Below are 58,687 nucleotides of genomic sequence, written 5' to 3' on the forward strand. Positions count from 1 at the left end.
AGCCAGCCCTTAAGGGGGGGGGGGGGGGTACTGTTAGGATGCCTGGGTCGTCGACCCAGGGTTTTTGAGTTTATGATATTATTTATACTTTCTAGTTTTTGTTTTCTTTGAGTTCTGTCTTATGGCTTAGGTCTCTGTCTTCTTTAGTTGCTCTGTCTCCCCTATCACCTGCATCCCCTTGTCTAGTTCGCGTCTATGTGTATCTTAAGTTCCTATATCCCCGTGTTCAGTCAGTGTTTGTGTCTGCCCTGTTCCCACGTCTCTGTTCCCTTTGTAGTGCCTGCATATGAGTCTGTGTCTTTGTTCAGTCTGTGTTATGCATTTCCTGTTTTACTTTGAAGGTCTGTGTCTTATCTCAGTGTGTTCAGTTTACGCTTCTTTGGTCTCGTCAGGCCTGATTTGTCCCAGATTTGTTTCCCTCCTGTTACCCATTCCCTGATTGCTCCCTCTGTGTATTTAAGCCCAGTGTTTCTCTGTGTCTGTGTCGCGATCTACCTTTTTCCTAGCTGTGTGTTCTGTCATTCCTCCAGTTTAAGTTTGTTTTGAGTTTTTTCAGTTATGTTATATTTTGAGTATTAAATTAAAGCCTTTTTTGAGTTCACGTCTGTCTCCGGAGTCTGCACCTTGGGTCCTGTTCCTGCCTGCACACAGCCACACCTAACAAGAAACTACAGATTTCCTCCGCAGACCACAATCCCACACATGTGGATGTGTACTAAAGCTGCCCCTTGGTTATCACAGCTATCCAGACTTTCGCAGTGAATTTAACAGCATTCTCGCAAGCTCTATGTGGGTGATGGATGTGGTGTAGGTCAGCGTTTCCTAACCTTGGTCCTCAAGGCACTCTGCCCTACACGTTTTAGGTTTTCCACCCTAACAGTTCATAGAAACACGGGTGTAGTTAACAGTAACATGAAGGAATGAATGTGAATGTTCAATAGACTGGGTGGTTAAGTTCTCTTAACAGTGTAGCCCGTTGTGGCCTTTTCATGTGCAGCCTTTTTTTTCATCTGGTCAGTTAGTTAGTTTCTCCCCCCAATTAAAATAGTAAACTAAATGGAATGTCGCACAGGTGCGACCAAATATTTATTTTTAGTCGCACCACTGAAAAATTTGGTCGCATTTGCGACCAAATTGGTCGCACTCTAGAGCCCTGAGTGTGTATGCTACTGTTGTACAGTGGGGCAAAAAAGTATTTAGTCAGCCACCGATTGTGCAAGTTCCCCCACTTAAAATGATGACAGAGGTCAGTAATTTGCACCAGAGGTACACTTCAACTGTGAGAGACACAATGTGAAAAAGAAATCCATGAATTCACATGGTAGGATTTGTAAAGAATTTATTCGTAAATCAGGGTGGAAAATAAGTATTTATTCACCTCAAACAAGGAAAATCTCTGGCTCTCACAGACCTGTAACGTCTTCTGTAAGACGGTTTTTTGTCCCCCACTCGTTACCTGTATGAATGGCACCTGTTTGAACTCATCATCTGTATAAAAGACACCTGTCCACAGCCTCAAACAGTCAGACTCCAAACTCCGCCATGGCCAAGACCAAAGAGCTTTCGAAGGACACCAGGAAAAGTATTGTAGACCTGCACCAGACTGGGAAGAGTGAATCTACAATAGGCAAGCAGCTTGGTGTGAAAAAATCAACTGTGGGAGCAATCATCAGAAAATGGAAGACATACAAGACCACTGATAATCTCCCTCGATCTGGGGCTCCACGCAAGATCTCATCCCGTGGGGTCAAAATGATCATGAGAACGGTGAGCAAAGATCCCAGAACCACACGGGGGGACCTGGTGAATGACCTGCAGAGAGCTGGGACCAAAGTAACAAAGGTCACCATCAGTAACACACTACAACGGCAGGGAATCAAATCCCGCAGTGCCAGACGTGTTCCGCTGCTGAAGCCAGTGCATGTCCAGGCCCGTCTGAAGTTTGCCAGAGAGCACATGGATGATACAGCAGAGGATTGGGAGAATGTCATGTGGTCAGATGAAACCAAAGTAGAACTTTTTGGTATAAACTCAACTCGTCGTGTTTGGAGGACGAAGAATACTGAGTTGCATCCCAAGAACACCATACCTACTGTGAAGCATGGGGGTGGAAACATCATGCTATGGGGCTGTTTTTCTGCCAAGGGGACAGGACGACTGATCCGTGTTAAGGACAGAATGAATGGGGCCATGTATCGTGAGATTTTGAGCCAAAACCTCCTTCCATCAGTGAGAACTTTGAAGATGAAACGAGGCTGGGTCTTCCAACATGACAATGATCCAAAACACACCGCCCGGGCAACAAAGGAGTGGCTCCGTAAGAAGCATTTGAAAGTCCTGGAGTGGCCTAGCCAGTCTCCAGACCTCAACCCCATAGAAAATCTGTGGCGGGAGTTGAAAGTCCGTGTTGCTCGGCGACAGCCCCAAAACATCACTGCTCTCGAGAAGATCTGCATGGAGGAATGGGCCAAAATACCAGCTACTGTGTGTGCAAACCTGGTAAAGACCTATAGTAAACGTTTGACCTCTGTTATTGCCAACAAAGGTTATGTTACAAAGTATTGAGTTGTATTTTTGTTATTGACCAAATACTTATTTTCCACCCTGATTTACGAATAAATTCTTTACAAATCCTACCATGTGGATTCATGGATTTTTGTTTCACATTCTGTCTCTCACAGTTGAAGTGTACCTCTGGTGCAAATTACTGACCTCTGTCATCATTTTAAGTGGGGGAACTTGCACAATCGGTGGCTGACTAAATACTTTTTTGCCCCACTGTATGTAGTGTATTATCTTATTTATTTTTAATTTTATTTGCACTCTATTTGTAATTTTTGCATTTTTCCTTCTGATATTTTTTCTTTCTGATATCTGTACCGGGGCTGAGGTAACGTAAAAGTTTCCCCATCGTGGGATCAATAAAGTTTTATCTTATTTTATCTTATCTTAAGTTCTGATTTGTTGCTGTTGAGTTTAAGGAAGTTGGAGGAGAATCATCAATTGAGTTCAGCTGAGCAGAGGGTAAGGGAGAGTGGAGGAAGAGTAGAGTCGGGTTTGGTAGAAAGGTAAAGCTGGGTGTCATCGGCATAGCAGTGGAACTGAATGGTATGTCTGTGAAGGTTCTCAGTCATCCAGGTCATCATAATCTAAGGAGCTTGCAAAGAAAGGCGTCTGGACTTCTTTAAGTTACTTGAAGACGTTTCATCTCTCATCCGAGAAGCTTCTTCAGTTCTAAGGTCAAATGGTGGAGAGTCCCAGATATAAACCTAGTGGGAGTTTCCCCCCACAGAGGGACAAAAGGACCCCCTGATGATCCTCTAATCGCCTGAGCCAAGGTGTGAAACTGGGTGTGGGCCCCAATTAGCCAGAGTTTCGGGTGGGTTCATTGTGAAACCTGGCCCCACCTTATCATGCAAATTCCTGAGATCAGATGGCCCAGGATGTGAGTGGGTGTTAAGGCGTCTGGGAAGGGATCTCAAAACTGGATTATAGATGGCAGAGAGTTGGTGTCGTAAACCCCGCCTCTGTTCAAAGATGGTCGCTCACAGTGGACATAGATGGCTTCTTTCACTCCTCTTTCAAACCATCTGTCCTCTCTGTCCAAAATGTGAACATTGGCATCCTCGAAAGAGTGACCTTTGACCTTTAGATGCAGATGGACTGCTGAGTCTTGTCCTGTGGAGGTGGCTCTTCTGTGTTGTGCCATGCGCTTGTGAAGTGGCTGTTTGGTCTCTCCAATGTAGAAGTCTGGGCATTCCTCGCTGCACTGTACAGCATACACCACATTGTTAAGTCTGTGTTAGAGTTTGTATTGTTGATTGTCATTTATGCTTAGAAATATCTACTTATATATGCTTAGAGTTTTGTAATTAGTTGTACATTGGTAGAGGTTTGATCCTTGATAGTCTGCAAACTTTGTGTGCATTAGAGAGCACTCTGGGCGCACGAGAGAGGTCGTACCTTGTCTTATTGTTTTATGGTAGGATTAACGTAGCTACGTCTGTTCTAGTCTAAGTGCTTTTTGTTTAGATGAACTGCTGGACTTCCTCACCGTGTTATCTAGGGTGAAGCATCTAGGGTGAGGGGGAGACTACCCTCTTCCTGACCAAGGATGTTTGCTTTTGTGCTTTCATGTTATAGGACCCTTTGATCAGCAGTACCCCCCCCCCCCCCCACACACACACACACACACAGGCAAGGTACTCTTTGTGTGTATGTAGACATCATATTAATGACCCTATGCATATTCATGTAACCACAACAAAAGGAGTGCTATGGGGAGCCTGGCTGAGAGTCTGATGGAGGTCAAGTGGTGGAATGACACTTGGCTCCAGGCAGGTCTCCCTCATGCATGAGTAACAAGAAGAACTTTGCCTACTTCGTGTCTTGCTTGCTGCGTACTTATATTGTCTTCAACGTTCGTTCCAGCGAATAGGTTCAAGCTACAAACCTATCAGTTTGTGTTTTGGAGTTTTGTCTTTGGAATGAACCAGTTTTTGTCTGAGCGTGTTGCTGGGTCTGAAAAGCACCGGGATGTCATGCTTGGAGAAAACCCTCCTGAGTTTTTCTGATACACCGGCTACATAGGGGATGACAATGTTGTTGCGTCTGTCCTTCTTATCCTCCCTCGCTGGTGTCTGGTCTTCTTTTCTGTGCCTCTTTGCTGACTTTACGAACGCCCATTTAGGATAGCCGCACGTTTTGAGTGCTTCCTTTACATGCGTGTGTTCCTTCTTTTTCCCTTCAGGCTTAGAGGGAACATGTTCTGCCCGGTGGTGTAGGGTCCTGATTACTCCAAGTTTGTGTTCCAGAGGGTGATGGGAGTCAAACAGGAGGTACTGGTCCGTGTGTGGGGGCTTCCGGTAAACTTCGATGTTGAGGTTGCCGTTCTCTTCAATGTGCATAGTGCAGTCCAGGAAAGGCAATCAGTCGTCCTTTGTGTCTTCCCTGGTGAACTTGATGTTTTTATCCACAGCGTTAATGTGCGCAGTGAAGAATTCCATTTATTGTATTTTGATTTTGACCCAGGTGTCGTCTACATATCTACAGAAGAAAGCCGAGAAAAGCCGAGAAAGTATTCTCCCTTTAAAAGAGCCAAGAGCCTTCCTTTCCACTTCCTCCATGTAAAGGTTGGCTACAATAGGTGACACGGTGGGGCCAGGTTTCACAATGAGCTCACCCGAAACCCTGGCTGATTAGGACCCACACCCGCTTTCACACCTTGGCTCATGTGATTAGGTAGAGGATCATCAGGGGGTCCTTTTGTCCCTCTTTGGGGGGGGGGGGGAACTCCCACTGGGTTTAAATCTGGGACTCCCCACCAATTGGACCCTTAGAACTGAAGAAGCTTCTCGGATGAGAGGTGAAACGTCTTCAAGCAACTCAAAGAAGTCCAGACGCTTTTCTTTCCAAACTCCTTAGACAACTGAATGGTATATTTACGAAAAATGTGTCAGAGTGGAAGAAGGTAAATGATGAAAAGGAGGGGCCTGAGGACAGATCCCTGGGGCTCCCCAGTTGATAGAGGAGAAGGCTGAGAAGTGAAGGATTTCAATTGAATGAACTGAGTCCGGTCAGACAGGTGTGATTCAAACCAGGCTAAGGGAGTATGAGAGAAGCCAATAGAAGCTAATCTGCTAAGAAGAATGGGATGAGAGATGGTGTCAAAGGCTGCACTCAGATCAAGGAGAATAAGGATGGAGAGGAGACCAGAATCAGCTGCCATAAGAAGATTGTTTATCTTTATAAGAGCAGTTTCGGTGCTATGCAGAGGACGGAAACCAGACTGGAACTGTTCGTAAAGGTTATTATCAGTTAGGTGTAGATGGACGTGTGAAACAACCACTTTTCAAGAATTTTTGTGAGAAATGGTAGATTGGAGATAGGACAAAAATTGTTAAAGTTGTTGGGATCTAGACCTGTTTTTTTTTTTTTTTTACAGGATTAGGGTGATGGTGGCAACTTTGAAGGCGGCAGGAACAGTTCCAGCAGTGAGTGAAGAGTGAATAATAGCAGATATGAAGGGAAGGAGAGAGGGTAGACAGGCATTGACAAGGACTGTGGGAATAGGATCAAGCTGGCAGGTAGAAGGCTTTGATTTGTGGATGAGATCAGCAATATCAGTTAAAGACAGAAGTTGAAAAACAGAAGGGAAATGAGAAGGGGGTGGAATTAAGACGGAGGAGCTACATTGAGCATCACTGAAAATATTCATAGCATTAGAGAGTCGCAGAAGTTAGATGAATAGATATGAGCGGGCAAAAAGTCAGGTGGCCTGTAAAAGGAGTTGAATAATGAGAATAGGGTCTTGGCCTCAGGAAAAGGGGGCGTATCCCCTTTTCCTGAGGCTGCGAACCAGAATGGTGATGGACTCCTGGAGAGCTCCGTGTTTTGGAAGGGATTCTGTGGAACCTGATTGAGATTTTTACAATGCCTTTGTTTTGTGTTTCCTTTTTTGTTGTTGTTGCTGTTCTGTCTGAAGATCACCTGCTTGGGATTCAACTTATTGAGAACCGCAACTGGCAGATGCACATAAGCAGTTTTGGTCAAGTTACTTGAAAATAGCACTTAGTTATTAATTACTTCTTCAAGAAAGTAAACCAATTACTTTACTGATTACTTATTTCACACATATCATATTATATCACACATACAGCAGTTACTGCAGTGAACAACTCACACAGACAAAAACACGCTGAAGACAAACTCACGGTTCAGCCACCGCTTGATCCACACGTATCCAGCTCAGGAGGACACACAGAGTGCAGCTCAGGATCCAGAGACGGTCCATGACTGGTTGTGATCGTTCTCAGTGTCAGCTTCGGCTAAATATTGGCTGATCGTCCCCACCCACATAACAGCCACGTGTTTGAAACGCACTCATGTACTCTGATCTCCACAAAGTCTATCACTTACACATTTACAAAATCCCAATCCTGCTTTCAGCACTGAACACTAAACTATAGACAACAGTAAAGTTTGTCATTCAGTGTAAAATATTACAGTAACATACAGTGCTCCGAGGTGATGTTTCTAAATCAGCTCCAAGTTTAATTTGGCTGTTACAAAAACTGCTGAGTGTGGAGGGATTTCTGGTCTGGTTTTTAAACTGTAACATTGCTGAGAATGAGTCATTATGTCTGACCCTCTGGACCCAGCAGTATTACCCCATGTTATTCTATTTGTCTTCTTTGATTTGCCTTTACGGGAAAAGGGTTTTTGTTTGTTCTGTCTTACTAATGTGCTGCAGTGGGGCATGTTTAAACACACATACAGATGTGTTCATCCTTATGAACAAATCCAGAAAATAACAGAAAAAAACAGTTAACAGCACTGAACCTATGAAGGACTGAAGTCTACTGATATACTGAATATCTGCTGCTGTTATGATATTATTAGATATTATTAGATATTTATTATGATACATGTATTTATGGTATGAGCTCACTCATGGTTAATGTGCTGAAACATATGGCCAAGGACTAGACAGCATGCTCATTTAAATCGTGACAAACTTCATAAAGTTGGATTGTCTCCCATTTTAACAGCTCTACAATTTTCTCTTATAAATTTGACTACAGTAAAGGAATTCTGCAGTAAAGTCCGTTATCCCAAATGAAGTTAAATACTTTCATGAAATCAATTTCAAAACATTTGGACCATATACACTTGCAATACATAGCTTTTTATCACGTATAGATAGTTTAATGATTAAGAATCTGCCCCCTGGATCTATAACTGTATCGAGTACTGTGAAATTAATATTTTTATGTATTAAAATTGCTGCTCCCCTTTGTCTAGAATTATAACAAGCTGAGAACACATTAGGAAACTCAGGTGTTTTAAGTTAATTCGAACCTCTAAGAGGTCTGTGGGTCTCTTGTAAAAGGACAACATCTGCCTGTAGTTTTTTGAGTTGGTTAAATATTTTTAACCTCTTTTCTCTGGAGCCAGCTCCATTTACATTCCATGTACCAAACCTTAGTGCGCCCATAGATGTCTGTGTATAACTAGGGGTGTACACTTTGTGTGTCGCTTAGACAGGTGGAGAGAATACATCACTTGTTCATAAATAAAGAGAAGGAGAGAGAAAAAAATGTGTGTGCATATTTACTAATATGAGTACGCTTGGCTTAAGTGTGTGTATCCTATATGACTGTGTGCGCTGTCTGACTGATGTAAATGTGCTGCCGTTGAGCGCATGACTGTGCGTGATCGTGCCAAAATATGTGTCAAAATAAAGGATGTTGTTTGTGGATGAGTGTCGAAGCAGGTGATCGAGGCAGTGAAAGAAATAAAGAAAGAAACCAAGGACAGGGGTGAGCAGCATAAAAACAAGAGGGGGAAAAGAGAGAAAAAAACCCCCAAAACCCCCCGGAAACATTCCAATCAAACCACTGACGGAGAGTGACAGTGTTAATTCTGCTATCATATCACACTTAAGATGCGATTTGATACTGGTAAGTTAAACAGATGTTAATGCAAGTTAGTGTGAGTGGATAGGGAAAGGGTGTAGCTGATTCCTATCTGGTGTGAGGTTAATACAGCCACGGAGTGATGTTGGGGTCGCGGTGGAGCTGTCCGTCCATGTACAGCCGGTCCACAGCGATGACAGCATGGGAGCCCTTCTGGATGAAGCCGCGTCGGATTGGGAAGAGGACCCTGCGTCGTTCCAAGATCTCTTTGGGTCACTGGTCGTTCACGCTGAAGTCTGTTCCTTTTAATTCCCTGCCGCGGCTTTTCACATGTTGCTTTTGTTTGAAGTGGCCGAATTTGGCCACGATAGGACATGGTTTCATGGTCGCAGCCCGCATGGGGCCGAGGCGATGTACCCTATCGAAGACGATGTTCTTCACCGTGTCCTCCGGCAGCTTCAGGTGGGTTTTGATGAAGCTTTTCACCGTAGTCTCCGCGTCCTCTCCAGCGGCTTCTGGAATACCAGAAAATACCAGATTATCACGCATGCTACAAGCTTGTAGATCAATAACTGTTTCTTTTATTTTTTTATTTTCTCTATTGAGCTGAGTAACATTGTCTGTGAGACATTTCACCGACTCCCTTAGCGTGGCATTTTCAGCAGCAAGCGTTTCCACGTGCTGCTGGCTGAACTCCAGGGATTCTCGCAAGCATTTGAATTCCCGGTGAAGAATCTCCACCAAGGACAGCCTTGCATCGAAACTGGACAATCGTTGGTCGATTGACTCTAGGATGTCTGCAATATCTTTGCCGGCTGGCGATGTTGTGCCGGGGGAATCTGCCTGGCGAAGTTTTTTCGACGACGGCGTCTCAGATCTGGCCGGGGAAGATACACTCTGGCCCTTCTTCATCACGAGATCCTGGAAGCACTGATCAATATAATCTTGGAGAGTCTCTAAACTCTCCCCGTTGTTCTCCAGGGTGTTGGAGATGATTTAGACAAATGTTGTTAGTTATAAGACAATTGATAAGTTTATTTGGTAATACTGAAGCTTAAAGGAATTTGTTCAAATCTAAACTACCATTCGCTTTAATTTTCCGCCAAAATCTCCGGCGTCTGACGTCAGTTACAACATGAGTCGCTTACCTTGTCCGTCACTTCCATCACTTACCTCCTACCCAACAGTCTCCCTACCTCCGACAGTCTCCTTACATTAGAAGTTTATAATGATGATGATTGTGTTTCTGCTGTTCTGATGGATCTTGTAGAAATGTTTAGCTGATTTAGAGTTTAGAAATGTGTTAACATAGAATGTAGAATTATTGTAGAGACACTGACACTGCCCTCAATGTAATAAAGGCCTGATTGTGTCATGAACTTAGGAGTAGAGTATAGGAGACCCTCCCCAGTTGAGCTGTGAAAGTAAAACAGAGAGGAGTTAATGCTGAGTGGAAATTCCCCAGAGAATGTTTGGGTGGGGGTCTCAACATTTGACCTTGATAACTGTGGTCTGGAAGGGAGATGGGTTTTTTTTACCTCTAGGGAGTCACCTACACCCACAGTGCTTTAACTGTTATGCACACTCATTCACGTGCACTCACACATACACATAGACACACGGGAACGCGCACATGTAGGCATTCACACACACACACTTAAGTGAAAGTATGTAAACATAGCACTTAGTTTTATGGCACCTTGTAGAGGGTTTAGAAGGGGGGTCACTGATACAAAACTGCATGTAACAGACAAAGGAGTTGAGATCTGCAGAGGAGTTCCAGGGTCCTGTACATCTCCCTTCTAGAAGGTGTAATCAATAAGTGTGATCAATGAGTGTGGATTAATAAAAGTCTTGTGAATTGACTACTGAGTCCCCGGTGTTCTTTCTGGAGGCCTGAGGAATCTACAAACCGGGCGAAACTGTTTAGAGGTAACAGTTTTGGTGCCGAAACCCCGGGATTCGCTTGAGGTTCAGAAGGACGAATTGGCAGTGCTGAGGTCGTGAAACGAGGCAAACAGAGAGCCGGCTCAATCATCTAAAAGGTAAGCACCACCTGTTTATTTTCGAAGTGTGCATATTGAATAAATTCTAAATTATCTGTTCGCTAAGTTGAACGTATTACAGTGTAAATTCACTCAGTAGAAAAAGAGGCGGCTAGCGTCCGTCCCAGTGCGTTAAAGCAAGAGACTTTTGCTAAGAACTCAGGTTGATGTTTAGCGCCCCATAAGAACATCTCAGTGCGTTAAAGCAGGAGATGTTTGTTACGGATTAATAGAATCGGTGTTTCATCCGCGGCGGTGTGTGATCCGTCTTAGTTATTAGGAAAAAAGTGTTGGTGTTGTGAACCGCCCCCGTGCGTTAAAGCAGGAAACGTGTGTTACTATTAGTTGGAAAGCGGGGTTTAAGGCCTTGTCGCGGCTGAGGGCCGTGTGTGTGTTCTGAGTTTGGCAACTCAACCCATCTTCGGACGCGTCATTGGGACCTGTGGGACAGGAGCCAGGTTGGTAACCTGGGCACCGGGGACGCCTTAAATAACTAAAGCTAGGTGTTGGATCCTAGTCGCGGTTGATAACCTGCATGAGAGTGGGCGCAAGTTGCTTCGTAGTGAGAGTACGACTGCTTGGCTCAGCCCACTGATTTCAGTGTGTGTAGATTGCGTGTGTGTGTGAAAGCGCAGTTAGAGTCTGTGTCTCGTCTGAAGTACGGGAGTCAATTAAAGTAACAAAAAGAATTTGTGTCTAAAAGTGTGTTTGTGGTGTGCAGAAATCGTGGCAGGAGGCCGTGTCATGAGTTGTTGCAAACTGTGGAGTCAATTGGGGGGTTGAATTTGGTTTTATATTTTTTAGGGGAAGAAAAACCGCGGTATCGAGTCCGTGGTGCAGTTTGAATAATTTGTGAGGTGCACAAGAGCAGACGGCACCCGCTCTGTGTGCCACTTAGGGCGTTGTCCGGAATAAGCAGAGGAGGAAGTGTCCTGCCGTGAGTTGTGAACTGGACTGCGAGAAGTAGAAGGTGTGTGAGTGCCAGCCTTAAGGTGTGGGCTCAAAGGTGAAATGAAGGAGGAGTAATAAGGAGCAGCTCGGAGGGTCCCGACAAAAACAAACGACGACATCTGGTGGTAAGTAACGGAATTCCAGGTGAGTTAAAAATAATGGCTGAACAAGAGGAGATTATTAGAGAAGGAGTGAGGAGTCCAACAGAGGGAGAAATGCAATTGAAAACTGTTGATAAGCAAAAAGAGAAATTAGGGGAAGCATTGAAGATCACCATGACAGGACATCTGACAGGTAAGAATGGTAAAATACTGGAAATGGGGAAGGAAATAATGAGTGTATGTGATCAAGCTGGAATAAAAGGTGATATGCGATGTTCTCTCGCAAAGGTTTTATTGGAAGCGGCCAAGGCATCCGTGGAGAAGGAGGAGAAACTCAGGAGAGAGTTGGATGGAGCACATACTTTGGAGAAGAGGGGAGTTAAGAAACAAATAAAAGAGGAGGAGGAGAAACGTGCCAGGCTGGCTGTATGGGGAATCAGCTGCCAAGGACTGGAGCACTGGATGAGGGAACCTGAGGAAGAGGAAGGTAAGTTGAGACCTGGTGGTCTTCCACACCCTCACCCTACAGCCCCTCCTTTTTCAGCATGTCCTCCACCATATTGTGGTAATTATCCAACATTGAGTATTGAGGATGGCAGGATGGAGAATGAAGAGGGAACGGTGCTGCGCCTAACTGGAGGGCAGGCGGAGTGTGACTATGAGGACCAGCACTGCCCTAAGCCGCAGCAACAAAACATAGTAATAGGACCTACAAAGACAGCGCTACCTGCTGGTCATACTCGGACCAACTTGGAACAAAAAGATGGGGAGGACGAGGAAGGAGAGGAAGAACAGTCTGGTGCAGCCGGAGCAACAGCTAGGACTCCTCTGGAATTATTACCCGAAGAGGTAGATAAACTGGTGGACATGGTGAGTAAACGGTTCAACGAAGAAGCAAAAGGTAAAAGCTAAAGGGAGTGGAGTCTTAGGTCCAGATGTGAGGAAGAAGGTGCATCATAAGGTGCAAATACCTAAGGTAAGAGGTGTTGACTCCTGGGATGGATGGATACAGGGCTCTCTGGAAGAGGATATAGATGAGTGTAGTGTGATTCAGAGTGCAGGAGGGGATGAAGATGACTCAAGAGGATGGCCCGTGTTTGGATCTCGAAGAGAGCGAGAGGAGATGGGGGAGAATTGGCTTCGCAGTGGAGGAGAGCTTGGAGGTCATCCGATGTGGAGAAGAAGTCAAATGAAAGCGGCAGAAAAACCCCAGGGGGAAGTCATGCGACATCCCAGTTCTGCATTAGGAATGCCCCTAGTGGTTGCAGCAGGAGGTGAGAGAAGATATAAACCATATGGGGTAGGGGATGTTACATCCCTGGCGCAGATGCTCCCACCCATCATTGATGGAGGCGCGGGCTGGCTGAGACAACTTGATAAAGTGACATCAGGCACACAGCTCGCCTTGGGGGATTTTCGAGCCATAGCTGACCGGTGTATGACAGTTACTACACTGGAGGAAATCCAGGTACTGGCAGCTGTCACCACTAGACCAGACTCTACACCCTTTTTTAGAGTGCAGGAGCAGATTGGGAATGCTGTGCGCCAACAATATCCAACCCCGAATGCGTCGGCCATTATTAAGTTAGAGTGGAACCTTGATCAACATTCTAGAGATTATGTAGAACAGGTGAAAGAGAAATGGTTGCAGAACACAGGTTATAACCCTTCCACACGTGGCCTTCATCAGGTTTGGTTTAGACAGGGGAGTGCTAGAGGGAGTACCAGAACAGGTAAGAGAAAAAACTTTAGATGACCCTGATTTAGAAGGGGCAGATGCACATCACTGGGAGAGACACTTGGTGCATCATTTGGATAAATATAAGCAAATCAAAGATAAAAAGAAAGGGGAGTTGGAGGAGCTTCAGGAACAATTGCTTAAACTTAACTTGGGAGAAGCGAAACACAAGGTAAGTGAAAAGAAAAAAGAGAATAAATTAACTGATTCAACAAAGGTGATGGTAGCTCAAGACTGCCCTCCTGAGCCTAAAATACCTGAATTTAACCCAAGTATTTATCCAATGAATCCCTGGACACATTATGATGGTTTGCAGAGTGCACCCATGGCCAGTTGGGGAGGTAATGTGTGGGCCGGTAGAGGAAGGGCAAGAGGTCGTGGTGACCCGGTGGGTGTGAGAGGCACCCTGGGGTATGGAAGGGGTGCGCCTGGAGTGGGTCGTGGGCCTAGAGGTGTCTGTTGGGTGTGTTATCAGCCTGGGCACTGGGCCAGAGACTGTCCACAGCAGCCACAAATACAGCAGCATATGGGCCCGCCTCAAGGAGGAAGGGGTGGCCCGTTCCATCAGGCTCCAAACCCACGCATGATCCCCGGACCAAGACCCCAAATGCCGACCTGGGAGGCCGGCTGGAGCAGCCAGGACTGGCAGCAGTGACACACCCCACAGGGAGGCCGAGGAGAGGGGGGAAAGGCAGACCCCTTACTCTCACTGACGGTGAATGGACTGACTCTGCCGTTCCTTGTTGATACGGGAGCTACTTATTCAACCATCCAAGAAGTTGCTGATAACATTAAATTATCTGGGGACGAGATCAGCGTGGTCGGCTTCTCTGGGGTTTCAATGACATTGCCAGTGACTGTTCCTTTAAAGACTGGAATTGGAAAGCAAGCGGTGGCTCATCCATATGTCATTTCAGCGCAGGTGCCTGTGAACTTGATGGGGCGAGACCTGCTCATCAAACTGGGAGCTGTGATCATGTGTGGGCCTGATGGTTTAACAGTGACTTTGAAGGATGGCACACAGCTTCCTTGAGTGGCCACAAGTACGAGAGGACAGTGGCTGCTGTCTGAGGACATCGTACAGTAGAAATTTACTGGGCCCGGCTGACGAACTCTGACGGCATCCTTTCTCCACACAGGTGACCCAGGTGTGTTTTTTTTTTTTTGTTTGTTTGTTTTTTTTTTCTCTCTTCCCCCCTTTCTCACTGTCTCTTCTCCCCTTTGGTTTTCTTTCTCTCCCTCTCTTTCTTTCATTCTTTCTCCCTGTCCTATCCCACAGTCATGTCTGTCCCGTTTGTAGCAACTGAAAATAAAATAAATTCATAATTATAATAAAGGTCAATCAAATGGACCAATATGGCAAGGCCACGATGATCCACTTGGTAAAATAAATCCGCTTGGCATCTTTCTTGGCCTTAATACAACAATTCTGATGGCTATAGATCCAAATGGGACAAAAAAAAAAAAAAAAAAAAAAGAGAAGAGAAGAGAAGAGAAAACAAGACCAGATCTCAAAGCGGAAGCCATGGAAGGAGCAGAGGATCTCTTCACAGATGGCTGCTGCTTTAGGGATGAGAAGGAGAGGCTCAAGGCAGGCTATGCAGTTGTAAGTAAGAGAGGGGAGCAGCTGGAGGTGATCAAAGCAGCAAAGTTGGAAGGGCAGCAGTCAGCGCAGAGAGCAGAGGTGGTTGCACTGATTGAAGCTCTGAAATATGCTCAAGGAAAAAAGATAAACATTTACACTGATTCAGCCTATGCCTTTGGAGCTGCACATGTGGAGCTGAGTCAGTGGAAGAGAGCTGGATTCCTCACTACCAATCAACAACCAATCAAACATGAGAAGGAGATGAAGGCCCTGGAAGAAGCCCTGGAAGGACCCTTGGAGGTAGCAATAATAAAGTGCAAGGGGCACGATGATTCGGCCACTTGGGTTGCTCGAGGTAATCGAGCAGCGGATTAAGCAGCCAAAAAGGTGGTTGGCTACACGGGGATCAGACAAATGGTAAGTGTGGGAATGGATTGGGAAGAAAATCCAGGGCTGGAACGCGAAGAGATCATAAAAGAACAAGAGAAGGCCTCTCCAGAAGAAAAGTCACTCTGGAAGGAGAGAGGAGCCATAAAGGTAAGCAACATTTGGAGGGGGTCAGATGGAAGACCAGGTTGAGCGAATGAATCAAAATTTAAAAAATAAATTGGCTAAGATCTGTGCACAGTTTAAAATGGATTGGGTTGATGCATTGAACATTTGAACATTTAAAGCAATTTAAAACACTTAAAGCTCTTGTCTTAAGTTTTACATCACAGGTGACTGCAGGCCAAGGACAGGAGCAGACGGTGCCAGAGGCAAAGTGAGTGTGGCTGAAGGTCTACAAACGAAGGTGGAACGAGCCCAGGTGGACAGGTCCATTCGAGGTGGAGACCAGGACCTCACACCCAGTCCGACTGAAAGGGAAAGGCGAAACCTGGTACCACTGGAGCCAGTGTGCTGTAGCGGAAGAGCCTAAGAGGTCGGAAAGGCTCTCTGCAAAGGAAAAGAGGGGGAACTCGACTGAGACCCCCCACATGGATCCCAGCCCAGGGACAGAATAAATCCCTGATCCATGCAACGACTGAAGGTTAGTCTACCCCGGAAGTTGAAGAAAGAAGAGCAACAGAGAATCACCCGACTCAGAAGATAAAGGTTTTTAAAAACAACAACAACAACAACAACAAAACAAAACAAAAAAAAAAGTGAAATTACATTGGACAGAAAAGGGATGAGAGAAACAACCAAAATGGGGTTATGGGGAAATTGGAGAGCAATGGTAGTGTTAGGAGTGATAACTGTCATAATTGTAACTGTGATTTTTCTTGAAAGTGAATTGCCCAGAGACAGATCTGAGTCCACTCCGGGGATACCCCCTTCACAGGCCACGGTGGAGTGAACCAAACGCAGCAAAACAGGTAAATCTGATGAGTGTTTGGATTACTATGGCGGTATAGAGCTGGACTACGTTAAAGGGTCCACTACTTCGTATACATTCGATCTTTGTGCTGTCATTAAATGTAAAGGCTTAAATAGTTCATGGCGGGTATATGATGTTTGGGTAGGTTACAATCCAATGGTAGATATAGAGTGTAATAATCAGAAGCTTGGCTACCCCTATCACACTTATTGGAAGGGCCCGTGTGATTACTGGTCTACCATAGTGGAGTATTCTGGCACGTGGCGCCCCTACAAGGACACCACGTGGCAGAAGCTTGGGTTTCAGCGGGACTTCTCAACTGGGCAGAACCCGTTGACTCTCTCACTGACTCGCTGGTATGACACTGTGTGGCCTGCCCGATCTGTGGTGTATTTATTTATTTATAGGAGCAGATGTCTCAGGGAAGGATCCATACGGTTTGGTTAAAATTAATTTTAAAGATTCTGCACCTGATGTGGCTGAAATACACCTCCCCCACCATTGTCACTTTCTGAATCGGGCCCACAAATACTTGAAGTAGATTATACAAGACTCAAACTTAAACAGCTCATTTCAATGGCCACTGGCTATCGGGACAGCAATCTGTGGCTAGACTGGCTCATCCAAAATGCTAGAGAACAAAATGTTTCAGATTGTGTGGCATGCGCAGCTGCCCGCCCACATCTTTTCAACCAGCTCCCCTATATCCTGAAGACCAGTGGGGATTTGAGTGCATGCTCAGACTCACGAGAGAAGCGGTTTCTGAAGGTAATTGCACTACTTTAGCTAGTTTGTTTCCACCAATAGGTAATGACACTGTACTTGGTCCTTTCACACCAAGAAAAGCCAACTACACGTGTTTTAACTTTACTGCGTCTTTCCCTGACAGACATGAGCATGAGGCCGGGGAGATTAACGCCGATTGGTGCACTGTGACGTACCTGGCCAGAGGAAAGGTATCAAGAGACACTGGCACCGAAATAGGCCTGTGGGCACGTGCTGGTTTGTATTATTATTGTGGATAACCCATTGGAAGCATGGATGACCTCTGTCTTTGGGCAATGGAAAGGTTTCATTATGTCAATTATGGTTTCTTTGTCTGTTTTTATTGCAGTAGTAGTGACATGTGGGTGTTTTTGTGTGCCTTGTATCAGAGCTTTGCTTGTGAGACTCATCAATCGTGCTATGGGAGAATCTGATACAAAGGCCGAACCATGATGCCACTTTTGAGAAATGGGGAGTCACAGTATGAAAACATTATGGTGAGGGATTTAATTTAGTTTTATCTGCCTTAGGGCAGATAAAAAGGGGGACTTGAAGAAATGTTTAGCTGATTTAAAGTTGAGAAATGTGTTAACATAGAATGTAGAATTATTGTAGAGACACTGACACTGCCCTCAATGTAATAAAGGCCTGATTGTGTCATGAACTTAGGAGTAGAGTATAGGAGACCCTCCCCAGTTGAGCTGCGAAAGTAAAACAGAGAGGAGTTAATGCTGAGTGGAAATTCCCCAGAGAATGTTTGGGTGGGGGTCTCAACATTTGACCTGGATAACTGTGGTCTGGAAGGGAGATGGGTTTTTTTGACCTCTAGGGAGTCACCTACACCCACAGTGCTTTAACTGTTATGCACACTCATTCACGTGCAGTCACACATACACATAGACACGCAGGAACGTGCACATGTAGGCATTCACATGCACACACTCAAGTGAAAGTATGTAAACATAGCACTTAGTTTTATGGCACCTTGTAGAGGGTTTAGAAGGGGGGTCACTGATACAAAACTGCATGTAACAGACAAAGGAGTTGAGATCTGCAGAGGAGTTCCAGGGTCCTGTACATCTCCCTTCTAGAAGGTGTAATCAATAAGTGTGATCAATGAGTGTGGATTAATAAAAGTGTTGTGATTTGACTACTGAGTCCCCGGTGTTCTTTCTGGAGGCCTGAGGAATCTACGAACCGGGCGAAACTGTTTAGAGGTAACAATCTCCACAGAGTTTCCTGACTCTGTGTCACATGTGGGGTCAAAACGTTTCATGTGGTTCAAAGTTCAAAGCTGCTGACTGTCAGGAAGCATCAGACGAACATCATAAAACACCCCCTCTGACCTCAGCGCTCCAATCAGAGCAGGAAGGTCCCATGACGGAGGCACTGCGACCACACCCACACTTCCTGTCAGTCCCTCTGATTGATAGCCGCCTCCATCAGTATCATATATATCCATATAATCACCCTGACGCTATGATGTTGTGATGTTGGTGCTGTATGAACAACATTAAATGTTTTTACATATTAACATGATGTCTCTGTGTCTCTCTGTCACATATACAGTATTTAATCATTTTCTCACACAGTTCTTCTCTTTCAGATTTGTGTTGTTGTGTTTGTTGTCACAGGTTACAAAAAAGATTCTTACTTCACTCTAATGTATGTGAGTTTTTATTATATCTGCAAACATATATATATATATAAAAAAAAACACCCAGCACGCCCCTGCGGGCGGTTTATCCTTCAAGCTCGGGTCCTCTACCAGAGGTCTGGGAGCTTGAGGGTCCTGCGCAGTATCTTAGCTGTTCCCAGGACTGCGCTCTTCTGGACAGAGATCTCCGATGTTGTTCCCGGGATCTGCTGGAGCCACTCGCCTAGCTTGGGAGTCACCGCACCTAGTGCTCCGATTACCACGGGGACCACCGTTACCTTCACCCTCCACATCCTCTCGAGCTCTTCTCTGAGCCCTTGGTATTTCTCCAGCTTCTCGTGTTCCTTCTTCCTGATATTGCTGTCATTCGGAACCGCTACATCGATCACTACGGCTGTCTTCTTCTGTTTGTCTACCACCACTATGTCCGGTTGGTTAGCCACCACCATTTTGTCCGTCTGTATCTGGAAGTCCCACAGGATCTTAGCTCGGTCATTCTCCACCACCCTTGGGGGCATCTCCTATTTTGACCTCGGGACTTCAAGGCCGTATTCAGCACAGATGTTTCTGTACACTACCCCGGCCACTTGGTTATGGCGTTCCATGTATGCCCTGCCTGCTAGCATCTTACACCCTGCTGTTATGTGCTGGTGCATCTTTACACAGCCTTCACTTGGGGCCTTACTTGGTGTGATAGACCCCAGCCTCTATGGATATTGTGCTCCACCTGGCTGGGATCTCACTTGGGGCGGGTCCAGGGGCATACTGTGTCCATCCATGAAAGAGTTCCGCACAGCCAGGCAAGATGACTGGAAAGAGTCTTTGGTTAGGATTAGGCAGTGAAAAAGCAGAGTGGTTAGGGAAACTGACCGAAACTCATGTTTCGTCATTGAATCCTAAGAAAATGTTAGTAAAGGTTATGGCTGACTCCACCACCCCCAGTGGACTCTGAGACAGCAGCACGAGCCAGCTTATTACCTGTTATTTACACTGCGTTTTACATACAGATTTCAGGACACATCAGTAATTGACCTCAAGAGAGGTTTTCGGCCTTTTAACAATTATAGGGAGGATTCAGGGTCACCTGGTCCAGCCCAAACTATATGCTTTAGCAAAAAGGAAAGTTTGAAGCCTAATCTTGAAAGTAGAGATAGTGTCTGTCTCCTGAATCCAAACTGGAAGCTGGTTCCACAGAAGAGGGGCCTGAAAACTGAAGGCTCTGCCTCCCATTCTACTTTTAAATACTCTAGGAACAACAAGTAGGCCTGCAGTGTCCATGTTCAAAGGCATTGTAAACTTTTTCTGTTGATTGTAAAGTTTTCTTCCCACACAGTGTACAGTGGACTCCAATGTTTTTGTCACTTTTTATGGAATCAAACTCAAAGTAATGTAAGTACTTCCAATCTCTCTCCCACACTCGATACATTTTCCATTGTTGATCTGCACATGTCCGTTACCATGGACGTCACACTTGTACATCATTGTCATGAGACACTCTCACCAACAAACACGGTTTAGTAACGCAGTAACGCAGCGTGCTCGATCCCTTACATTACCCGTTACTTGAAAAAGGTAACTGGATTACTTGTAACACGTTACTGCCTTTTTTTTTCTTTTTTTTTTGCCTGTCCCATTTGGTTCTTTAGCCATCAGAATTGTTGTCTGAAGACCAACAAGGATACCCAATGGATTTACTTTGCCAAATGGATCTTCGTGGCATTGCCGTATTGGTCCATTTGATCAATCTTTGTTTTTATTATTTATTATATTTTATTTTCAGATGTTACAGACGGGACAGACATGAGTGAGGGATAGGAAAGGGAGAAAGAAAGAGGAAGGAAAGGAAAAACAGAAAGGGGGGGAGAAAAAAAATAAAAATCTCCTGGATCACCTGTTGAGAGAAGAATAGAAAACAAGCAAAAAAACAAAAAAAACAAAGCAACATACTAAACACAACACCATCGCATTAATCTAGCTAAGTGTAAACAGCAGTAAATACTAAATATTCAATGTTGTTGTGCAGCACGCAGGACAGACAGCGCACAATGTGCTTCGAAGTAGCAGCCAAGAAAGGTGTAATTTAAGTCTGTGACAGGGGATTTCTACGAATCTCCCAAACAGTTCTTCATTTTTTTTTTTCGTCTTTTTTTTTACTAAAAAAAAATTTCCAAGCGCACCATGTGCTTTGAGGCAGCAGCCAAGAAAGCTTTAGTCCGCGTCTGTGAATACCCATGTGTACATCTGTGTGCATACCTGTGTGGATCAGCATGCTTGCATTCCTAAGGTTTCTCCATGTAATGATCTGCTAGGGAGTGTGGGGAGCCACAGCCCTGTCCTCTATGGTATCAAGCAGGTATGGAGGAGATCAAAACTCCAGACATCCAGAGGCCCCCAGAACACAAGAGACCAAGGAAGACCCACAGAGGGGCAGCCGCGCCACTGTCCCAGTAAGAGCTGAGGAGAGTCCCAGATGAGGGCTCATTCAGCAGCCGCGGAGCAGAAGCCAGGGGGAGTTGCAGTGACGCGCCCGTGAGCTCCGCCGGCAGCCAGCTGTGCCTGAGTGACCGAGCCCCAGGCCGAGAGGCCGGGGGCTCGGTCACCTCTGAAATGGCCCGAGCGAGCCCCAATAAGCGGCCGCCAAGGAGTGAGCCGGTGTGTACCCGGACGCCCACCCCCAGACACAAAGAACCACCAACGCACCGACACCTGAGGGAGTCCGCCACCGGCAGGGGAAGTGATGGTGGGTGGAGATAGGCCCTCCAAGGTTTGGAGGCCTGAGATGTCCCCAGAGAGGTGGCGTCTGATACCCAACCTGACATATAGACACAGACATACAGGCACACACAGACACAAACATCCATTCCCACCCTCATGCTCTCATATGCACTCACTCCACACTCAACCAACGCGGAGACAGACATAAAGAGACACTGTACACACAATCACACTCCCCAAGCGTACTCTACCAACCGGGTCTAGGTACCCTTGCTCCTGGAGGGGGGGAACTGCACCCAGACCCAGGTGGTGTTACCCTTTTCCCTGCGGTGGGGAGAGGCAGACCGCCCCGACTCCGCAGCAGCAGGGAGGCCCCACACTCCAGACCGCAGTAACACGTTACTGCCTATCTCTGCACCTAAGAATGTCATTGTTTTAATCCAGAGTTACTCATATAAGGTTATGCATTTGTGCCTAAGAAATGATCCAGCTCCTCATATAAGTGAGGTAACACAGGTGGATATCAGTAATGTGCGTGCTGGAGCTGCTCTTCTACCTAGTGTTAGATTTGTATTGTTGATTGTCATTCATGCTTAGAAATATTTACTCATATATGCTTAGAGTTTATAGTCGATGTCATATTGATAGGGGTCTGATCCTTAATAGTCTGCAAAGACTTTGTGTGAATTCCAGGGTGTTCTGGCATTCACACCCTCCTGGGAGCATGGCAGCGGTCGTACCTTCTCTTATTGTTTCATGTTAGGATAAACACATCTATATCTGTTCTAGTCTAAGTGCCTTTTGTTTAGATGAACTGCTGGACTCCCAGGCCAGCAGATTTAGGCAAGTCTTTTACGGGGTCACACTCCAGATCTATGAAGTTTGTCACGATTTGAGCATGCTGTTTAGGGTCCATGGCCACATGTTCCAGCGCTGTAACCATGAGTGAGCTCATGTCATGAATAAATGTATCATAATAAATATCTACTAATATCATAACAGCAGCAAATATTGAGTATATCAGTACAGACTTCAGTCTTTCATGGGTTCAATGCTGATAACTGTTTTTAAACAAACTTTATTTTTTGCATTTGTTAACAAGTATTAACAAACTGTATTAACATTTATGGATTAACACATCTGTATGTGTGTAAAGCATGCCCCCCCCCCCCCCCCCCCCCCCACAGCCCCTTAGTGAGACAGAACAAACAAAAACCCTTTTCCCGTAAAGGCAAATCAATGAAGACAAATAGAATAACATGGGGTAATACTGCTGGGTCCAGAGGGTCAGAGATAATGACTCATTCTCAGCAATGTTACAGTTTAAAAACCAGACCAGAAATCCCTCCACACTCAGCAGTGTGACTGTCACTGCAGTTATTTCAGTGGGCTGAAGTTTGATCTGTGTTGTTTACTAAAGTGCAACAAAAGCTGTTTAACATGTTTCATTTTTAATTTGGACAGAAACATTGTGATTTTTGTCTTTTAAGCAAATATAGCAGTCTGTGACATCACTGATGAATCCATCCGTTGTGTTTGAGCCTGTTATCACTACACAAACGTTTGTTTAGTCTTTCCTGAGAAATAAAGTCAAAAACATGGCAGTCAGACATCCCACGCTGGGTAAAGGGCACTGTTGGTGGCTACACTTACTGTAACGCCCAGTGATTTTAGAGAATATCAGTAGTTACACACTACAGTGGGATATCCCAGCACTGGTGTTAAGACAAACATGGACACATACAGAATAGAAATAATATTTTGTAACAGCCGAATTAAACTCTGAGCTGATTTAGAAACATCACCTCGGAGCACTGTATGTTACTGTAATGTTTTACACTGAACAACAAGCTTTACTGTTGTCTATAGTTTAGTGTTCAGTGCTGAAAGCAGGATTGGGATTTTGTAAATGTGTAAGTGATTGACTTTGTGGAGATCAGAGTACATGAGTGCGTTTCAAACACGTGGCTGTTATGTGGGTGGGGACGATCAGCCGATATTTAGCCGAAGCTGACACTGAGAACGATCACAACCAGTCATGGGCCGTCTCTGGATCCTGAGCTGCACTCTGTGTGTCCTCCTGAGCTGGATACGTGTGGATCAAGCGGTGGCTGAACCGTGAGTTTGTCTTCAGCGTGTTTTTGTCTGTGTGAGTTGTTCACTGCAGTAACTGCTGTATGTGTGATGCTGTATGCAGCCAGTACCTGGTGGCCATTCCTGCAGTTATTGAAGCTGGAGCTGAGGCCAAATTCTGTGCAACTCTCCGACAGCCCAGTGGGACTCTGGTCATGACTGTCACTTTGATGTCCCGAGAGAAGAACACAACCTTATTCACGCATACGTCAAATGAGGCCTTTCAAAACTGTGTTCAGTTTGAGGTTGGCAACCAGCACTTTCACACACAAAGTGTGTGTTAGTTGTTATCGTAAGCATTATAGGCTTTAATGACTATCTAAATATCCCACTGTCTCAGGCTCCTTTGGTACAAAAGGAGGTGCAACATTTTCAGGTGGAGGTACGAGGAGACACATTTTACTCCAAACAAGTCAGAAAAGTGATGATCCGAGCGTCTGATCCCGTCACATTCATCCAAACAGACAAACCCATCTACCTCCCTGGACAAAAAGGTAACAATGTGCTGTTATGTTATATAAGACATGTAGTTCATTCAAATTCCAACATCATGAGCCAGCTGCTCCACCATCTCCAATTTGTGTAACAAGTTTTATGGTCCAAAATTTGGACACACATGCAATGATTGATGTGAAAGTTGTGCTTCATTTAGCAAACGCTTTTCAAGATATTTAATACGGTCCATCGACCGAAATATTTGTTCGCACTTTGAAATCTGAGTCCATCTTTGAATATAACTATTTTAAAAATTCACAGTAATGCAAAATAAAACATGCAGAATACTCAGAGTGCATGACTCCCCCCAAAGGGCAAAGTCCATATTATATCACTCAGACATGATTTATTGTTTGTACCATCTGTCCCCGATTAGAGTCAAATTCATTTTATGTGAAAGTTTAATGGTTTTATCCTTAATAGTTTTATTGTTCACAATTAAATTATGTTCAAACATGGAATTTAAAGCACCAAAGTGGAGGGCCACGGGTGCCAAAATGTATGAAACACATAATTAGACAATAAATGAAATGTCTTGTTAATTAAAATATAAATTAGTGATACCAATTCAATTTAAATAAATTATATATATATATATAAAAAAAAAAAAAAAACACCCAGCACGCCCCTGCGGGCGGTTTATCCTTCAAGCTCGGGTCCTCTACCAGAGGCCTGGGAGCTTGAGGGTCCTGCGCAGTATCTTAGCTGTTCCCAGGACTGCGCTCTTCTGGACAGAGATCTCCGATGTTATTCCCGGGATCTGCTGGAGCCACTCGCCTAGCTTGGGAGTCACCGCACCTAGTGCTCCGATTACCACGGGGACCACCGTTACCTTCACCCTCCACATCCTCTCGAGCTCTTCTCTGAGCCCTTGGTATTTCTCCAGCTTCTCGTGTTCCTTCTTCCTGATATTGCTGTCATTCGGAACCGCTACATCGATCACTACGGCCGTCTTCTTCTGTTTGTCTACCACCACTATGTCCGGTTGGTTAGCCACCACCATTTTGTCCGTCTGTATCTGGAAGTCCCACAGGATCTTAGCTCGGTCATTCTCCACCACCCTTGGGGGCATCTCCCATTTTGACCTCGGGACTTCCAGGTTGTACTCAGCACAGATGTTCCTGTACACTATGCCGGCCACTTGGTTATGGCGTTCCATGTATGCCTTGCCTGCTAGCATCTTGCACCCTGCTGTTATGTGCTGGATTGTCTCTGGGGCATCTTTACACAGCCTGCACCTGGGGTCTTGCCTGGTGTGATAGACCCCAGCCTCTATGGATCTTGTGCTCAGAGCTTGTTCTTGTGCTGCCATGATTAGTGCCTCTGTGCTGTCTTTCAGTCCAGCTTTGTCCAGCCACTGGTAGGATTTCTGGATATCAGCCTCCTCCTCTATCTGCTGGTGGTACATACTGTGCAGGGGCCTGTCCTTCCATGATGGTTCCTCGTCTCCATCCTCTTTCTTGGGTTTCTGCTGCCTGAGGTATTCACTGAGCACTCGGTCAGTTGGGGCCATCTTCCCAATGTATTCTTGGATGTTCCTTGTCTCATCCTGGACTGTGGTGCTGACACTCACCAGTCCCCGGCCCCCTTCCTTCCGCTTAGCGTACAGCCTCAGGGTGCTGGACTTGGGGTGAAACCCTCCATGCATGGTAAGGAGCTTTCTTGTCTTTATGTCAGTGGCTTCTATCTCCTCCTTTGGCCAGCCTATTACCCCAGCAGGGTACCTGATCACGGGCAGGGCGTATGTGTTGATGGCCCGGATCTTGTTCTTACCATTCAGCTGACTCCTCAGGACTTGCCTGACCCTCTGCAGGTACTTGGTGGTTGCAGCCTTTCTAGCGGCCTCTTCATGGTTCCCATTTGCCTGCGGGATCCCCAAGTACTTGTAACTGTCCTCTATGTCTGCAATGTTGCCTTCTGGTAGTTCAATCCCCTCAGTTCTGACTACCTTCCCTCTCTTTGTTACCATCCGACTACACTTCTCCAGTCCAAACGACATTCCAATGTCATTGCTGTATAGCCTGGTAGTGTGGATCAGTGAATCGATGTCTCGTTCACTCTTGGCATACAGCTTGATGTCATCCATGTACAGGAGGTGGCTGACAACTGCTCCGTTCCGTAGTCGGTATCCGTAGCCAGTCTTGTTAATGATCTCACTAAGGGGGTTCAGGCCTATGCAGAACAGCAGTGGGGACAGAGCATCTCCTTGGTAGATCCCGCACTTGATGGTAACTTGTGCTATGGGCTTGGAGTTGGCCTCTAGTGTTGTACGCCACATCCCCATTGAGTTCCTGATGAAGGCTCTTAGGGTCCCATTGATCTTGTACAATTCTAGGCATTCCAGTATCCAGCTGTGGGGCATTGAGTCATAGGCCTTCTTGTAATCAATCCAGGCAGTGCACAGGTTGGTCAGTCTGGTCTTGCAGTCTCGGCTGATTGTTCTGTCTACCAGTATCTGGTGTTTTGCACCTCTGGTATTCTTGCCAATTCCTTTCTGTGTCCCGCTCATGTATTGACCCATGTGCCTGTTCATCTTAGCCGATATGATGCCTGACAGGAGCTTCCATGTAGTACTGAGGCAGGTTATTGGTCGGTAGTTGGAGGGGACCGGTCCCTTCTTGGGGTCCTTGGGGATCAGGACCGTCCGGCCTTCAGTTAGCCATTCCGGGTGTCTCTCGTTAACTAGCAGCTGGTTCATTTGTGCTGCCAGACGCTCGTGGAGTGCAGTCAGCTTCTTCAGCCAGTAGGCGTGAACCATGTCAGCTGGATAGCGTAGTGGTTAGACTACACGCCTTTGGAACAGAGGATCGCAAGTTCGATTCCTGCCTGGGGCGTCTGTATCCAGTAAGGGTCCTAAGGCTAGACCCCCTATGCTAAGCAAGCCTACCGCAGACATGAGCGAGACAGATAAATATGAAGGCATGCCGGCTCGGACGTCGCCCGGATCAACAAGGTCCGCGTCAGGTGTTGAGGAACCAGGGCACCCTGACGAAAAGTGGGCTACTGGAACAAGAAGGCATCGGTGGGCAAGAGACGAAAAAAAGGAATATATATATATATATATATTAGGGGTGCAACAATACCTGTATCGATATTGAACCGTTCGATACAGTGCTTTCGGTTCGGTACGCATATACAAAATTTCAATTTATTTTATCAACTTTTCTTCTGAGGACGCTGTCTGTGTTGAGAGCTCAGTGGATCTGCGCTCGACAGTGCAGCCTAGGTGGAGTAGTCGAACGCGGTAGGTCGTTAACAGAGATTTGCCGTGTTGTGGCTTTAACGTCATTTCAGATTAACGCTGACAGCACTAGTGGGAACACAACGAATATGACTGCACATTTACGCCGACATCATCCTAGTGCAAAGACAAGTGGAAGCAGACAAAAACAACAAGCACGCATGCTACAAACTTTACCCGAGTCATTTAGACATCTTGGCATACAGCTTGATGTCATCCATGTACAGGAGGTGGCTGACAACTGCTCCATTCCGTAGTCAGTATCCGTAGCCAGTCTTGTTAATGATCTCACTGAGGGGGTTCAGGCCTATGCAGAACAGCAGTGGGGACAGAGCATCTCCTTGGTAGATCCCGCACTTGATGGTGACTTGTGCTTTGGGCTTGGAGTTGGCCTCAAGTGTTGTACGCCATATCCCCATTGAGTTCCTGATGAAGGCTCTTAGGGTCCTGTTGATCTTGTACAATTCTAAGCATTCCAGTATCCAGCTGTGGGGCATTGAGTCATAGGCCTTCTTGTAATCAATCCAGGCAGTGCACAGGTTGGTCAGTCTGGTCTTGCAGTCTCGGCTGACTGTTCTGTCTACCAGTAGCTGGTGTTTTGCGCCTCTGGTATTCTTGCCAATCCCTTTCTGTGCCCCACTCATGTATTGACCCATGTGCCTGTTCATCTTAGCCGATATGATGCCTGATAGGAGCTTCCATGTAGTACTGAGGCAGGTTATTGGTCGGTAGTTGGATGGGACCGGTCCCTTCTTGGGGTCCTTGGGGATCAGGACCGTTCGACCTTCGGTTAGCCATTCCGGGTGTCTCTCGTTAACTAGCAGCTGGTTCATTTGTGCTGCCAGACGCTCGTGGAGTGCAATCAGCTTCTTCAGCCAGTAGGCGTGAACCATGTCGGGCCCTGGTGCTGTCCAACTCTTCATACTGGAGACCCTTTCTTGGATATCTGCCACTGTGATGGTTACTGGACCCTGTTCAGGGAGGTCGCTATGGTCTGCCTTCAGATCCACTAGCCACTGAGCATTGCCGTTATGGGTTGCGTCCTTCTCCCATATGCTCTTCCAGTATTGCTCCGTCTCCAGCCTTGGTGGTGCTGTTCTCTTATTGTTCCCTTGCCACTGAGAGTACACCTTTGCTGGTTCTGTGGAGAACAGGTGGTTTATTCTCCTGCCTTCTATCTCTCTAGTGTACCTCCTCAAGCGGCTGGCCAAGGCTGTGAGTCTTTGCTTGGCAGTTTCCAAGGCCTCAGGTATGGACAGCTTGCTGTATTTCTTATGCACCTTCTTTGTCGCACCTTTCTGCAACTCCGTTAGTTGGCTAACCTCCCTCCGTGCTACTTTGATCTTGCCCTCTAGCCTCCTTCTCCATGGAGGGTACTGCCCCTTGTGGCTGTTCAACTTGTAGCCAAGCATCTCACTGATCGTATTGTAGATCAGCTTGTTAGTGTTGGTAATCATGGTTGTAGGTATCGTCCGTAGTGCTGCATTAACATCATCTAGCAGACCTTCTGGAGGTACTTCACGTAATCTTGGTAACCAAGGTTTCAAGCTTGGCCATGATCCTATTTTTTAGGTCAGTTCCTCTCGCACTCAACGATCCTTCTCCTATCGCACTTGGGGCTATGTACCCAATCTCGGGTGGGGGTGACCTGGTGTCCTGACTCCTCCTTGCCGTAGCATTTATGTTGTACCTCGTCAATCTCTAGCTGTGATAGCAGTCCCTTCTTTCGAATGTTGGAACACTGAGCTACTAGTTGTTTCGCCGTCATTGTGGATGTTGGGTATCGAAGAATCCATAGGTCCGTCATCCTATTCATGTAGCCCCTTCCGCCAAGGTTACTTGCGTAGTAGCATTCCAACAACGCCCTGTTTTCGTCTCTTGCCCACCGATGCCTTCTTGTTCCAGTAGCCCACTTGTCATCAGGGTGCCCTGGTTCCTCAACACCTGACGCGGACCTTGTTGATCCGGGCGACGTCCGAGCCGGCATGCCTTCATATTTATCTGTCTCGCTCATGTCTGCGGTAGGCTCGCTTAGGATAGGGGGTCTAGCCTTAGGACCCTTACTGGATACAGACGCCCCAGGCAGGAATTGAACTTGCGATCCTCTGCTCCAAAGGCGTGTAGTCTAAAAAAAAAAAAAAAAATATATATATATATATATATATATATATATATATATATATATATATATATATATATATGTATGTATGTATATACATTAATTAAATATCAGTGATTTCATTTAAATAATGTAATAAGTTATTTGAATGATCTCAAAAAGTTTCTTTTCATCTGGATGTTTTCAGTGGGGAAACCCTGAACCAGTGACTTTGTTTTGTTCCAGCCAGGGTGCGATACCAGAGCTCTGCTTTGCACTTCTTCCATGTAGCGAACGGCAGATTGTTCCTTCAGTGGGCTGGTTTCAGTCATTATGCAAATGTACTGTTTATAAGATTGGGGAAACTTGCAGTCAGCTGAGATTGAAGAAGTCACCTGGATCAATTTCTCCACTGAAAACGTCCAGATGAACAGAATCAACTTTTGGAGATTTACTTACCTGGATAATTGAGCGTACACCAACACACATTTAGGTTTTTATTTCTGATTTCCAGTTTCCAGCACATATTTAATGATCTTTTTATATATTCAATTCATTTTTTCTCATTTTGATTATTTACAAGGATAGTTAATTATTTCATTGTCCAATTATTGGTTTTCAATTTAATTAATTATTTTGTGTTCATTAATCAGTTTTATCTGTCACCCATCAAACTCAGGGACACAGACAATTTAATGCTTTGGCCGGGTGTCTGTTTATTTAGTGTGCCCTGCTTAATGCACACAGCCATTCGGACCTGATGGAGCTACACCACAAGAAATATTTTAAAATACTTGCCGTGTCACCAAATATGATTTTATTATTTTTATGTAGTGCAACCTTCAAGCATTTGGTCGGTCTGTCCACATAACCACCAATTCATATCAGTCCCTTATCTGAGATCTGTATTGACTTGCTGTGTAGGGTAAAAATCAGATGTTGTGTTTGTTGATAAGCTGCAGTGACAGATCACGATGCACTGCAGCACAGCAACCATGAAATATTTAATTGAAAATTGAAACTCAAAATACATAATTTAATTAATAATAAAATTGTTTAGATATTTAATTAATTATTTCCATTTTAATTAGTAATGTAATTAAGTGTTTATTTTGTTAATTTTAGCAGTCATGGCCCCAACCCTAATGGACCTTTGTTTTAAAGTATAAGGAGAGAAACAGAGACACAATCTCTTTAAAATTTTTCTCACAGTGAATTTCAGAGTCGTTGCGATGGATAATAAGATGCGACCGGCCAATCAGCTGGTGAGTTTTTGAACAGTGTTATTAATGATGCTGTTTAGAATTGAGATGCAGTGATTTACACAACAATTTCTTAACTCCACCTGTCTTTGGTTCTTTCTTTCAGTATGATGTCATTGAACTTCAGGTAAGAGAATATCTCCAGAAAAGGTTTTTTTACTTCTGCTGTAAATGCATCAACACAATGCTGAACACATGGAGTCAGACTTGATTGTTCCCTGCTCACTGCTTATGTACACACTGCTTCTGCAGTATTACTCCAGGTCACTGACAGTTTCAAAACTGGACAAATTGGGTTGCATATATACAGAGGTGGGTCGAGTATCCAAAAATGTTATTCAAGTAAGAGTAGCATTACTTTAAAATATTATTAAGTAAAAGTGAAAAGTAGTGTTCAAAAAAATACACCAGAGAGATTGCTGCCAGCGCTCGTAGGGTCAGGTGCAGCTGCCATTCCAGCCAGTCTTTAAGCCTGTATAATGATATTGACAACAAAGAGTTGTACTGGTCTTACAGCCAACAGGAAAATGTCCAGAATGCCAGATTCCCAGTCAAGTCCTGCTGTCACCACAACTTTGCACTGCCAGTAAAGTTAGAAAGCTAGCTCCCTGTGACTCATAGCTGACAATGGCCTTACCAGCTTATTATTCCTTTCATTGGTATTATAGAAAATGAACAAATAAACAAATGTTCAAAAGAATTATTGTGTTTTTACACCTGCCTTTTCATTGGCATTGTTGTCATTTTAGAGGCAAGGGAAACGATATATATATATATATAAAAAAAACACCCAGCACGCCCCTGCGGGCGGTTTATCCTTCAAGCTCGGGTCCTCTACCAGAGGCCTGGGAGCTTGAGGGTCCTGCGCAGTATCTTAGCTGTTCCCAGGACTGCGCTCTTCTGGACAGAGATCTCCGATGTTATTCCCGGGATCTGCTGGAGCCACTCGCCTAGCTTGGGAGTCACCGCACCTAGTGCTCCGATTACCACGGGGACCACCATTACCTTCACCCTCCACATCCTCTCGACCTCTTCTCTGAGCCCTTGGTATTTCTCCAGCTTCTCGTGTTCCTTCTTCCTGATATTGCTGTCATTCGGAACCGCTACATCGATCACTACGGCCGTCTTCTTCTGTTTGTCTACCACCACTATGTCCGGTTGGTTAGCCACCACCATTTTGTCCGTCTGTATCTGGAAGTCCCACAGGATCTTAGCTCGGTCATTCTTCACCACCCTTGGGGGCATCTCCCATTTTGACCTCGGGACTTCCAGGTTATACTCGGCACAGATGTTCCTGTACACTATGCCGGCCACTTGGTTATGGCGTTCCATGTATGCCTTGCCTGCTAGCATCTTGCACCCTGCTGTTATGTGCTGGATTGTCTCTGGGGCATCTTTACACAGCCTGCACCTGGGGTCTTGCCTGGTGTGATAGACCCCAGCCTCTATGGATCTTGTACTCAGAGCTTGTTCTTGTGCTGCCATGATTAGTGCCTCTGTGCTGTCTTTCAGTCCAGCTTTGTCCAGCCACTGGTAGGATTTCTGGACATCAGCCACCTCCTCTATCTGCCGGTGGTACATACCGTGCAGGGGCCTGTCCTTCCATGATGGTTCCTCGTTTCCCTCCTCTTTCTTGGGTTTCTGCTGCCTGAGGTATTCACTGAGCACTCGGTCAGTTGGGGCCATCTTCCCAATGTATTCGTGGATGTTCGTTGTCTCATCCTGGACTGTGGTGCTGACACTCACCAGTCCCCGGCCCCCTTCCTTCCGCTTAGCGTACAGCCTCAGGGTGCTGGACTTGGGGTGAAACCCTCCATGCATGGTAAGGAGCTTTCTTGTCTTTATGTCAGTGGCTTCTATCTCCTCCTTTGGCCAGCCTATTACCCCAGCAGGGTACCTGATCACGGGCAGGGCGTACATGTTGATGGCCCGGATCTTGTTCTTACCATTCAGCTGACTCCTCAGGACTTGCCTGACCCTCTGCAGGTACTTGGTGGTTGCAGCCTTTCTAGCGGCCTCTTCATGGTTCCCATTTGCCTGCGGGATCCCCAGGTACTTGTAACTGTCCTTTATGTCTGCAATGTTGCCTTCTGGTAGTTCAATCCCCTCAGTTCTGACTACCTTCCCTCTCTTTGTTACCATCCGACTACACTTCTCCAGTCCGAACGACATTCCAATGTCATTGCTGTATAGCCTGGTAGTGTGGATCAGTGAATCGATGTCTCGTTCACTCTTGGCATACAGCTTGATGTCATCCATGTACAGGAGGTGGCTGACAACTGCTCCATTCCGTAGTCGGTATCTGTAGCCAGTCTTGTTAATGATCTCACTGAGGGGGTTCAGGCCTATGCAGAACAGCAGTGGGGACAGAGCATCTCCTTGGTAGATCCCACACTTGATGGTGACTTGTGCTTTGGGCTTGGAGTTGGCCTCTAGTGTTGTACGCCACATCCCCATTGAGTTCCTGATGAAGGCTCTTAGGGTCCCATTGATCTTGTACAATTCTAAGCATTCCAGTATCCAGCTTTGGGGCATTGAGTCATAGGCCTTCTTGTAATCAATCCAGGCAGTGCACAGGTTGGTCAGTCTGGTCTTGCAGTCTCGGCTGACTGTTCTGTCTACCAGTAGCTGGTGTTTTGCGCCTCTGGTATTCTTGCCAATTCCTTTCTGTGTCCCACTCATGTATTGACCCATGTGCCTGTTCATCTTAGCCGATATGATGCCTGACAGGAGCTTCCATGTAGTACTGAGGCAGGTTATTGGTCGGTAGTTGGATGGGACCGGTCCCTTCTTGGGGTCCTTGGGGATCAGGACCGTCCGACCTTCGGTTAGCCATTCCGGGTGTCTCTCGTTAACTAGCAGCTGGTTCATTTGTGCTGCCAGACGCTCGTGGAGTGCAGTCAGCTTCTTCAGCCAGTAGGCGTGAACCATGTCGGGCCCTGGTGCTGTCCAACTCTTCATACTGGAGACCCTTTCTTGGATATCTGCCACTGTGATGGTTACTGGACCCTGTTCAGGGAGGTCGCTGTGGTCTGCCCTCAGATCCACTAGCCACTGAGCATTGCCGTTATGGGTTGCGTCCTTCTCCCATATGCTCTTCCAGTATTGCTCCGTCTCCAGCCTTGGTGGTGCTGTTCTCTTATTGTTCCCTTGCCACTGAGAGTACACCTTTGCTGGTTCTGTGGAGAACAGGTGGTTTATTCTCCTGCCTTCTATCTCTCTAGTGTACCTCCTCAAGCGGGTGGCCAAGGCTGTGAGTCTTTGCTTGGCAGTTTCCAAGGCCTCAGGTATGGACAGTTTGCTGTATTTCTTATGCACCTTCTTTGTCGCACCTTTCTGCAACTCCGTTAGTTGGCTAACCTCCCTCCGTGCTACTTTGATCTTGCCCTCTAGCCTCCTTCTCCATGGAGGGTACTGCCCCTTGTGGCTGTTCAACTTGTAGCCAAGCATCTCACTGATCACTGCTGCCGTATTGTAGATCAGCTTGTTAGTGTTGGTAATCGTGGTTGTAGGTATTGTCCGTAATGCTGCATTAACATCATCCAGCAGACCTTCTGAGTGTACTTCACGTAATCTTGGTAACTGGCTACGGGGGATCCAGGTTTCAAGCTATACCTCGTCAATCTCTAGCTGTGAGAGCAGTCCTTTCTTTCAAATGTTGGAACACTGAGCTACTACTATGTGTAGTAGCTGTCACTGTCACTTGATTTAACAGGATCCTCACAGTAACAGGATTGGACAGTGGCTAAATGAAACATCCAATAGCAGAATACTGCAGCTTTCTTACTCCTTGGATGCTGAGGCCCCTGAGGGACCGTACCAGATCATTGTGTCAATGGGTGAGAGGAAAATATCTCACAACTTCAAAGTGGAGAAATATGGTAAGTCAGTCTTATTTATTCTTAAATTCTTTGTTGTAATGGAGTGCAAATGCTGACATTCATATTTCCCCCAGTTTTACCCAAATTTGATGTGACAGTAAATATATCTGAAGAAGTGAGTATTGGGAAGGAAGACATTGAAGCTAAAGTGTGTGCAAAGTAAGGAAAAGTTCTTTCAGGACAAATTATGTGTTGTAAAATCTGGAGTTTGGAGAGCAAATGACTCATAATGTTTACTTATTTTTCTTAAAACAGGTACACGTATGGACAGCCTGTACCAGGACGTGTTACAGTCAATGTGTGCAGACCTATTAATTTGTATAGAGGTTTTGGTATATCGTCGCACGATTACGATCTTTTGGCCCTATTGCAGATGGGTGGCTCCTGCCACACAGAGACAAAGCAGGTACAGTTATGGCTTCATTTCTCTTTTATTCCCTGATACTTTGGGTACATTCAGGCCACTGCATTAGCATTACGGCACACGGGTTGCCTGCTGTACTCAGTTAAGCTGGCGCCGTGTGTCCTCTTTACTTTTTTTCACTACAGTTTCATTGTCTCATATGTCACATACTGGGTTATGTGCCTTCATTGAGCCGTGAGCTAAGGCAAGTGGTGTGTTTCATTATGTCTGACACACAAGAGAATACAATTTCAGACTGTTACACTGACACAAGCAGAATGAATAGCTACAGGGTTTACTGAAACATGCAAACACAAATAGAAATACAGCCTGAAGTCTCTCAGGCAAGCTTCCATGAGTTCAAACCCCATTGTTAGATTCAAAGAAGGACATGGGAATAAAGGATGTGCTTTTGCAACAGGCTGCTCAACAATGTGATACAAGTTCAAACTGGTTGTCTGCTAAGTTGTCTGTTATGTGTAGAAACAATAATCCCTTGAGGCAGGTGTCCTTGTTGTGCTTGGATGGTTCATAGGTCAACATAAAGTACCTGATGCAAATAAAGGAATGAAAGAAAAAAAGCTTTCTCTAGAAATGATCAGGTATGGGGACTGAACTGGAAATGAATGTAAAAGCAGCCAAAGTCTAAACAAAAACTGCTCAAGCAGGAAGAAATTAACAAAGTTTGGCTCTTTGGAAGCCAACAAACAAAAAAAAGGGTGGTTGGGTGAAGATTTTTTTCACAGTACTGTATAACATATATATGGTAGTACTGAGATTTTGAGGATGTAAATGAGATGCTGCTGGGAAATTTAAACGATACAGTGGTTTTGTGAGGTGATACCATCATACTGCTATACAGGCCCAGCTCGACAGGATGTTTGGGATGTTGTGGAGGATACAGCGTCTGTTTTTTCCAAAAAGAATTTCAGATTTCGATTCATCTGAGCACAGAGCAGTGTTTGTCGTTTTAAATGAGCTTTTGCCCAGAAAAGAATGCAGCGTTTCCAGTTCGCATTCACATTTGACTTTTGAACTTTGTGCGCAGATATTGATTTGTGGAAGTGCTCCTGAGGCCATGCAGTGATCTGAGTGGCAGAATGATGACAGTTTTTCATGCATTGCTGCCCAAGGACCTGGAGACTGCATCTGATAGTGGATTTCAGCCTTATCCTTTGCATGTTTTGATGACATTGTGCGCTGCAGATGATGAGATATTCCCCGTCTTGATAATTTTACATTAATGAAATTATTCTGTCATTGTTCTACAATTTGTAGACACAGTCTGTTGCAGATTTGTAAACCTCCGCCCGTCTGTATTTGTGAGAAACTCTGTCTCTCTATGATGATCTTTTTATACACATTAATCTGAATGATCTGTTGCCAGGTAACATAATCAGTTGCAAAATGTTCCTTCAGCTGTTTATGTTTAGTACAACTGACCCCTCCAGACTTTTGTCCCCCCACCCTGCATTTTTAAACCATATTGCTTTCATCAAATTCTAAATGAGCTCAAGTCTTTCATGACTCCTCTCTAGTTTGAACATTTAATATATTTTATAGATTAGACTGTGAATGAGATTTGATTCTAATTTTGGTTTATTCTTGTATTAGTGATTTTCTTTCTTTATTGCTCTTTCCAGGCAGACAAGACTGGCTGTGCAACTTTTTCCTTCAACATGTCAATTTTTACTAAAATGGACCAAAAGGTGCTTCAAGATGTTCTGGATATCAGGGCCAAAGTGGAAGAAGAGGGAACAGGCAAGTTGTGTTATTCCTTTAAAATGACACATCAATGTATGTTTAACCAAAAAGGCATTCACAGGATTGTAACATGAAAGTTTTTACATTCAGGTGTTTCACTCCCTCAAGAGAAGAGAGTCACGATTTCTTACATCCTTGGAAAAGTGTCTTTCATTAACGTGCCCAAGGTTTGGGAACGGGGATCTAATGTGGAAGGAAAAGTAAGCCTAACATGTTGTTTTCAGCTCAGTTTGTCGTAGCAAAGCACATTTAAATTGTTTGTATTTTCCATTGATAGAGCATTGTGTTCTTCAACAGGTCAGAGCAGTGTACCACAATAATACACCAGTTTGTGACGCACCGGTCTACCTGTTCACGGGACGAATGTGGCAAGCACGCTCACTACAAAATCTGACAACTGACAGCAACGGTGTGGCCTCATTTTCTTTCAGCACTGATAACTTTGACCAGGATATCCAACTCCATGTGAGCTGACACACGGAAACAATGTGTAATTTAATGCAGCCATGACAGCAGCCTGAAGCCACAATTGGTTTGTGATAGGCTGCAAATGTCCAAATACCTCCCACAGTAGGAAGCTGCAATCCTGAAACAGTTTATGACTCATCTTCCTCCACCTTTGCCTTGCTTATAAAGTCTCGTTGTCCAATGTTATTTGTAGATCAAGTTTTTAAATTTTTGTTTCCTATCCCCAACTAGGCAAGCCTGACACCAACAGTGGGCAACCCAGGATATAGAACTGCATACTATGACAGGGGATTTCACACATTATCCATGTCCCAGCCGTCTTCTCCCGATATTAAAACAATCAGCTCTCTAGAGGTACAGAAGAAGGATAAAGCAGTGTCCTGTGACGCAGAAGAAGACGTATCAGTAAACTACACTATAGTGGGAGAGTCTCCGGGGTCTGTGGATGTCATTTATCTGGTGAGTTATCTCTGGGTTTACTACAAAGTTGAACATGACCAGACTTTTTGTGTGTTTGCTAAAAAACTACTGTTGTAATGCCCATCATGACTGAAGAAGAAACTTTCAGTCCATCATGAGAATCCAGCAGCTTCAATCTATTTCAGCATAAATACTGATCCAGCCCAAACTATATGCTTTAGCAAAAAGGAAAAAGCCTAAACTTAAAACTCGGAGGGCGTCTGTCTCCTGAATCCAAAGTGGAAGCTGGTTCCACAGACCTCAGGTCTGGTCCCTGTGCTTTGTCCCTCATCATTTTCTGTCAGCTTAGTAATTAGCCTCAGTGTTTGGTCCTTTGTTCATGATATCCTTAGTTTTCTCTCTCTGCTAAGTATTTATATTCTTAGGCCTTCGTAGATTTTGTCATTTCTGTTCTCAGTTAATCATGCTTTCCCTGTGTTTCCCCTGCACTTTTCAAGTCTCGTCTTTTAGTGACTCCACGTTTAGTTATTTTCTGTTTTATTTTTCTAATCCTTTGTTTTGTGCATCTTAGGATTCTCAGGATTTGTATGTGTAAAAAGAATTTATGTGTGCATAAAAAAGAATTTGTGTACGTGAGAAACTCTGCACTCAAGTTTCAAGTTACAAGTACAAATTTTGACCCTATTTTTCTTCCTTTCATCTGATTGGCCAATGTCCTGTCATATAGTTAGGGCTGGACCAGGTGACCCTGAATCCTCCCTTAGTTATGCTGCAATAGATGTAGGCTGCCGGGGGATTCCCATGATGCATTGAGTGTTTCCTTTCCAGTCACCTTTCTCACTCACTATGTGTTAACAGACCTCTCTGCATTTAATCATACCTGTTATTAATCTTATTGTAGGGTCTACCTTACAATAGAAAGCACCTTGATGTGACAGTTTTATTGATTTTGTACTGTATAAATAAATTGAATTGAATTATTCCGATTGATTCTCACTGAAGGCATCAAAACATCAAAATGAATGAATACATATTTAATCATTTGGTGAACAATGCTGAGCACTTGTTGGCCTATTTTGTGGTCCATCTCATCCCAAACCATCTCCTTTGAGTTTAAGTCAGGTGACTGTGGAGGCTAGGCCATCACTCTCCTTCTTGGTCAAACAGCACTCACACAGCCTGGAGGTGTGTTTGGGGTCGTTGTCCTGTTGGGAAATAGATGATGCAATGGCATGTGGCTGCAGGATGCTGTGGTAGCCATGCTGGTTCAGTGTGCCTTCAGTTTTGAATAAATCCCCAACAGTGTCACCAGCAAAGCCCCCCCCCCCCCCACACACACACACACACACTATCACACCTCCTCCTCCATGCTTCACAGTGAGAACCATGCATGTAGAAACCATCCATTCACCTTTTCTCTGTCGCACAAAGACACGTCAGGTGGAACCAAAGATCTCAAATTTGGACTCATGAGACCAAAGCACAGATTTCCACTGGTCTAATGTCCGTTTCTTGTGTTTCTTGGCTGAATCGTAGCATAAATGAATCACTCACTCACTCACCCCCTCCCTCCTGGCTCACAGCTTCTTCTTCTGCTTGGTTGGCAACCAATGTTAAGGCGCATTACCGCCCCCTGGCTCACAGCTCAGTGGACATTTAGATGTGAAAATATATATCTAACACGTGAGGAAAATACTAATAAAATAAAATAAAAATAAATAAAATAAATGTTACCTTTAGAAATCTTTTTTTTTGCTCTTTTTTGCTCTATAAAAATGGTTGTTTTTCTTTTTCAATCACTTATCTTACCTGTAGGATTTACTAAAAAATGGAAACAAATTAAGTTTGAGTGAAAATGTAAATTTTTTGCACTCTCTGGTCAACTGACTCAGTGACTCAAATGACTCAAAACACCCGATTCACTTTGGTGAGTGACTCACTAAAACTCGATTCAGCAAAAAGAATCAAATTTACCATCACTACCTGCTACTGGAACTCTGTGTGGCATTTATCTGGACTCTAATCTGAGCTGCTGTTAACTTGTGATTTCTAAGGCTGGTGACTCTGATGAATTTATCCTCAGCAGAGGTGACCCTTGGCCTTCCTTTCCTGGGGCGGTCCGCATGTGAGCCAGTTTCATCGTAGCACTTGATGGTTTTTGTGACTGCACCTGGGGACACATTCAAATATGAATTCTAACAGTTGTGTCAGCTGTTCTGTCAGCCGTGTACCAACCTGACTTTTGCACAAAACAACTGATGGTCCCAACCCCATTAAGAAGGCAGGAGATTCCACCAATTGACACTGATAAGGCTCACCTGTGAGGTGAAACATGTCAGGCGAGGGTTTGCAGCACTGTTGTGCAGCAAAGTTGTGTACAGGGCTTTGAGTGCTCAGAAAGAGTAGAAAAGCGCTATATAAGAACCAGTCCATTTACCGTTACCATTCACTGCCAGTAAAGCAAAGGGCAGCTCTGAGGACTCTAAAACATAAAACATATTTAGAGATATTTATATACTTTTCTTTGCTTCAGTATGCATCTACATTGTAGAAAGTATTAAAATAAAAATTAAAAAAACACTGAATGAGAAGGTGTGTCAAAACTTTTAACTGGTAGTGTATATCCACCAGTGTTGGTCAAGTTACTTGAAAAAAGTAATCAGTAACTAATTACTGATTGCTTCCCCCAAAAAGTAATTAATTACTTAGTTACTTAGTTACTTTTTAAAAACACGATTTACAACCTGAATAGGTGATAAAGTGATAGATCTTTCAGCCCAATTCTACTTTTTCTACATAATCCATCATACAAAATGTAATCAAATGGAAAAGTCTCTCTTTTTAAAACTTGTTTTATTAGTTTTAATCTTTTAACTTCATGCATCAAGCAAAAATTTAATTATATGCAACATTCTCTGACTGGAAGAAATTAGTTCAACATTTAAACCTGTTTTCTGCACATTCCAGCACATAAAATAAAATATTTTTTGTGTTTACACTCAGTCTTTCAAATAGATGCAAGTAAAACACAGCAGAAAATAAATAAAGTCAAAGACTCAGCGGTCCTGTTGCTCTATTTTCACCTGTAAAGCAGGACTGCGATAGGCGGAGGTTTACCCTGGTGCAGGTGTGCCGCGGTCAGTTAAAGAATCCGCGAGTTTCTCTGTGAGTTTCCCATTACGTCGTTGCGCACTCGGTGCTTGTTTGGAAGTTTAGGGGGTTTTTTCGCTGTAAAAAGAAGTTTTCTTCCCACGCACAACAGACGCTAATGTTTTTGTCACTTTTTATGGAATCAAACTCAAAGTAAGGCCAGTACTTCCACGCTTTAAACGCTGCACGCTCATACTCTCTCAATCAATATGTGATCCACTGTTGATCTGCACACAGCTGTTGTCACTAACGGCGCACTCGCTTACGTCACTGTCGTGAAACATTCTCGCAAAAAATCACGGTTTTAGTAACGCAGTAACGCAGCGTTCCTACGGGAAAGTAACGGTAATCTAATTACCGATTTTGCAATAGTAATCCCTTACTTTACTTGAAAAAAGTAATCAGATTACGCGTCACTGCCCATCTCTGATGTCCACAGATATCAGTGCTAGTTCATTCTTGTTTTTAAATGATTTCTGTCTTCCAGGTGTTGTCCAAAGGAGCAGTCACCATGCAAGGACAAACACAGGTTGAAGTGCAAGATAGATCGGGTAAAATTCCCATATTTCCACAAATGCCACAGCCAAGCATTGACGTTGGTCTGTTTTGTTGATCTGTGGATGCATGTTTGGACCTGTGTTTCAGTGAATGAGGGCCAGGTGTCCTTTAAAGTCAGAGTGTCTCCTGAGATGGCTCCAGAGTTCCAGGTTGTGGCTTATGCCGTCCTGCCAAGTGAGGATGTAATTGCCCACAGTGCTGACTTCTCTACTGACAAATGCTTCAGCAACAAGGTGAGTGTAATTCTAGAGGTGTGCTGTGTGTTTGGTGTCTGCAGTCATGCCATGTCGTTCAAATCAAAGTCAAATTCAGTTGGCTAAATCACCTGAGGATTTCTAGCATCAGTAAATGGACTGGTTGTTGCACAGCTGTTTCTACTCTACCTAAGGATTCAAATTGCTTCTTTATATGACCTCATGACCCGCTCACTCCCATTTATACAAGCACTTTTTCAATGATGATGCAAGTCCTACCTATCTAACACTGACACAGTGTTCATACAGTGTCCAACGTGGGCTACAGCCATCACATGGGACTCATGATTTGTCACTCACCACAGTGAAGCAGCTCATTTAGCCAGCTGTGAGTGGGGACTCATCACAGTCACTAAACTTCTACGGGTGTTTTGTGTGTGTCAGGTGTCAGTGGAGTTTTCACCGTCTTCAGCCGTCCCAGGTGAAGAGACCAACATGCAGGTGACGGCCCTGCCACGTTCTCTGTGTGGTGTGAGCGCCATCGACAAGAGCGTTCTCATCAAGGAGCCTGGGAAGACTCTGGATGCAGATAAGGTAACTGCTGATATTAACACCAGTGAGGTGGACACATCCCTTATTTCCAGAGCCTGTAGTGTCATGAGTTACCAGCAGCTCATGCCTTCGCTCCGGTACTTGTGTCCTGATAAGTATTCTTTGGGCAGTCGTACATTGAAGTGTTTTAAACAGTCAAATGCTGAGTTTGTCTTAAAGCAAACTGGTATAAAAAATACAAGGTTACAAATGCATGTGTCTGTGATGACAGTCTTTCTAGCGAGTAAGTAAGTACCATGCTTGTTGCTCATGTGGTTGCAGACAGCAATATTTTAATCTTATAAAATTAATTCCTTTTGAGCAAATTAATATTTCAACATGGAGATAAATCCAGGATCATGACCTTTTTTTTTTTAGCAAATAATTCAACCATGCAAACAAGTGTATGACCTGCCAATCACTGTCTGCTTTACTCGAGAAGAATTTAACTTTGCACCAAAACTGCTCAAATACACGAGTATTTGTTGATGTTAAACATACAGCAAAACCTGGAAAAAGTGATACTTGGTGAGTTTAAGGAGCTACAGAGACAGCTTCAAATGGAGAACACTTACTGTAGCCATATAAGTCACTAAGAACGATGTGGTGTTTATAGTAAAATTGTAGAACTTCTGTAACATTTGGTAAACAGATACTTCAACTACAACACCTCACATCTGCGAACACTTACTGCTGACTTGATCATTTTTATTTATTTATTTTTTCAGAATTCTTCTTAGATAATGTAGCAATTGATTTGAGCCTAATCTGTACTTGTATTTACACCAGTACTACAGGTAAGAGTTAAAAAACACATGTGGATCAAATGTGACCAGGCAGGCAATAAATGTTTGGAGGTTTTGCTGATCTGCACTTTTCTTTTCAGATATTTGACTTGCTCCCACTCAAGAAATCCTCAGGTATCCCGTATGAGGTTGATGATGCTACAGACTGCCTTAATGTGAGACCAAAAAGATATGTTTTGCCGCACCCCAGTCAAGAGCAAAATGACGCCTATGCAGTTTTCCAGGTAAAATACAAGTATACCTGTGAGTCCGTCAAACTTAATCTAAATACAATAGTTTTTGTTGTTGCACCAGTTTTTGCTGATCTTTGTGTGCTGCTGAAATATGTAGAAAGTCGGACTGAAGATGGCGACAAACTTGCTTTTTCGATTGCCTTCATGCCTCAAGTTCAAAGGAAAAGTCTACCATCAAGGCCCTGGTGTCTACTATGATGGCCCTCCTCATGTCTACTATGGTGAATCATTCACTTGTTTGTGTTGTGTCTGGCTATAAATTTTGCTTTGTATTTACCAAAAAGAAAACAGGAAATTAATTTTTCTTTTTTTATTTAGCTATGGCTCCCCGGTTTGGAGATGATTCTATTCAACTAAGTAGTCCTGGTCTGGGATCTGCTGGGCAGCTTCCTCCACTAATAGTGACAGCTCGCTCTTTCTTCCCTGAGACGTGGATCTGGGATCTGGTGGAAGTTGGGTAAGTATCTGTTGTGAAGAGATCTGGTGCATATTCCATTTTAAAAAGTTTATACGATCACATTTAGAAACCCATGTGAACTTTCTGCTGTGTCTTTGCACACATGAAAAAGATGAAAATAGAATAATTGTGAGTTTTTTCTTGAGCATGTTTTGATGCTTCAGGCTGATGTTTTGTCATATTTAAAGTTTTGTGGGATACATTATTTCACTGTCATCAGCACCGTGGAGCTCTTTTACTTTGTCAATGCAACATATACAAGTCATTCACACTGCAGGATGTAACTACACTGTTATACAAGTAATTTACAGACATAAAAACATGTTTGATTGTGTTACAGAATATGTTTGTGTGTATCTGCTGCTTCAGAGACGATGGGAAAAGGGGCGTGTCCCTGACTGTCCCAGACACCATCACCACCTGGGAGACGGAGGCTTTCTGTTTGTCCTCTCAGGGTTTTGGTTTGGCTCCTCGTAAAGAAATGAAAGTCTTCCAACCTTTCTTCCTTGAACTCACCATGCCCTACTCCATCATCCGGGGGGAGCACTTTGAACTGAGGGCGACTGTCTTTAACTACCTGACCAGCTGCATCATGGTAATGAATGATTAAAGTGTTTAGATACATGTCTGTTCATAGCCAAGGAAAGCCATACTGAAAACATGACTTTCTAAGCAAAATTTATATCATAGTTATTAAAATACAATAGAAAATATCTTTTCTTTGGCAATATAACCATGCAGGATGCAGGCCGTTCTTGAAGGGCCCCTGCTTTGAACTCAGGTTTAAATGTAGCCATGTCTGTGTTCCTCGTACAGGTTACTGTCACTCCTGGGCCGTCCTCAGATTACACCCTCACGCCTCTCTCTGGTGATCTGTACACATCCTGTTTGTGTGCCAACGAGCGCAAGACCCTCAGGTGGACCATGATCCCAACAGCCTTAGGTGAGGATCAGGCTTTGGTCCTCCACACTGCCAGGAAACCGCTGTGTGGCAGGCTGAGTACGACCCAAGTGCAGCACCCAGAAGCAGGAAGTGAACTCTCAGGAAGTGACTTAAAAAGAATCCACATAAGATGGCTAAATAGAATAAATGAGATTAAAACAATAAAGAGCAATTATAAAAACACTATGTGAGAAATACTGCTGAAATATAAGTTATCATAATGAAATGAGAGAATCTGAGACCCAATAAGCTATATTCATGGAATTTAGAAAGCTGTGTGTGCATTAGACGACAGTGAGTGTGCAGTGTAGAGCTAGGACATGTAGACAGTCAAATGCTGCTGCAAATCCAGAATATAACCCCTGTGTTTGGAAGGCTAAACGTGGGGGTTGTAGGGAGTGGGGCAGAACGTCTATACCTCCAGTCTGAGGGCAGCAGCTGCCTCCATCCTCATGCTTTACTTAATGCAGCTGTCTTAGCCAATTACAAGTCATTTTGAAACCTTCCTTTCAATTCATTATGCATGCTTCCCTTGCACAGTATCATTAGAACAGACTGTTTGCAGTTGCATTGCCATGCAAATGATTTCTTCTTAATCTTAAATGGATCTTATGATTTGCAGTACTTTGGCCTCCAGCAGGACTCAGCAGCAACCCTGACATCATTTTGGACTGTTTTTTTCAGCTCATGTTTTTCATGCCTGATGCAGTAAAATTTCCAATTGTAATTGATCTTACCTTCGATTTAGAACCAACATTAAATCTAGATTTAGATCTAGTGTGATCACAGTTAACCGCCTCCTTTTGTCCCAACACATTTCCTTCTAGTTTCTACAAAATCTGTAAAATAACCTCGGTAACCTTTATTTTAATGGAGAGACAAAGAAGGTGACCTGTGCTGCTGCTTTTAGGGGCTGTGAATGTGACTGTGTCTGCTGAGGCCGTAGCGTCCCATGTGTCATGCGATAATGAGGTTGTGAGCGTACCAGACAGAGGTCGCATCGACGTGGTCACCAAATCTCTCATAGTGAAGGTCAGTGTCATAAATACGAGACGAGAAAAACATTTTTACTCATAAAATTTAAATTGTTACTCATTTTAAAGATACTTTTCTTCAGGCCGAGGGAACTGAGACGACAAAGACATACAACTGGCTTCTTTGTCCAAAAGGTCAGTATGATTTCCATCAGTTACAAAGTTTAAATAAAGAAATGACCTAAATGCTAAAAGTTAGCAGTGGAGTGCACTGTGTACATAAAATGTGCCAAATTTTCATCTTTTACTTTCACAAAATGTAACGATATGTGCTGAAGATCAGGCCACCTGGTGACTTTGGACAGTAACTGTTGTAGTCGTGACTTCCTGATTGGACGTTTGTTGTGTCTGTACACAGGAAGCCCGCTGACGGAGGAAGCAGAGATACATCTGCCTGAGAATGTGATAGAAGGATCTGCCCGCACTTCTGTATCAGTCCTGGGTAAACCTCATCATTTCATCTCAATTTTGATTCAGCCAAATAAAATATGGCAGGTTAAAGCTTTGTTAAAAAGGCAAATTACGAAAACAACAGAAAATAAAAGAGACGTCATGTTCAAGTAAAAGTAAAAACCGTATTCAGCTTTTAAAAGATGATTTCATTTATAGATAGACCCACGTCTTCCTGGCCTTGTGTGAAAAAGAAATGGACCCCAAAAAGGCTGTTTGTGCCATTCTGTGCAGGAAGAACTGCAGTCTAGCTTTAGTCATAAGTGTTGTTTGAAACGCTGAGTTTTGGCCCAGTCACACCAGAGGGTTTTCCAGCGCAATCGTTCTGGTCATGCAGAATCATGTCAGTAGGATTTAAGTCCAGATTTTGACTCGACCACTTTCTGGTGTCCTGGATCATTTTCCATCTTAACCCTCTGGGGTCGACGTATGCGCCGACACGTCAAAATCACATGACCAATTTAAGACGACACAGCTACAAGATAGTGAGGGGATTTCTTTCTCTTGTTGGAGAACCGGCTCTTTCGGCTCGGCGCATTAAAAAGAGCCGGCTCTTTCAGCTCCCAACCGACTCTTCAGGTTGTTTTGTTGGTCGAAAGTAACGGACTTCAGACTATATACCAGTTCTTGAATTGTGTCGATGGACCACGTAAAACCAGAGTTATGATAAAAAATATACATAAAGTTTTTTTCTGAACAAAACAGTGGCGTTTACAGCAGGAAGAACGGTAAAAACGGCGTTTTCTACAGACAGCGCTAGCAACCACTCTCTGCTTGTGCGTGAAAAAAGAAAAATAAAAAACACTCCTTCCCCATTGGTGTTAGAGTTTACCATGTCAGCCAATCAAAAAATGATATGGCAACATGTGACGCTTGGTTATTTAAGGAGAACGGCATTTTTAGTAGTGACGGAAAGCGAGCAAAAGAGAGAGAGAGCGAGTTTTCATATGTCACACATTAGTGACGTTTAGCGTGTTTGGAGGCTGTAGTTAGTGTGTTGTGTAGTTATTGTGTTGTATTGTGTGTCAGTTATACTGCTGAATGTCACATTTGCTCCAAAAACGCCGTCAAAGGCAGATTCCAGTGTAAACGCTGTTCCCACATGGAAAACTGGACATATGCTCCTCCTGCTGTCAGACCTGGTTTAGGCCTGTGCTGTTCTCCTCTGTCTTATACTGAACACAAATCATTTGTGTGCCTTCTTATTTGATGCAGAACTGATTGTTCTGTAAATAGATTTAAATGGTTATGTAAAAACGCCTGAGGCCTGGGCTGCATTTTTAGGTAAATAGTACCATATAACTTTGTTGTTTGCAAAATTTGTGCATAATTTTATTCTTTCTATTTGCATTTCAAGTTATGAAAATGATTCATTAAACATGTTTGTGGGTTTTACAGTAAAAAATTTAACTTTTTCTACTCGGATTTTGACATTTTTGTCTGAATTTAGATCAATTGTGCTAATATAGTATACCAAAATGAAAAAATTACTCAAATTTCAGATATTTAAAGCTGTGCTGAAAGTAACGATACCAAACAAGGCAAGATAAACAGTTTTTAAAGGTGAGCTATAGAGGTAAAATCAAAAGTAGTCAAAAACGGCCAATTATACCCTGACCCCAGAAGGTTAAATGCCCAAGTTTTAGATTTAAGGCACAAACTGATAGCTGGACATTCTCCTGGTAGAGAGTTCTTCCCTCCAGGTCGTGGCGAGCTACTGAAACGGCAGAGGCATGATTTAACACTGGGCACCAGCTGCCTTAACCAGACTCCTCCGTCGCTAACCGCCTGAACCCAATGCCCCACCCCTCCCCTGCAGCTGAGCCGCAGACAAAGCTACGCCACACAGCCCCAGAGCATCACACTGCTACCACCGCTGTTGGTATGATGTTCTTTCTATGAAATGATGCGTCACTTTTAAGCCAAATGCAACAAAAGTCAAAACTTTTTCTCTTCAGTCCACAAAATATTCTCCCAAATATCTTGTGGCGCATGGAGATGTTTTTTTGACAAATGTGAGATAAGCTTTTGTGTTCTTCTTGGTCAGCAGTGGTTTTGTCCATGAATGCTGTTTTTGCCCCGTCTCCTTTGTATTGTTGAATCGTAAACTCTGACCTTTACAGAGGAAGGCAAGGCCTTCAGTTCTGGGTGTTGTTGGGATTCGCTTGACTTTTTCGGTGAGTCGTCGATGTGCGATGGGGTAATTTCGGCCACATCTTTTCTAGTTTTCTCAGTTGGTGGATAATGGGTTCCAACATGGTGCACTGGCGCTCCAAAGCTGTAGAAATTGTTTTTTAACCCTGTCCAAACTGATAGATCTCAAGACTTCCCGCCTATTTTTGAATTTCTTTTGGTCATGGCAACGACGTGTTTCTTCTGGACGTCTTTTAGCCTGCTTCCCTTTGTCAAACAGATTGTACTTGAGTGATTTCTTGATCCAGCAGGTCTGGCCTTAATCAGGCCTGGGTCTGGTTGGTGAAATGAAACTCAGTCTTCCCAGAAATATTTGGTTAATCACAGTCAATCTTTGATTTTCAGTTTGGATGTTTTTTCGCTCAGCAAATGAAATCATCATTTAAAATTGCATATTGAAGTATTCAGGTTATCTCTGCCCAATAATACAAAGTTGTTTTACGCTAGTTTTGTTAGTTTTAGTGAATCAATGTTTTTGATCAGGTGACATCCTCGGCCGGGCTCTGAAGAACCTGGATGGATTGCTGCAGATGCCGTATGGATGTGGGGAGCAGAACATGGCTCTCCTGGCCCCCAACATCTACATCCTCCACTACCTGAAAGGCACACAGCAGCTCACCGCAGCCATCATGGAAAAAGCTACTAACTTCCTCACCAGTGGCAAGTTTTTATTGTTTCCTCTAAGAAGGAAATCATTTGAATCACTTCAACACACACGGTTCAAGAAACAAGCCGACAGGAGGCAGAACATTAGCCGCAGTTTCTGGTCAAATGTGTCATTTTCCTCATCTGTCAGCAAGAGTCATTGAATTTCCCAAATCTCGATGTACACATGCAGATCCATAAACAAATGGAGTCCAATCATCACCATAGCAACAATGTCTCGATCATGGTGTCCCTGTTGTTACAGGATACCAAAGACAGCTCAACTACAAAAGTGCTGACGGTGCTTACACCACATTTGGAACAGGACCAGGAAACACTTGGTGAGAACATCACTGATCAAACATGTCACAAACCAGAGAGGTTACACTGGTTTTTAAATATCCCACCAAACAGAAGACGTTTCTTGAAGTTTGACTACCCATTAATAACATAAACATGTCTACCTCTAATACTTAAAATAATTCTCCATTTAATCCTTTGACTAAGCCAACATTAACAATACCTTTTGGTTAATACTGTGTAATTTAGTAGGTAGGAAGGAGCATTAGAGCCACATAAAAATGTTATTGATCATTATTAGAATAAAGTCGAATTTTAAAGCTTAAAGTTATTTTACTTTAAGAAAACATCTAAATGCTATTTCAATAATAAAGTCTTAATACTGTTTTGTGAAAAAAGTCAAATTCAAATCTAAGAAAACAGTTGAAATGATTACAGTTGTTGCTTCAAACGACTGCTATACCCTGTATAAAATGCCTTGAGTAGATGTAGTGAAATAAATCAGTGGTCTTGTGATACAGCATAGATCCTCTTTATTCCACGAGCGTGGAACCATCGGTATCCTTGCATCTGTACATTAGCAGCCATTTCCTTTTATACAAATCTAACCACATGCAGCTTTCTGCACCACTTTCTGCTTTTCAGTGTACTTATACTTACTGCCACGCTGTTTTTATTGCTACAAGTGACATCAGTTCCTTCCTTGTTACTAAAACTGAGTCTGAAGTACGATTTCACTAATTCAGAGGGTAAAGCAGTTTGTCCTGAAATAACTGTGATATCCACATTTCTGCTTTTGTCTCAAAATACATTTTCAAATTTAACCTTGAAATTTCAACTTTATTTTCAAAATGATCAGTATTTCTTTCTCTTAATGTGACCTCACAGCCAAACATTTCCATCATTGTAAGACGTGTAAGTGTTGTTTTCTTTTTGTCAGGCTGACTGCGTTTGTGGTAAGAAGTTTTGCCAAAGCTCAGTCTTTCATCTTTATTGATCCCAGAAAGATCGAAGAGTCTAAGACCTGGCTGCAACATAAACAACAAGAAAATGGCTGTTTTGAAAAGTCTGGGAAACTCTTCAACAACGGAATGAAGGTAACCTGCAGTTCTTCGCTGTTAGACTGTGGAAACAGCCTCCAGTGTGGATTTAACAAATTTTATTAATAATGTCATGCATACATGGAAAACACTGTACTACATACTGTAATAGCTCACACCAGTATATTCTATTATTTTATTCAAGAAATAATTTCCATACATCTTGTTCCATTCACACCAGCACTGCTTTCTATGTAGCATTCACACATATTTATACTAAATACAAAGTATGCACTAGAGACCAACTTGGGATTAGTATCTTGCCCACAAATATTTGGCATGCAGGCTGGAGCAGCTGGGAATCAAACCACCAACCTTCTGATTAGTAGATGACTACACAAACTGTTTATAAGGCTGGGGAAACCCGAGGTGAAGAAACATCCATCTCACTGGAAATACAATGTCCAGATGAACAAAATCAACTTCCCGTTCATCTCTTTAGCTGGATGTTTGAACATGCATGAAGACATTGATGATACTAAAACCACATGCAGCTGAAAATCATTTTCATGACTTCATATCCCTGAATGTTGGTGCACTGATGATAAAGTGTCTATGATGTCTTCTGTTGACAGGGTGGTGTATCTGATGAAGTGACTCTCAGTGCGTACGTTACTGCTGCCTTCTTGGAAATGAATACATCCCAACATGTGAGTAGACTCAAAGAATATCAAGGTATTCAACAAAAAAAGGAGTAGAGTTTGAGCTGCTGAGCCATGGAGTTAGGTTTAACCAGCAGTCTTGCACCCTGCTGGTATGTGCTGGATTGTCTCATGGGCACCTGGGGTCTTGCACGGTGTGATAGACCCCAGCCTCTATGGATCTTGTACTCAGAGCTTGTTCCTGTGCTGCCATGATTAGTGCTTCCGTGCTGTCTTTCAGTCCAGCTTTTTCCAGCCACTGGTAGGATTTCTGGGTATCATCTACTTCCTCTATCTGCCGGTGGTAACATACTGTGCAGGGCCTGTCCTTCCATGATGGTTCCTCGCCTTCCTCCTCTTTCTTGAGTTTCTGCTGGCTGAGGTATTCACTGAGCATGCGGTCAGTTGGGGCCATCTTCCTCGTACTCGTGGATATTCGTTGTTTCATCTTGGAATGTGGTGCTGACACTCACCAGTCCCTGGCCTCCTTCCCTCCATTTAGCATGCGGGACTTGGGGTGAAACCCTCCATGCATGGTTAGGAACTTTCTTGTATTGATGTCAGTGGCTTCTATCTCCTCCTTTTGCCAGTTTATTATCCCAGCAGGGTACCTGATGATGGGCAGGGCGTAAGTTTTGATAGGCTGGATCCTGTCCTAACATTCAGCTGACTCCTCAGGATTTGCCTGACCCTCTGCAGGTACTTGGTTGTAGCAGCTTTCCCAGCAGCCTCTTTGGGGTTCCTATTTGCCTGTTGGAGTACTTGTAGCTGTCCTCTATGTCTGCAATTTTGCCTTCTGGTAGTTCGATTCCCTCAGTTCTGACTCTTTGTTATCATCCGACTACATTTCTCCAGTCCAAATGACATTCCAATGTCATTGCTTTATATCCTGGTGGTGTGGATCAGTGAATCGATGTCTCGTTCACTCTTTGCATACAGCTTGATGTCATCCACGTACAGGAGATGGCTGACAACTGCTCTATTCTGTCAGTATCCGTAGGGACAGAGCATCTCCTTCATAGATGATGATTGTGCTATGGGCTTGAAGTTGGCCTCTAGTGTTGTATGCCACATCCCCATTGAGTTCGTGATGAAGGCTCTTAAAGTCCTGTTGATCTTGTACAGGTCTAGGCATTCCAGGATCCAGCTGTGGGGCATTAAGTCATAGACCCTCTTGTAATCAATCCAGGCAGTCTCGGCTGATTGTTACAAGTAGCTGGTGTTTTGCACCTCTGGTATTCTTGCCAATGAGTGGGGCACAGGAACATGTGTCTGTTCATCTTAGCCACTATGATGCTTGACAGGAGCTTCCATGTGGTACTGAGGCAGGTTATTGGTCAGTAGTTGGATGGGACCGATGGGATCGATCCCTCCAAGACTGTCTGGCCTAGTTGGATGGGACCGATCCCTTCAGGACTGTCCGCCCTACAGTTAGCCATTCTGGGTGTCTCTCGTCACCTAACAGCTGGTTAATTTATGCTGCCAGACGCTCATGGAGTGCAGTCAGCTTCTTCCACCAGTAGACGTGAGCCATACTAGTGTATGGCAAGGTGCTGGCCAAGGCTGTTAGTCGTTGTTTGGCAGTTTCCATGGACAGCTTGCTAAACTTCTTCTTGGGCACCGTCTTTGTCACACCTTTCTGCAGCTCCGATAGTTGGCTAATGTCATGATTCGAGTTTTGAGGAGAAGACAAACGACTGCATGGTCTCAGTAGATGCCAGAATAGTGATCTTTATTACACACTTCTAAGACAGAAGCATGGGAAGACAAGCGTACAGCCACAGATCTCCGCCGGGCGGCGGCTCTCCATATCTTTTATATTATTCATGATGACGTCACACAGACCTTACTGGAAATGATATCAAGTCCCCACAATCCCAAAAGTTCTCCTTATATAGACATCAGATGGTACTTTTAGAGAAAAACAAGTGTGTGATCTGTTGTGCATTTTGTGAAACTGTGAGTCCAACTAGAGGAGATGTCCTGAGACGACCTCCCTTTGTTAATAAGTGTGTATGTGAGGGAACGTGCATGTCTTTCATAAGTCTGTATATATGTGCACGTTAGTGAGGCCCGACTACGTGCAAAACTGAATGTAACAGTCCAGCTCGAGTGGAGTGGTGATGTTGCAACAGTTTAAGCAGAGAGAAAGTAAGCTGGTGGAGAATTACCTTGTAGCCGATTTACTAAGAAACTAAGAAACTGATAAACTGATGCAGACTAATGAAGTAATAATGAACCTACAACAGTGCATGTAAATGATATCAGTGAGATTAAAATAACATCCATTATCCTAACAACTCCTTTGAAACAATGTAAGACATTCAACATAATACAGGTCAATCCAACAGATCTAATGATTTTCACACTCTTCTAAGTCAGAGGTCTAATGCAAACTAAAACTACATACCATATTATAATGCAACTACTTTGATCTCATATATAAGGTAACATATGATAACAAAATAATCTCACACTAACCTCCCTCCTTGATCTTAGCCTCTAGTCTCCTTCTCCTTGTGGCTGTTCAACCTGTAGCCAAGCATCTCTCTGATCACTGCTGCTGTACTGTAGATCAGCTTGTTAGTCTCGATAATCGTGGCTGTATGTATCGCATTTACATCATCTAGCAGATCTTCACATCTTGGTAACCAGCTACGGGGAATCCAGTTTTCAAGTTTTGCCATGATCCTATCTTTCAGGTCACTTCCTCTTGCACTATAGCACTTGGGGCTTGGTACAAATCTCGGGTGGAGGTGATGACATCTCCCCCCTGACCTGTCGTCCTGGCTCCCCCTTGCCGTAGCATTTGTGTTGCACCTCGTCAATCTCTAGCTGTGAGAGCAATACCCTTCTTTCGAATGTTGGAACACTGAGCTATTAGTGTTTTCGCCGTCAATGTGGATGCTGGGTATCGAAGATTCCATAGGTCCCTCATCCTATTCATGTACATTTGCATACATTACATTTGCATAATGACTGAAACTAGCCCACTGAAGGAACAATGGGCTGGGAGGTCACTTCCTTAATCATAATTATGCAAATTCTCATGACCATTGATCAACAACCACTGACCAAAACCCACTGATCAAAGACCACTGATCAATGGCCATCAGTACCATTCACAGAGAGTTGGGGAATGGCTGCAATCACAGCATTGTAAGATGGTGACAGATGTACCCTTATGCCCCCTCCTCGATTCAGAGATGGTCTTTCCTTTTTCACGTAAATGGCCTCCTTGACCCTACACTCAAACCAGCGTTCCTCCCTGTCCAGGTTGTTACATCCTCATCATTGAAAGAGTGTCCACTGGCCTGTAGGTGTGAATAGACTGCAGAGTCCTGGCCTGACGAGGTGGCTCTTCTGTGTTGTGCCATCCTCTTAGCCAGAGGTGGTTTGATTTCCCCGATGTATAGATCCTGGCAATCCTCCTGGAACTTAACAGCGTGCACTATGTTACTCTGTTTGCGTTGGGGTGGACCAATTTTTGGCGCAGCGTGTTTTGGGGTTTAAAAGCCACAGAGACACAGTGTTTAGAAAAAAATGTGCCTCAGCTGCTCCGATACTTCTGACACATACGGGATCACTACAGGTTTTCACTTAGGCAGCGGTTGTCCTTCTCTCCTGGATCGGCTGGAGCTTAGGTTTACGGTACACATCAGCTTTTAAATGTCCCCCATTCCTGATGGAAATCTCACAGTCTAAGAAGACTAACCTGACACTTTTCATATCCTCCCTGGTGAATTTGATGTGTCGTTCCACTGAGTTAATGTGATCTGTGAATTGTGGAACGTCCTGAGAATTGATTTTCACCCAGGTGTCATCCACATACCTGAACTCTCACCAGCAAGAACTGGTATCACCACCCAACCTGTACAGTGTTTTTTCAATATGTTCTTTATATTGTAAATACTACTAGAAGATTGCTCCAGTCTTTGCTTTATCTGTACTTTCCTCTAATTGCTGTGTTTTCTATTATCACGTTGATGTTTTGAGTGACTGAATCAGGAACTCTGCCTCCTATTCTTCTCACACTGGGTTTAATGAAAGAAGGTTTCTGTTTGTCCATTAAAGTTCTTTGTTTTGATCTTTTAAAGGATCCTGTGATGAACAAGAGCCTGGCTTGTCTCAAGGAGTCTCTCAGTGACCTGAGCAACACCTACACTACAGCTCTGCTGGCCTATGTGTTCACTCTGGCAGGAGACGTGGAGACCCGTGCTCACCTTCTGCAGCACTTAGACACAGTTGCAGTGAGGGAAGGTGAGTCATCCTTTAGCAGGACATCATTCAGGCTTCATTAGCATCACCGTGACTGTTATTGTGTTTGTAGGAGGTTTCCTCTACTGGTCTCAGACAGCAGCAGAAACATCAGCCTCCCTGTCAGTGGAGATCAGTTCTTATGTGCTGTTGGCCAAACTCAGCGCCTCCCCGACTGCTGAGGATCTGGGATATGCCTCTGGTATTATCAGGTGGCTGACTGGGCAGCAGAACTATTACGGAGGCTTCTCCTCCACTCAGGTACGACACCACCCGAACAGTATGAAGCTCATCTTTGAGTACAGTCTTAGACAAAACCAGGGACAAAAGAAATAATACTGAAGCTTTCAGTTTTCTATCAGATATGTAAAACAGATTTGTTTTAGCCAGGCAGAGAAGTTTTATTCTTTAGTTAGAATATGACATTTAAGTTTTGTCTAAAAATTCATTGTTTTTACAGAATAGCAATGTTACCTCAGACTTCTGTACCAACTACACGTAACAGCCTGTAAATAACAGATCACCTGCGAGTTTATACCTGTAATTTCTATACTTTGATAATTCTCAGTTAAAGATATTTTAACCTGTTTAACGTTTATTTAACCAGGAAGTGAACTTTGGAAAACTTGAGATTAAGGATCTCTTTTGTGAGAGGGTCTCAAAGTGACACAGGCTGTTTTAACTTAATGTCTATTCCACTTAAGCCCATGAAATATGGAGACATATGCTGTGTGTGTTAACCACAATGAATCCATCCTGTAGGACACGGTGGTGGCTCTTCAGGCTCTGGCTCTCTACTCCACTCTGGTGTTCAGTGCTGAAGGTTGGAGCACAGTGACAGTTCAGGCTCCCAGCAGTCAGCTGACGTTTGATGTAAATCAGGGCAACAAACTGCTCTACCAGGAGGAGGCGCTGCAGGACGTGTCAGGAAAATACAGCCTGGAGGTGAAGGGCACTGCATGTGCTTCAGTGCAGGTCAGTGACAGCATCACGTGAGAAGCTCCTGGTTGATGTCAGAGAAAGGGTTTCTTCTTTTTCTTTTTCCTTATACAACTTCAGAGAGCATTAGCATTGTCACATGTAATAAAGCTCATCTTGCACATGTATTTTCATACACAATAAAGACATTAGACCTGGCAGTAATAACTGTAGAGAGTACAATGCTATTTTAAACTAAATTGGAGAACTGAGCAAAAATAAATGAACTTTCTGTCTGTATCAGAATCAGGGAAACTATTAATCCCAGAGGGAAACTGAGTTGTCATAGCAGCAAATATACAACAAACATCAAGCACTCGTATAAATGAGTGTAGATATAACAGAGATCCTCATATTAAGATGAATATAGACATATAGGTATGACTATAAAAGTATGTGTGCTAATATGTGTCATGGTGTAGAACAGTGACAGCAGGGTGCATTGAGGTGTGATTAGTTCTGTTCCACACGTGACCCAAGTGTGTTTCCCAGATTTCTGCCACCTACAACATCCCAACACCTGCTGATGTCACCACTCTCAGTGTGAGAGTCCATCTAGAGGTCAACACCAGTGAATCTGCTAGACCCAAATTCACTGTGCAAATACAATCACTGTAAGTATGTGACAGGTGAGAGGAGCGCTCTTTACCCGTGTGGAGGAACTGCTGGTAGATGAAAAGCAAGTGTGCACACAGGTCAGTATAATCACACTGTTCAAACACAGGTACAGTGGAAAGGAGGAAACTACAAACATGGTGATCCTGGACATCAAAATGCTCTCTGGATTTTCCCCAGACCCCGAGTCTTTGAAGAGTGTGAGTAATTAGACAGATTCTACCAACGAGTGCATCTCATGTGATAATTGTGAGGATAATAATAAAATGATGTCATCTCCTCACAGCTCAAACGTGGCCTCCTGGTGAGTCGTGTTGAGCAAAAGGAGGATCACGTTCTGGTGTACTTAGAGGAGGTAAGTGAAAGTCACCGTGGGGACACCAGATGATGATCTTTGGGACAAACTGTGTCTGCGATTGTTTCTGTCTCGTCCAGTTATCAAAGGACACACCCATCAACCACAGCTTAGAGATCATCCAGGAGCTCCCAGTGGACAACCTGAAGCCAGCCGTGGTCAAGATCTATGACTACTACCAACCAGGTCCAAGTCTAACTAAGCTTTACTCCAACAGCACACTGACACACTTCAGAGGATCAGACTGAACAGTTCATACAAGCTGATGTTTCCATCAGTGACTCAGAGAAATGACACGTTCATGTTTTTCTACCATGTTTCTGTCAGGTGACCAGGCTGAGACCCAATACATGTTTGTCTCGTGAGCTGCAGGTACGAAGCTGTAACAACACACACCTTTCACACACGTTCATGTTCACAGCATCAATGCAAAGAACTTTGAGCTTTTACTAACTTGTATTCTTCGTCTCACAGTTTGAAGAAGGTGTGGCTGGTCCTGAGGTTTAAACCTGCATTTGAATAAAGATACTTTTTCTGCTCACATGTGTGTAAGCGTGTGTGTTAACAGCTCCAGTATTATTAGTGCTTCTTTAATAACAGGCTTCATTATTAATAATCGGCAGAATGGAAAATATAGTGCTGTGAATGCACCGCTGAGACTGGCCTCATGCCACATTTCTGTCTTTGTGCAGGTTTAGACAAAAACAAAAAGGTGCAAGTGGGCAACAAGTGGGCAACAAGTGGGCAACAAGTGGGCAACAAGTGGGCAACAAGTGGGCAACAAGTGGGCAAAACATTAAAAGAGCTAAACGTGCTCGTGGGAGACATTGAGTGACAGCTGGCAAGTGACGTCCACGGAAATACAGACAGAAACGTGTGTGTGTGTGTGTGTGTGTGTGCGCGCGTGTGTGTGTGTACGTGTGTGTGTGTGCGCGTGTGTGTGTGTGTACGTGTGTGCGTGTACGTGTGTGTGTGTGTGTGTGTGTGTGTGTGCGCGGGCGTGTGTGTGCGCGTGTGTGTGTGTGTGTGTCTGTGTGTGTGTACGTGTGTGTGTGTGTGCGCGCGCGTGTGTGTGTACGTGTGTGCCTGTGTGTGTGTGTGTGTGTGTGTGTGTGTGTCTGTGTGTGTTTACGTGTGTGTGTGTGTGTGTGCGCGTGTGTGTGCGTGTGTGTGTGTGTGTGTGTGTGCGTGCGTGTGTGTGTGTGTGCGTGTGTGTGTACGTGTGTGTGTGTGTGTGTGTGTGTGTGTGTGTGCCTGTCTGTGTGTGTGCGCGTATGTGTGTGTTTGTGTGTGTAAGCTGGAGGAGGTCTGGGCCTCTTTGCTTAGGCTGCTGCCCCCGCGACCCGGCCTCGGATAAAGCGGATGAAGATGGATGTGTTACATGGAAAAATACAAAGATTAGTTTCAGAGAGCTTGTTGGAACAAATGTGTCATTATTAATAGTCTTGTAACGTGCACACAGTCACTACATGAATCTGTGACTGTTTAGCTCAATTTGAATGTTAAATAATTAAATAATGTGGTGGCAGATTTCTTTTCTCATGTATTAATTAGAGATGGACCGATCCGATATTACGTATCGGTATCGGTCCGATACCGATACGTAATAGTTTGTGGAGCTTCGCAACCCGGCATTTCATCTCCGACAAAGTTATCCCCGAGAGAAGTAAAGCAAGTGTGTAAGTCCA

The 58,687-nt window shown here is 44.1% G+C and overlaps 1 protein-coding gene across 1 annotated transcript; it reads left to right on the plus strand.

The window, feature by feature from the left end:
• The first annotated feature begins 23,338 nt into the window (after positions 1 to 23,338).
• On the plus strand, positions 23,339 to 57,540 carry LOC146712273 (alpha-2-macroglobulin-like). The gene is made up of 36 exons (XM_085451991.1): positions 23,339 to 23,452; positions 23,532 to 23,712; positions 23,808 to 23,961; positions 30,514 to 30,566; positions 30,670 to 30,690; positions 34,279 to 34,444; positions 34,519 to 34,603; positions 34,700 to 34,850; positions 36,491 to 36,608; positions 36,702 to 36,811; positions 36,909 to 37,076; positions 37,311 to 37,538; positions 41,137 to 41,200; positions 41,295 to 41,440; positions 41,846 to 41,995; positions 42,879 to 43,022; positions 43,129 to 43,252; positions 43,350 to 43,488; positions 43,858 to 44,083; positions 44,305 to 44,431; positions 45,342 to 45,463; positions 45,549 to 45,600; positions 45,824 to 45,907; positions 48,592 to 48,768; positions 49,019 to 49,094; positions 49,994 to 50,150; positions 50,729 to 50,803; positions 54,892 to 55,054; positions 55,125 to 55,312; positions 55,814 to 56,026; positions 56,522 to 56,643; positions 56,754 to 56,844; positions 56,931 to 56,999; positions 57,080 to 57,185; positions 57,327 to 57,371; positions 57,474 to 57,540. Exons 1-35 carry the CDS (start codon positions 23,373 to 23,375, stop codon positions 57,362 to 57,364), a joined length of 4,368 nt encoding a protein of 1,455 aa, XP_085308117.1. The 5' UTR covers positions 23,339 to 23,372; the 3' UTR covers positions 57,365 to 57,371; positions 57,474 to 57,540.
• The last annotated feature ends 1,147 nt before the right edge of the window (positions 57,541 to 58,687 follow it).

Source organism: Copadichromis virginalis, linkage group LG3 (genome assembly GCF_057382275.1).
Source record: "Copadichromis virginalis isolate Kocher_CV1m ecotype Utaka linkage group LG3, C_Virginalis_male_GT1.1, whole genome shotgun sequence".
Lineage (NCBI taxonomy): Eukaryota > Metazoa > Chordata > Actinopteri > Cichliformes > Cichlidae > Copadichromis > Copadichromis virginalis.

What these genes read in the sequence shown, in the direction of transcription:
- LOC146712273 (XM_085451991.1), top strand. Translation starts at nt 23,373, where the DNA reads ATGGGCCGTCTCTGGATCCTGAGCTGCACTCTGTGTGTCCTCCTGAGC. An exon ending in AGTGGAAGAAGAGGGAACAG is followed by an intron (nt 36,609 to 36,701) that starts GCAAGTTGTGTT and finishes TTTTACATTCAG; the next exon opens with GTGTTTCACTCCCTCAAGAG. An exon ending in ACAGGACCAGGAAACACTTG is followed by an intron (nt 49,095 to 49,993) that starts GTGAGAACATCA and finishes TCTTTTTGTCAG; the next exon opens with GCTGACTGCGTTTGTGGTAA.